Genomic DNA, 72,089 nt, shown 5'->3' on the forward strand with positions numbered 1-72,089 from the left:
TGAAGAAAATTGAACAAAATATCATTAACAGTTATTATTGAGTTGTCTCTGGAGGCTCACACATAGTCCATTGCCTGAGAAATCCACAAATCATTTTTGTAGTCAGTGCTCGGAGGATCAGGGTTAAAGGACAGGAGTGCCTATGACATTATGCTTTGATGTTCTAGATGAATTATTTTCTGAATCAAATACCCATATTCATCAATGAGACCAAAGTCTGTGAATTCACGGAAGTCAATTACATCTAATTGCAAGTTTTTTAAGTTGAAAGTTAATCGGCTACAAATTTGGATTATTTTTCTTTTTTAAATATCAGTAGGAGTATAACAACCATTTATAATGAGTTTCGGGTCAATTAAAATCCTTTTAAAAGGCATAGCTAATTCAAAAATATAAACTACTGTAGGTTGCAAAAGTCCATCATTTTTGTATCTAATTGCACATGAAACAGTATTTTAATGAGCCAATTTCCAATTTAATACAGTATGTACAAGGTTGAACCTGCTTATTTTCGAACAGGGCTGCTACCACAGAAATTATAATTATCTGAACAGGATGCAGATATCTGTGTATTTATCAGGTTCCAGATTGTACACTTTTGTGTACACTTTTCATTTTACTATTTTTCCCTTCTGGCAAAGGGAAGGAATACAGGCAAGGTCTGTACTGTACAGTATATGACTGATATATTTCCCTAATATACCGACGTTTATAGATTATACTATTTTTTACAGTAAAACGTGTAGCATTTTCTTAATTACATAATACAAATCAGGTTAATGAGAAATCATTTTTGAAAATGTTCTTTTAATGTATTATGTACATAAGAGTTTTATTACTATTTTCCCTATACATTCAAGCTTTCTTCATGATAAATATAAAGTGTTTTGCATCCAGCCTAGTATCTCATCATGATCTATTTTAGAATCAACGATTTTGTAAATAAAATCTTAATTATTAAGGTAATAATCACTTTGTTTGTTCAACAAAAACATTTTAATGGCTTTCATTTCTTCTATTTAATTATTGCTTAGTCAAAGAGTGGGGGGTGTGAAAATGGTACTTATCCAACTGTTGAAGTTAATGAGATCCACTTGTTTTATGTTCTGATAAATAGATTGATGCTATTTGCTGTGACTGTCTACATGTCTAAGAGAGGTTAATGAAAAAATGTTCCCCAGTTGAATCATAATGAAACATGACAGTTTTTTTTTCACAACAACAGATACTATTCACAATATACACAATTCAATGCAAACTTATAGTCCATCTAAAGTATTGGTACACTACATTAACCCAAAGCTAAAGGAAATTACTTAAAATACAAATAATCTTTATAATGAGTTTTTCATTGTCATCATTTATATCAAGGAATATAAACTGCACATTAATATATAGACTAGACGTAACTAAATATCAATCTGCCCTTAGAAACATTTCAAATTGATTCTGGAATTAAACATAGAAAATGTAAACATGATGGGGATTAATACAGTACATTGTTGTGTTGGCTTTGTCTTGCCTTACACATATATGGTATGGACAAAAACAATGAGCCTTGTCTGTGGAAATGCAGCCCATACCTAGCAAAAAAATGTTTGAGGGTGTCCAGAGAATTTTATTTACTAGAACTCTTTTTGAGGGATCAGTTAAAATAATTGGGATCATGTCTGGTGACTGACCAAGTCATGCCTGAATTCAGATCTAACTTTTCAGAAGGAAAGTTTTATTTTAACTTCCTTCAATGTGGCTCTCTTCATATATTTTGTCGGAAGACACAAATGCCAGGTCTGCTGGTAATGAGGTAAGCACTGTTTAATTACAGGTTGGTGGTCATGACAAACTACCTGATCGTGTTGTCATGGGGAACAGGCAGATTGGACAATTGTTTGGGAGACTGACTGCCGGCCATGGTGTTTCGGGAGCTGGAAACACCATTTACCTAAATCAGAACATTACAAACTAGATTATATTTTACTAGTGCATAAGTGACAGCATAGTCAGATACTTTTTACTGTTGTCATGACTTAATTATTTAATTATTCAACTTGTTTTTGTAGACTCCCTGCACTTTTGTGTTTTTTACACTTTTTTTGTTGTTTTGCTTTGTGCTAAAAAAATCAAATATAAATACTGTACTTTAAGTCATCTATTGCAGGGCATGTTGCCACCTAAAATTAACGGTTTGAAATGACTAAAAAATGTCGTTAGTTGTGAAACAATTATTTCCATAATTATAGCATTTGTAAAACAATTCAGTAAACTCTTCTCTAACACTGCTTTGTACCACACATATTTGATTTTTCATGGAAAAAACAATGGCGAGACTTATCTGTCCCATGTGCAGTTCACAAAAAGCAGTAGCAATGGTAATGCAAGCCATCAGCCATGAGATCACTTTATTGGCCATATACAATTTCTTGTATTAGAAATTTGTCTTTTTGTATACCCCCAAGTTGCTTTCCATGAGACACACAGACAGGGAGAGAAGCTTAGGGTCAGAGTGCAGGGTCAGCCCTTTATATGGTGCTCCTCGAGCAGTTGGGGTTAAGGGCCTTAGTCAGACAGAAATACTTTATCAACAGAGTAGGATTCCTCCGATACGAGCCAGCAACCTTTTAGCCATGGGCACAGATTCTTAGCCACAGAGCCAACGCACCACACTAGTAATTGAGTAGATCTACAGTAGTAATCTCTCTAACACTGCAACAATCGCTCACAACACCATACATCATCCTGTCTCTCATGTACTGTACATACAACAGTGTCACATACACTGAAGAAGTTCAGTGATGTGTTTTTTTGACCATGTATAATTGTCTGGGTTAATACCCTCACAAAGCAGTATGGCTTAAAAAAACAAGGCACATATATTTTAAGTCTAGAGAAAAAAAATAACTTTCTGACATTAGTGAGAAAAGTAAAGATTCTGGATATGATGCATGGAGGTGTGATTGTAGTATTAGTCATGAGTACTACAGTACTTGCACGAATCTACCATCTGCACTATGCAAAAGAATGAAGAAAAGATCTGAGCCAGAATTAAGGTTTTGACTCCTACAAGTGTTAAGGATCACAGGTACAGTACATAGCAGAAATACTTATGTATATTGAAGAAAAAAAAACAAAATTACTACATGTATGAATAAGTGAACAAGAAAGTTGTTGATGGTGTCCCTCTGGAAGAGAAAGCCCATAGTTTGTATGAACGTCTGTTCACCACCAGTGAGGCTAGTGGCTACACGATTTGAGGCAGAATACTCTGAATTATTAAGGAACAAAGATGTTTTATTGAACAGGTGTTAAGTGTGGATGAAGCAGGACCCTTTTATAAGAAATTTGGCAAATAAGACATACATAGAGTATCAAAAGCAGAAGGAAGAACCTGGATTTCTGGCATTTAAGGAATGCAGCTGGTGATTTTAAATTCAAGTCTTTGTTAGTATAATGTGCTGAGAACATGTGTGCATTAAAAGGTGAAAAACAACAATTAATGGTTGTTTGGAGATTCAATAAGAAGGCTTGTGCTACAAGGATATTGATAAATGACTGGTTACACTACAGTTTTGTGCCAAAGAAAAAAAAAAGATCAAAGAATATACCGGTATAATAAACAAGAAATATGAGTTCAAAATTTTATTGATTTTAGATAACGTTCCCAGCCGCTACCCAGAAATACTGCAATTTAGGCATCCTAATATTGAGGTAATATTTTTGCCATGTAATGCCACTTAAATCCCGCAACCTATGGACCAAAGAGTTCTAAAACCTTTCAAGTCTTACTAGACTTGTAATATCCACAGGTGTGCACTCTAAGCCATTGATTTGGTGGTCAAGGTTTAAGGACCTTTTGGAAAAGATACAATCTCAAGGACTGCATTTACTAAACTGCCATTTGATGAGGTGAAACCATTTACCACGAATGCATGCTGGCATCGTATTTGAGAGGAAGTACAGTAGTTTAAAACTTTAAGGGTTTAACCTAAGTTCAAAAGGGAAACTGCAGAAATCATTAAGCCTACAAAAGAAATTTGAGGGGAGGGGTTTGAGGATCTGAAAGACAAGGAGGTGAATGGGTAGACTCCCCCCACTAGTTCCCACTAGTAATTTGGTACCTGCTTTTGAAATAATTACTTTGGACTCAGTTGAACATAAGATTTGGCCAGAAAACATGTCTTATGTAATCAGTCTTAACTAGATGATTCTAGATACATATAATGGTATTTTCATAAGAGGAAGCTTGCACTATCTACTACATCAGGTGGCTTTATCAGGTATGAAAGTCCAGTTTTCCAATGAACCACTCTTCCAGATTTTGCCAATTTGTTCTATAATAAGCCCTTAGTTTAAGTGCAGCACTACTAAGCTGAAGACAAGATCCAATTGCAGGTAAGTAGCAAGCTGCAGTGTAGAGCCATCAGGCCGATAAAGCCCAATCCAAGAGTAGTAAACAGGCAGGGGTCAAGTTAATAAAACACAAAGAAAGGCACCAAAGGACATTCAAGGACAAAAACAGGGACATGGGGGAAAATCCCAAACACCAGAAAACCTCAAGTGAGGAGCAAAAGGGGAAATGCAAAAGGCAAAATTAAGTACAGGCAAAAATCCAAGGACCCAACAACACAAAAAAAATGCCAAAAATAGATAGTAGCACACAAAGACTGACTGCCATAAAATCACAAAGGCAGGCCTTTAAATAGCTAAGTACCGAATGCCTTCATGTGGGATCTATTTCCTCCCATATCTTGTCATCACAGCAGCTGCTTGATTGGCAGGTCTGTCAATGGTTATGGTGTTATGAGGTTAACTATTTAACTACTTGCACTTACTTTTGATAGCTATTATGATATACAGTACAAAACTCACCCACTGAGTGTTCTGTACCGTATGTAGCATTTTTGGGGAAGAAATCATTGATTTTTGGCATTTTTTACCCCATTTTGCTATAACAAAATGTTCCTATTTGTAACAGTGTATGGTGTATATTTGACATCCCATGTTTCAGCTAGAAGCAATGTAATTCACATTTAAAACTAGAAAATGAGAGTTACAGTTGATGACTAAAAAAACATCTGAGAGTGCAATGGACCAAAAATGGATATTTTGAAAGTCATGATCAACAGTTTTTGGGATTGGTAAAAACGTGCGTGCAGTTTGAAGATACAGATGTCAACTCAGAATAAGAGGAAATAGTCAGTTTAAAGCACCCACGAAAAAAGTCAGACCATGGGCTACACCTAAGGGAAATCCTGATTATAACTTGATTTAAGGCTGGGATTGGGTTATGGTTGTATTCAATTTGGAAAATGGTTAAAGAGAGAATAGATGTTTACATTTGGGTACATACAGTAGTGCAATAATTAAGTTAAGATGATTCTTGGCTAGTTTCCTTAGCTTCACTACATTAAACATGAGTTTATTGAATTGTGTCTTCAATATAAATTCAAACAAGTATGGATAATAATAGTGTTATTGATATTGTAATGTCTATGTGCATATACTGTATATCTGTTTTGTGTGGTGGGGGTAGGGAGTTCTCAAAGTAATTAAGTAAATATTAGGGTGTGAATTCAAGCTGAAAAGCGATGATGTAAGTACCTAAAGCAAAATCATTTATCTTCCTACCTTATCCCAAATCTTAATATGTGCCTGAAGCTACCTCTAAGCTCAATTCTCAGGCTATAACAGTAAACACAACTGAACTTGAACTTTAAAGGTATTTCAGAATTTAACTAAAGCCTTTTGAACAAATCTCTTTCCAAATATATAATGTACATTGCATACTATTTAGACTTTCACTAATTTTAAACTGTGTATTACAGTATGTAAAATATTAAATTGATTAACGAGTTGCTCTATTTTCTTTAAAACATACTCAGTGTATATATAAAAATAATTTATTATTATACTATAGCTTGTTGTAAGCATGATGTGCTTCTTTTAGGTTTATATCCACAGTGAGAAAATCTGTCAATATTTTTCCTTAGATGGATCAAAATAATATCATTAATCCCATTTTGAACAGTGTCTCTAACCAGTGACAAGAAACTACCTGCTGTACAAGAATCTACATTATCACTGGCTACAGTCCATCTAAAACTGTGAAATTGTCCACTGAGAACACATTTTATAGATTATAAAATTGTATAAATTTTATCTATTTTATAGATTATTTTGATTAATGTATTGATGGTTTATAGAATACAAAATATCATAACTTATATAATAATATAATCACATGTATTGCATCAGTCCCTTGACCTAGCCATTCCATAAAATATAATCTTTCTCTGCTGTTTTAACCATTTTTCAGTGATAATCACATATTGAAATCATGTTCTGCACTGGCTGTAGGTTGGACAATTTAGCTTTTAAACTAACTCTAGAAAATGGGATCAGTCCAACACAGGCTTTGTGAGAATGATTCCCATTAAACCACTAATATCATCCTTAAGTACAGTTCATTCCACCTGTAACCCCTATAAAACATTTGACTTTTAATATAATGGCTAACTAAAATTCAATACAAAACCTGCATAGAACCTAATCTGAGTAGTGTTGAGATTGGGTTACTAGAAATAAGAAGTAAAACAGGATCCTTGGACCTTTGTTATTTTACATTTCATTTAAGTAGGTACCATAATGTACAGGAACAAGTAATAGGTTTATTCCATGCTGAAAAAAAGAAGAAAGAGAACACAACGTTTCGGCCGTGGAGCCTTCTTCAGGTGTGAGAGAGACAGGGCAGTAGGCAAAGGTAAAGTAGCGGGAGAACAAAGGTTGGGAGGGAGGAGGAGTGAGAGGCGGGAGCAGGGGACAGAAAGAGAGGCCAATCAAGAGGTGTGAAGTCAGAATGGGTGCAGAGAGGTGTGAAATGAAACTTCCAATGAATGGAGAAAATTTAAAAGAACAGTAATCTGTCGTTAAGGGAAGGGAGAATGTGTGATCCTAACTGCAGAATAATTTTAGTTTCGGTGGTCTTTCTGATGTATGAGTTCAGAAAACCGTCTTTGAGAACACAGACGGAGAGATTAGTGTGGTCGTGGCCGTCAGAGGTGAAATGAGAAACAATGGGCTTGGAGAGATCTTTAATCTTCACAGCCCTGACGTGTTCTCTGAAGCGGTCTCCGAGTCTCCTTCCTGTTTCTCCAATGTAGATGGCTGGGCAAAGGAAGAGAGTTTTTAGTGTGGTTGGGGTGAAACCACACTAAAAACCCCAACCACACTAAAAACTCTCTTCCTTTTTCACAGTTCCTTAGGTTACGACGACTATGCAGCGACGACATCGACTTCGAGAACCAAGCCCTCGAAATGTACTCATTTTTTATCAACAGAGGATATCCCAGCAGTGTGATTGACAGGGCCCTTGCCCGAGCCAAAAACACCCCCCGGACCATCAACCCGATCAGGAACTCCCGCCGTAACAACCGCATTCCCTTGGTGCTTCCTTACCACCCTAACACACTTCCTATCCCCAGGACCATTAACCAGAACTTTTCCATCCTACAGGATGATCCCTCCATTGGGGCCCTCTTTTCTGATCGCCCTATCATCTCATATCGCCGACCACCTAATCTGCGTAACCTCCTTGTTCACAGCTCCCTTGACCGCCCTCAACAACCATCCACACCAGGCACTTTCCCTTGCAACAGAGCTCGCCTGCAAGTACACAGCCACCACCACACTCATTCAAGGCCCCTCAGGACAATTCCGGATCACCCAGACAGCATCTTGTACCTCCAGCAACCTTATTTACTGTATCTCTTGCAGTAAATGCCCAGCCATCTACATTGGAGAAACAGGAAGGAGACTCGGAGACCGCTTCAGAGAACACGTCAGGGCTGTGAAGATTAAAGATCTCTCCAAGCCCATTGTTTCTCATTTCACCTCTGACGGCCACGACCACACTAATCTCTCCGTCTGTGTTCTCAAAGACGGTTTTCTGAACTCATACATCAGAAAGACCACCGAAACTAAAATTATTCTGCAGTTAGGATCACACATTCTCCCTTCCCTTAACGAAAGATTACTGTTCTTTTAAATTTTCTCCATTCATTGGAAGTTTCATTTCACACCTCTCTGCACCCATTCTGACTTCACACCTCTTGATTGGCCTCTCTTTCTGTCCCCTGCTCCCGCCTCTCACTCCTCCTCCCTCCCAACCTTTGTTCTCCCGCTACTTTACCTTTGCCTACTGCCCTGTCTCTCTCACACCTGAAGAAGGCTCCACGGCCGAAACGTTGTGTTCTCTTTCTTCTTTTTTTCAGCATGGAATAAACCTATTACTTGTTCCTTTGCAGCCTACGCATGCTGACGCAGCTACCCACCTGAACTACAACCATAATGTACAGTACCTTTTCTGATACAGTTTTAACACTTCTAAATTTCTTGTACTTTCTCTTTTACAGTATGTCGTACCATACAGACACAAACCTGGTCTTCTAGCTCCAGAGCAAAATTGGTTTCTAATATTATGGAAACAATTTAATAAACTTGAAGCTTGAAATCTAGAAAGAGAAAATGCAGGTACAGAAAAGTGAAATTATATTAGGATCTCTGTGGAACAGCCATTGAATTTTATCTGAAAACGAGAAACACATCTTATACTGGAACCAAATTAATATTTTGAAAGATGTGGTTACTGAAAAAAAAAAGTTTGTACTTTGCAGCTGTAGAGGAATGCTCAGAGGATCATAGGAGGAGAGAAAAGCCCTCCTGAAAGGAGGAGAGGCATGAAGGTAAAGTTAGAGAGAGAGTTCATCAGATTTAAACTGAGAGTGTGCTTTGATATACAGTACTTGTTTACGCAGGACATAGCAAAACAGCAATGCAAACATGAAGAGATTGCTGCAGCTGCCTCTGTGCAAGCAAATGTATTTGTTATCGATAAACAGAAAACAAATTTTAATTACTGTTGGCCAGAAAATGTGAAAATTTACAGAAAAAAGTAAAACATACAAAAAATGACTGGTTTTAATTGTCTTTAAAGGACAAGGTTAATGATCCATGGAGAGCCAAAAAGCAGCTTGTTTTATGACTTTGACTCAAAATGTGGACAGGCATGTTGGTTGACTGAGATGTGTGTGAGTTAGTAGCCACAATTTGCAATTTGAACATCACTATCTATAGACCTTTGTGCACATTTGTAAACTATTATCTTGTTTTTGAAAAATTGTTTTGTTTGGACTTAAAAACTTCCAGTTTGCCACTGTTTATATGTCAATTGCATAAATAGCATTGTGTGTTACTGTAATTACATTAGCATTACATAACCTGACAGTTGTAGATATTTCTGTATGATAGTTTGCAATGTTGTTGTGCTGTACCAAAAAAAATAAATATCTTATTTTATCCCTAACAAAAGAAAGAAAAATGCTGGAAGTCAAAATATTGAAAATGTATAGTACACATTTTTTTTCTGTCTGAGTTTGAGGATCATTTTTACACTTTGTTTAAATCATCATGAAGTAAAACATACAAAAAATGATGACTTTGTTTAAGTCATGAAGTGCTTTGAGAGGCTGGTCATGAAGCACACTAAGGACACCATCCCAAACACAATGGACCCGTACCAGTTTGCCTACCGGTCCAACAGATCCACAGATGACGCAATCTCCATTGCCACACACACGGCCCCATCCCATCTGGACAAAAAGAACACATACACAAGACTACTATTCATCGACCAGCTCAGTTTTTAACACTATCATCCCAGAGAAACTAGTCAAGAAACTCAGCGCACTGGGTCTCAACACCACCCTCTGCAACTGAATTCGGGACTTTCTGACAGGCAAACCTCAGGTTGTCAGGCTTGGAAACCACACCTCCGGCACACTAACTCTGAACACTGGGGTCCCCCAGGGGTGTGTGCTTAGTCCATTGCTCTACTCACTCTATACCCACGATTGTAAGGCCAAACACAACACCAACTCCATCATCAAGTTTGCCGATGACACCACAGTTGTAGGTCTGATCACAGACAATGATGAGAAGACCTACAGGGAGGAGGTCAATCTCCTTACAACATGGTGTGATGACAACAACTTCACCCTCAACGTCAGTAAAACCAAGGAGCTAATCGTTGATTTCAGGAAACTGCAAACCGGACATGCCCCTATCCACATCAATGGGACTGAAGTGGAAAGGGTCAGTAACTTTAAAGTCCTTGGTGTCCATATCACCGAGGACCTCACATGGTCTCTCAACACCACCTGTCTGATCAAGAAAGCGCAACAGCGCCTGTACTTCCTAAGACGGTTGAAGAAGGCCAAGATATGTCCCCAGATCCTCACTAACTTTTACAGATGCACAACAGAAAGCACACTGACAGGCTGCATCACAGTGTGGTACGGCAACTGTAGTGCTGCTGACCGCAAAGCCCTACAGCGGTCGGTGAAAACTGCCCAGTCCATCACTGGGGTTACCCTCCCATCTATCCAGGACATTTATGACAGACGATGCTTGAGGAAAGCTCTAAGCATAATCAAAGACCCCACACACCCCAGCTACAGACTTTATGATCTGCTACCATCTGGAAAACGGTACCGGAGCATTCGGGCCCGGACTACCAGACTCAGAAACAGTTTTTACCCCCGCACTATCAAACTGTTAAATTCCCAGCCTATCTCACTCTCACTCTCACCTATGATCTGAACCTCACTGTGCCTTCTTCCTTTCTTTCTTTCTTTCTTTCTTACCAAAAACCCAAACACACATTGAAAATCTACCTATACCATACATGGCAAAAGCTCACTCCCCATAATTTCTATCCTTTTATTTATTCTGTTGATGCATATTTTTGCACATAACCTGTAACCTTCTTGTTGTTTTGCACATTGCCTGTTGTTGTTTTTTGCACATTACCTGTTGTTGTTTTTTTGCACACTGCCTGTTGTCTCTGTCTTTCTTTTGCTACACAATTGTATTGTTGTTGTTGTTGTTGTTGTTGTTTTTAATTTCTCTTTGTACTACTTATGTCCGATAGCTAGCTAAATAGCATTTCGTTATACCATATACCATGTATATGAGTGTAATGACAATAAACTTAAACTTGAACTTGAACTTGAAATCCATGTACCGTAGTGTTTGAAAGTAGTCTATGTCCATGGATTATTTGTGTTACTTTCATGCCATGCTTGGCAGAAGCTAAATGAAAACTAATTTTAGGACTTATGACTTTTCAATTTCCATAGAGCAAGTGTTTAAGATCTCAAAAGACACTGGTTGGCAACTGGGACCACATATTTTTTAGTAAACAACAGAGAGTTCCTGCTCAGGAGCACTTTAATAGAAAAAAAAACTGCTTCCAAAGTGCTCAGCAAAGCACAAAATAGTTTCATGGACATGATAAGATTAGTTCCAGTATTGTTTTGAAGTGTGCGCTCAGAAGCACAATCCATTCTTGGTAACGTGTTCAACGACCATATCGTGCTCTCAAACACATCTGTGCTCAATGTCAATGGACTAATCACCATTATGTACTGAAGTAACATTAGTGGACTAATGTATTTTCTTCAGATGAATGAAGATTTAATTCCCATCCAAACCCATCTTTTGCATGTTTGATTGTGTTCATAGCCTTTGAAACCAACCTCAAGCCCTTACAGAGTTTGAGCAGGACCTCATCTGAGTATCATCATGATCATCATCATTATAATAATAAGGTATCATGATAATAAACATAATAATGATTATTTTACAAAGTGCATTCATATAAAACATCCAAAGGTGCCTTTTACATAAAACAGAAACAACACAAAAAGAGGTGAATAGAGTAAACAATTAATTCAAGTTAAAAAAACAAACACAATTTTTAAGATCCAAAGTATGTAAAATATGTTTAGGACGTTTGTTCTATAATCAAAGACAGTAGACACAGAATGCCCTGTTGTGCATGTTCTGCAGTCTGGTTTTTGTAACAGACAAGAGACCAGCACCAGTATATCAAAGATTGAAGGCTGGTATTTAACTAGACAATAGATCAGGAATATAAGTTGGTGTGATGAGGCATTTGATGCCTCGCTAGTTATAAATGACATTATAATATTAATTTATACTCACCTGGAAACTAGTGCAGAGCTTCACGGGTAAGATTAATATGAACATCAGACTATGCTTTAGTTAACATTTATTGAAAGTTATAACCCAGAATCATTTAATGATACAACAGTCTCTGTGGCAAGATGTGGACATAACTGGCATTTAATTTGGGATCCTACATTATGAAAAGAGATATGTAAATGCAAAAAACTATTACTGTTTAGTACAGTTGTTAGTGTAAGTCCTGATTTAACACATAGCAGAGTTGTAAATTTGAATACTTTTAAAAGTATTATTTTAGTGGAATAACCTAGAATGAGGAGGATTTAGTGTCAACATTGCATCACTTTCAAAGTGTGGCTCCATGTAGATCCCCCAGAAAGAAGCAAAACAGATGACAAAATGGAGAATCAAGAAGTGGATTTAAGCATGTTTCATGAAGATAAGAAGCAATCCATTTCTTCCTTAGGAAGGTATGCAGGATGCTGGAGGGGGGTTTGGGGACTACATCCACACAATACTGGACACCAGCAAATGAAGGAAGGGAGGGGGGACTATCACAGCATCTGCCTGGGATGCTCAAAGAAGTAGGAATGGTGAGGGCTTCAAGAGAGACTTACTGTAGTTGCTTATTCTGGCTGCATGGGGTATGGAGCCAGACAGCATCACATTCCAGGAGAAGGAAAAGAGACAAAACACAGAGGATAATGCTGAGACATAAAGTGGGGGTAGGACGCCTGATCATGAAAGAGAATGAGAAAAGTAATAAAAAGAGGAGAGTTGGCCCAGACAGGGACCATGAGATGGTTGAAAGAAAGCGAGGGGATGTGTATAGAGGACACGGTGGAAGTGTGTAACAAGTACTCAGTTGTATCAGAGCTCTGTGGAAGCAAGGCATCATCAGGGCAGGTCGTGGAAGAAGCCGAGGCAGCACAGTGACTCTGGCAAGCAAGCTGTTTCCAAGTTGTGTGAGGGTTGTGAATGGAGTGGTGTGGTTGGATAGGGAGGACGTCAATGACAACATTGACTACTAGGAGACCTGTGAGAAATTTGCTTTTAGATCCGGTGTTACTGTATGTGTCTGTAGAAGATTTTGGTTTAATAATAATAATAATAATAATAATAATAATAATAATAATAATAATAATAATAATAATTGCTTACACTTCTATAGTATTTTTCTGGACACTTTACAGGTAATAGGGACTCCCCTCCACCACCAACAAAGTGCAGCATCCACCTGGATGATGCTACGGCTGCCATAGTGCGCCAGAACGCTCATTGGTAAGGGCCAATGCGAAATTTGAAACCCCTACTCTTTTCGCGAAACGACCTGGAATTTTTAATGACCACAGAGAGTCAGGACCTCGGTTTTACGTCTCACCCAAAGGAAGGTGCTTTTTAACAGTATAGTGTCCCTGTCACTATACTGTGGCATTAGGACCCACACACACCACAGGGTGAGCACCCCCTGCTGGCCCCACTAACATCTCTTCCAGCAGCACCCTAAGTTTTTCCCAGGAGGTCTTCCATCGAGGTACAGACCTGGCTTACACCTGCTAAGCTTCAGTGGGTTACCAGTTGTGAGTTGCAGGGTGATACGGCTGCTGGCAATTTAAATTTAGTTTATCCAAGCATATGGAAGAAGAGCGATGCCATGGAGAAAGGCATGATGAAGTCTGCCTCATGTGAAAGAGAACTTCGAATGACATCACATGAATCCCAACCCTCCGGTAAGTTTCAATTGTGACATGTCTACCTAAGTAGGTTAAAGCGTGCCAGATTAGGGTTTGACCTCTGACTTTTTAAAATTATTATTAGCAATTTAGGACTTTTTTGCCTTCTGTTGTCACAAGCTTTAATTTGAAATGAAATGTGAATTAAATTCCTTGTATATAATTTAGGTGTAGTAAAATAAAGTATCAGGGTTATTTCAAAATAAATAAATCATTAAACATTTAACAAATCTAAAATATAATGTATATAATATATTAACACTCTAATTTGGTAAGAAACTTTAAAATAAGTAAAATGACATTGATCAATAAAAACAAACAGCATTGAACACGAACCTATAGTCTTTAGCTAAACAAAACCATGAATCCTTCCTTTATGACAAGTAGACGGCTGCACTTTCTCACTCTCTCTTCCCAGCTTCTTCCCTGAGATGCGGATGCTGGTTAGAGGGTATGTGGGCAGGGGCATGGCAGAGCCTCACTCACTACTTAGATCTCATGATCCAAGTCTGTTGTGTGGCTAACTTGAAAGTCATGCTTAACAACCTTCCGCTAGATTTCATCCAGCTCTGCTCTTCTTCATCCAAGAACCCGTCTTCCAGGTCGAATCACGAATCAGCAAATTTGCACATTTGTTGAGACCCTACAGTATTCTGATAATAGGTTTTATTTTTTTCATGAAGTCAAATGTTTTTATTTACAAATTCAATGAACAGTTGTAGAGAATAACTTGGCATCAGCTAAGAAACGGTTGCTTCTGACTTACATAAAATTTGGGGTTAGATAATGTCTTGCAGAACAGGAAATCGGTGTAATTGGCATATAATAGTTTAGTAAGCTGTAGTTTTGGAACATTTTTCGCTCATTGTAGCTCAGGGATGGAGCTAGAAGGAAAAACAACATTAATGATCACTTTGAACAAAAGCATAGGGGGTAATTTCAATTCTAACTTGAATTCTTGATGAAGGGAAGGTGGCTTCTGCGATTGTTTCCTGTACTAAGCCAATTTCCTAAATGTCTTTCTGCAGCTAAGCAGAGAGGATTTAAAAAAATAGACAATAGGTACGTAAGGCCTTTTAAACTATGCTTCTTCTCTTGTAAACCCAGTAAAGTTGCAATTTATGATACTACTATGTATCATATGACTATCCGCAAAATTTTACAAACATAAAAACTTCAGTATAAATAAAAAATATCCAGTAAACAATAGTTTTAATTTGTTGAAAAACAAGAGCTTTTGCTTATCTTTCAATATTCCCTCTTCATTCCCTCAATGAAGCATGTATAATCGCTCAGCATGCTGAAAAAGCTTCTCCATCTAAAAGTAAGTGTTAACCATCTTTGGCAAGCAAAATGCCAGCAGCTGAGATGAGTGGTGTAGGTGGTGTGTAGCAATATATGCTTAAAAAGCCACATATGGTTTGCAGTAGTGCAAGTTGTACTTCTAAGTGCTGTATTTTGTCTCCTGTGAACACCTTTTTTTTTGCCCGCAGAGGATGCAAAGAACAGTATTTGTATAACTGGCAAACAATAATGAACTGCAGTTTGGGGGAAAATGCACCATCTGTGCTCACTAACCTTTGGAAATAATTAATTTTCACACCTGTCTTATACTGTCTTCATACCCCAGTGACAGCAACTAAACATGATCTACCATGCACAGGTCTGTGGCAGCAAATGGAAAAAGCTTCAGGGAGAGCCGCAGACATGTGGAACAATTATTTAGTACCTTGGGGGTCAAACCAAGAGTTTCAAATATTGAAATTGTGTATTATATGCGTATTATTGTAAATCATTGCTCCATATTATTTGAATAGTTTGTGCTTAAGTAAGTTGCAATCACATTGGTTTTGCAGTGTTATATATAGTATGAACATTACTATTTAGCTTGTTCAAATCTATATAATTGTGTGAGATGTTTCTTGTGAGGAGTATCTTTTAGTTCAGACTGAGGTTATGGACTGAGAGACATTTCTGTAAGTGGACTGAGAGACATTTCTGTAAGCTTTAAGTACAGAACTCTGCATTAACAAAAGATAATTGGAAAATTGTTACCTCTCACTCTTTCCACTATAAAACACACCATATCTTTTCATGGTGATAGCCTGAGATAGAATTTGTTACATATGTTCTCCTTACAATAAAAGCACTATATTACTTCCTATGGTACAGTACAGTATGTTACTCCACATTTGCTAGCAATTAAGGTGCATTCATACTGTTACAGTACATGCATTCCATGACTGTTAGCATACAGTTTAAACTATAAAAATGAAGCATTTTTACAGCTGAAAAAATGCATTCTTAAGGAGAGCGAGTTTATAAAACACCATCTCTCAAACTAACAAAAAACAAAACCATTCTAGTTGTTAATAGTATGAAATCATTAGAGCAGGCATGGAGGTCATGATCTCTGGCAATGGCACAAGAAAAATAAGGTATGGAACATAAGGACAAATAAGGATGTGCTTCGGTACGGAAAGCAATTTGAGAAAATAAGCTCCTCTTAACAAGGAGTGAAGCTGTTGTCACATGGTAAAGCCATTAGTTCAAGCTCCAATGAGCATGTTGTCCAAAAGCTGAAGGCCACTAAATTTGTACAGAATGGTATTTTGAATTTAAGGCAAACTATACACATCATTAGTACTACAGTATATACAGTACATGTTAAGGAATGTGAAAAAGAGGACTCGAGGTCAAAGAATATTAATTGATTCTCCTTGGTTAAGTGCTATTACTCCATGTGCTATATGTATTGTTAAAAAAATACCAAAAGCAGTACTTAATATAGGTGGCCATATTGGGTAATCTTTAAGGTCCTACATTTTCAGTGTTTTTAATCAAAATATATCCTGGAAAACTTATCTTAGTCCTATTTTAATTCACCAAAACTGCTAATTATGAAAGAAGGCCAGTTTTCACTTAACATCACCCCTTCTGAGCATAGGTAGGCAGCTGGAAAATAAGCAGCAAAATTAACAGCCTTATAAATCTTACACAGTTACAATGTCACGACAAAAAATGTATTTCTTGTCTAGACCAATGTAATTTCATTAAATGGAGGAGAAACACTCCTCTATACGTTGTAGATCAGTTAAAATTGAAGTTATAATATTAACTAATGTGGTGACAAGCTGATGGAATATCAGACTATATTTAAAAAGCAAATACATCATTTTACAAAATAACTCCAATACCAATATCTATTATTAGTTTACTGTAATATTATCACAAATAATGACAGATCACTTATAAACAAAAGAGCAACACAATTTTTATAACACTGGTATTAATTCATATTATAGATCCATCTTACTTATATTATAAAACAGTAAAATAATTTGTAGATGATCCCTGTGGAGACCAGACATAGCCTTAACCACACACAAATGTTCAATAAAGTTGAACGTATGACCATATTATAACAATAAATAATTACGTACAGTAAGTACATGATGAATACTCTACAGTACATGTTAACATGTCTTTTTATCACCAAAAATTATTACAATTATTAAATTATTTTAAAAGCATATGCATATCATTCATTTTATTTTTTCTAAAAGAAAACAATTTATAATAATTAAGTAAAAGAGTACTTTTACTTAACACTGGCACCCTAAAAAGTACCGATTAGAAAAAAATCATGAAGCCTTCATTAATAATGTGTGGGTGTGAACATTGCATTTTTAAAAACAAAATCACTTTTAAGTCCTCTTAAATAACACAAAATCCACCGGGAAATACTGGTAAGTCTAACATGGCCCAAATTCAATATTCGGTATTGTGGTTCTGTCAGCATCAATGTTATGATATTGATTATCACAGCTGTCCAACATGAGTCAAAGTGCTTCTACACTAGCAAGTCCCTTGAGGTATGTGGTAAACGCGAAAGTACCTCTGAACTAATAATAAATGACATAAATCTATAAAGTTATTGCCTGAGGAGATTTGTAGAAGACATACAATAAACTTGCTCATCTTTTATTTATGACTTTCACATTTTCATGTATCAATCATCATGATACTTCAGGGGCTGTGCATACAGAATAAAAATATGCACGGTGCAAACAAAATACAATTGCAGTTTATATTACAGGGCAGTTTCTTTTCTTTTTTTTCAGGAAACTTCAGGGTTCTCAGGGCCAAAGCGCTGATATTTTTTTTTTTATTTTTATAAGAAGGTTTTATTTCATAGTAAATTAAACTTGTACAGTTCAAAATTACTCAACAGTAAGGATACTGTAGCCTGAAGCTTTAAAAAAAAAGAAGTGTCTATTCTGTTGTACAAAAGTCATGGATTCCAGGCTTGATTTCTCTTAGGGACAGATAGCCCACTTTCCCAAAAGGGAACAACTGGCCCCTTGTCTCACACTCATGTCATAAAAATGTGCAAGGTACATATAAATTAAAAAAAAAACATTTTTATATTTACTAAATCCAACAAAAATCTAATCTTTTCATCTTTTGAATTTAAAAGTTAAGCAGCAGAGCATATATTAAAAACTTACTGTAGATTTGTAATAGTTGCTCAGTTTGGCAGTTGTAGTAAAGTGTTGTGTCAAGCCTCAAGCAATTCAAATAAACAAACTAAAACCTCTAGAGAGAAAGAAGTCAATTTACTTCCTTATTAAAAAATAGACATTCCACTCTAGAAGAAATGGCACAGAAAGATTATTTTTGGAAAAAAAATCTTGCCTCGCACAATAAGATCAAGAATGTCTGTTCTTGGAAGCGTTTTGCAATTTCACTTCTGTGCTTGCATCATTTTGTTCTTCCATAGTCCCACTGAGAGTACAGCTAACATGCACATGCACTGAAAATTAAGTGTTAAAGGAATACTCACAATTCGTCTTCATGCAGTATCTTCATTTAAAATGAAGATTGGTGTATAACTCTCAAAAAAGAAATAAAGTGTGCCAGGAGAATTGTATTCTTAGAAAACATACAAGACACTCCTACCACAGAATAAAAATATTATTTTCACACTGTACCTTGTTAAGATGTTTTACTATGAGGTCACCCTGAATGGTTACCCGTTCCAGTAAGTTTGAATAGTCTGTTAGATGTTGGCCTACTACATAAAACTGAAATCAAACAAGCTGGTGAAGGAATCTTCTGATAGCTTGTGGTGCCACAAATTATTAACCAGTCCCTCATGGTGTAGATGAGCATTACTAGCCAACACCTTAAAAGAGGTGAATAACACAGCACCTTTGTACATAAGTCTGAACATGTCTGGCCTCCTAATACTTAGAAAAGCCTCTTTTTCATGTCATATACAGTATCTTTGCGAATGATGTACCTCCATGTTATCAATTGTTCGCCACATCACAGAGAATGGAGAAGCGTCTTTATTTAACATACAGAATTATTTATGACCTCTTGCATCTTTAGATTGAATTTGTTTAAGCTGAATCCTCAGTTCAAAAAGTATTATTGACATCCTTTAATTGAGTGCATCAGACACAGATGGAATCCTTATTTTTTATGACGTGTGTTTTGTTGTGTCGTATTCTTATCAGAATAATTGTGTTTTTTTATATTAATGATTGTTCTCATGATATCACAGCTGAATTTAAGCTCTCTCCTTCTGTCCATTTTCTAACTGCTTCAGTTCAGCGTTGCAGGGGAGCTGGAGCTTATCTGGATAAACACTGGGAGCAAGGCAGGATACACCCTGGAATCCATTCCAGAGCACAGACAGACGCAGAGACACTCACACCAGCGCCTATATTCCCCCAAACCAATTAACCTACTAGTACTGTATGTCTTTGGACACCCCTACTCTTTTTGAGTAACACCCTGGGATTTTTAATGACCACAGAGAGTCAGGACCTCAGTTTATGTCTCATCCGAAGGATGGCGCCTGTTTACAGGATAGTGTCCCCGTCACTATACTGGGGCATTAGCATCCACATGGACTGCAGGGTGAGCACCCCCTGCTGGCCCCACTAACACCTCTTCCAGCAGCAACCTTAGTTTTACCCAGGAGGTCTCCCATCCAGGTACTGACCAGCCTCATACCTGCTTAGCTTCAGTGGGTTGCCAGTTGTGAGTTGCAGAGTGATATGGTAAAAAAAAAAGAAAAAGTAAAAAACTGCTTCCCCGGCAACCCATATCTAAATTACAACACTAGTTCTTGGTTTTAGCTTCCTAAGCCAATATTGCCATCTGCACTGTTTTTTTAGGAAGGGGGGTGTGAACTCTGAAAGTGATAAACAACTTTGAGCATAAAATGTCTTAAACTGATGCCAAATTTCCTATTGCACATACTGTAGGTTAAAATCTTTGGCTTGCTTGTTATTTTCTAAATTTATATAGTACTGTATAGCTGACACCAACTGTAAGGGCTTCTTATCTCAGATCATTAATTTTGTATTGTCCTATTTGTTCCACAATAAATGTACTTAAAACTGCTTGAATTAGATGTGGGCATAACCAGATATAATGATCACCAGAATTCTGTCTCATCTCTATTTCATTCTTCTTGTTGTGCCTGACAGGGGCCATACACTCATGCGCTTTCCTTCCTTTTGGATCGACATGCAATATACAGTATGTTGGAAGCAGGCTACATGAGCCTCTCATTTTGTATCCACTTGATCTTGACTGATAGAGTTCCATTTCTCTAAATGGAATACAGAAAAAGTAAAGTATTTTAGAAGTCATTTCAGACACATTGTGAAAGTACAATTGCAGAACACTTGGGGCTGAAGAGGCTTACCCTCCTACTCTGTTCAATGGATATATTTCAAACTTTTAATTTACTGCAGTGTGTTTACTTGAGTTCTACTTAAAACTCCTTATTTAAATTCAATGCATCCACAATTTTCAAAAATCATTGACCTCGTTATCACACCTTCATTAATAGTTTTAATCTCCGATATGTATCCACATTCAGTGCATTCACATGGAAAAAATAAAAGTTTGGTGCCTGTATTTCCCAGAATAGATTGACTTACTGTGAGTGAATAAAAAAAAAAGTTCTCTTGTTTGGAGAGGACAGAGTTTGAATCACAATTGCATCAAATATTGGAGAGGTCAATACATAAGAATTTGGCACAAAGTTATGGAAGCAGAATTTATTTCTCAATTTTTTTAAAGAAACTAACCATTAATTTAATGTACTCACAATGTGAAAGTAACTATACTTTCCAAGAAGAATTAAATATGACATGTTATAGACTGTATATATAATGTTTTATAACTTAAAACCTCTGCTTTCTTAGACTACTGTCCATTTCTTCTACTTTTGAAATAAACACATGTAATTTATGCTAAATGACTGCTTAATTTCTAAAATATGTGAATAATCTTTTAGATGTGGGGTGTCAAACTCAAATCCCTGAGGGTCTAGTATCTTTTGGTTTTAGTTCCTAACAGAGTCGTCAATTAATCAACTAAGCTAATCATTTTCTTTCTCAGACACATATAAGATTTCTTAAGGTCCTTTACAGTTGATTTTTTAAAACCTTCACTTTATTGAAAGTACAGTTACATTTTACATCCAGTTTATTAATATTTCAATTATAAAAATACAATTCATTATTTAATTAACAGCCCAGGTAAACGAAAAACAGTAAATCACTAGGCTCTCCAGGAGTTTGACACCCTTGCTATAGATTACATATCGATTGTTCAGATAATTCACCCCCTGAAGGTTTCTGGATTCCATTCCACCTAAGCTCTTAATTACCTAATTGAAGTCAATATTGTCTTAATTGGACATGTTTTCTTTACTGCAAGTCAGCCATTCATGAACACTTATCTCACTGCTCTAGCCATAATTTGTTTTGATAGACCTTGATTACATAAATATGAAATGTGAAAATAATAAACAATTGCAGTATTAAATATCTGTGACACTAACACAATTATAACTTTATTTTAAAGTGCCTCATTGATCTGATGATGTCAGATTCCTGGGTGAAATTCTGATTTGAACTCCTACAGTGTGTGAAGCCTCCCAGTCCCTAAAGTCATAAAGACAAAATTAGCTTGACATTTCCAGAAGTACATTTATTCAGTCCTCGAAACATTTACATCATCCAGCACCACTGAGGAAAGGTTATTAACCAAACATTAATGTTTGCTTATCTGCTTTATTCTTATTTCTTTTGTTATCTGCTAGCCCCATTTTCCTGCATGTTCTCATAAATATTTAATTACACGGAGTAGTGTGTTTAATTTTTCCTAAATTAAAAAAGATTGAAGTATTACCAGAATAATGTCTAAGGTGTAATTTCTATGCAAATACTAATCAGCTGTACTAACGAATATGTTATATGCTATTATTTTTTCTGTAAGAGTTTAAGACTTCCTAGAACAGAAACAATAGATCTGACCTCCAGTAGAATGTGACTTACACAGCTGAATTGTCTAGAAGCAGTACATATATGTATGATTACAGGCAAATAAATTAAGTTGTCTAAACTGTTCTTAAATCTGTACATCAGTGGTGATTAATTGAACATTAAGTTTCTTTCTGTTTCCCTTTTACATAATGTATTTGTTTTACTCTTTCTGCTTACAAACTAAGCGTTAAAACAAAATAATGCATTTTGGGAAAAATCAATTCAACAGGCTGGGTTCACTGTGGTCTCTCAGCTCTCAGTTGTATGGAGGTACCATAAGGCTGCCTTCTTTGCTGGTTAATGTTCACACTCTCTGTATGTCAAATCTAACTGTTTTTTATGTGTAGGAATGCTTTCATTGCTCTTGCAGCTTGTGGTAGCTTTAGTTTTCATCTGTAATATGCACACGAGTCTTATTGCAAATTTCATTTCAAGTCACCCTGAATAAGGGTGTCTGCTTAATAAATAACATTAGGTAAAATAATAGTTTAATTAATGCAGTACTTCTCATGCCAGGTACTGTACTATGGCAATACAGACTAAAGTAAAGTACAGTATGATAAGTCTTTAGCTTGCATCATTTTTGTATATAATGCATATAACAATTAAAAATGAATACATCTTATAAATTAAAATGGAAGAAATGGGCTATCTTGGTGCTCTTTATTACACACTGCTACAAAATATACTGTAAGACTAACAGAAATTATGATGACATACTGATGTTGGAACTGCAAATACATTTCCAAATAAACTGCAAACCAAACTTCAGAATTCTTTTGAGACTTATACTGTATAGAAAGGCAACACTTTATGCTGTTAAATTCATAAGAAATGTATGCAACAACATTTTCTGAAGTTCCTAGGATACACAGAGACAACTTAATCTCTCTTTACAGCTTGCAGTCCTAGTGGCTGCAAAGATTAGTTTACCATTGGAATTGGAATCAAGACAGCTATGTCCTTATTTTGAGTTATGTATCTCATTACATTGAGATCTGTACCCAGTTTAAACTTTCTGCTATTAGTACACTTTCTTTATGAAAAAGATAAACCAAAAACAGGATTGAAGGATGATAATGTGACAATAAAGCAGACAATTAATCTGCCAGCGTGTTTTGGGGAGATATAGGGGAAACCAGAGGACCTGCTGAATTCCCACCCAAATATTAAATATTGAATATTGAAAAACTTGAAGACTCTACACCAAAAGGCATGCCAGCCCACCATCAAGCCCAGAGCCCTAGAACTGCAAGGCAGTGATCTTAACTGTGCTTTTAATGATGGCTTTTAATTAAGTGAGCTGTAACTTAATGGGTGCTTTTTTATCCATTGGGTTTTAGAAAACCATGTATTACTGGTAAGGAATAAGGCAACCTTGAGTTTTCTGTGAAAAGGCCATACAGTGGGATGATACACAGAATGGGAGTTTAGAGAAACACAGTCCAGAACTGCACCCAGGACCCCAGCAGCAGTGAGGCAGCTGCACTAGGGAATTCCTCTACCTTTTAGGTCTTTTTGCACAAACTACTGATTGTGTATTTAGACTTACTTTTAAGGTCCCATTTCAGCATCTCCAAATATGTTAATGGATGTTGTGTGTTAGCAGCAGTTTGTTAAGAGTTTCTCATGTTAGGAGAGCAAGCACTTGGAGATTTATGAGAAGCAGCACTTTACCAGCTCATTATGTGTCTCATTGTCAATCAAATCCCAGAGAGGTACCAAGCAAAACAAATAAAGTGTTAATGCCTTATAGAACAGCCAGTGTCTTTTTTTGTGTGCCTTATATGATTCCTAGAAAATAAATATGTTGAAACATAAAAACAACAGCAAAATGAGGCACCATCTTGAAAGTCAGTTTTTTTCAAATAAATGTATATTTGTAAATGTAATTTGTTCGTTGATAGGTCATTTTATTGTTTTATAAGGCAATGCTCCATTATATCAAAAATCTATTTATGTAAATTGAATTTTGATTTTCAACAACCACAGTCCATAGTTACAGTACATTAAAATACAAATCTGTAAAGATATGCAATGGGGCTATAAGGTATATTGTGCAAATAATTCACATATTCACTTTACCTATTGATTTAATCTCATACATTACATTGCAGGAAACATTTAACTGCAAAGCACAGGAAGAAGTGAAATTATGTACATAAATACCACCACAGGAAATGTGTCAGAGTCAGAGTATCACTGTAAATTATCATATAGAAAAATTTAAAAACACCAGTTTGCAAATGATATTGCACTGTACAGTATGTCTCACATGTCTTCTAAAGTAAAAAGTATTTTGCATTAAATGTAATTACATTCCACTGACGCTATGAAACTATACAGGCTTAAAATGAATGAGCAGACCTGTTAACATATCTGTTGTGCAACTCCATTATAATTTTCAAAAATCAGTTATCCTAAAAGAATACTCAAAAATACTTGGAGACTCATCTCACTTTCATTAAATCATGGCTTGAAACTAATATTAACAAGGTGTAACAGAGACTGAACTAAGAGCTCTGTCTCTGCTCTTCCCCTCATCTGCAATAGGGCAGCCTTTGTGTAAACTTAGATCTACAACTGTAAGTGACATGCAAAGGTCAAACTATTTATCACTGAACAAGACAGCTATGATAATATCAGGCTGTTGCTTGAAGTATTACTAAGTAATACTGTCAACCCACAAAAAAAGATAGCTACAGTATATTGAATGAATACCCATGACCCAGCCTGTTTTTTAACTTAATCTTATCAAATGAAGTAAATGTACTTTATATCTAGTTTTTGTTTCTTTATATGTATAATACATTTCAGGATGACTGAATTTGATCAGTTTAACACGTGGAATTAGCTGGAGAACCAAAACGTACAGTAATTAAGAAAGCTTTAAACAATATTCAAGACTGAGCAAAGCAATGTTATGTTAAAATTGGACAATGAACTAGGAAGACCGCATTGAGACTGTTGTGTACAAGTTTGGTCACCATCATGCAAAATTATATTGTTGGTTTGTATGCAGAGATAAGGAGTCAAGTACAGTTTTTTTCCATTTTTTTTCCTGAGCTTAAATGAACAGCTCACACTGACAGACTAAAATAGCAGGATGTTATTAGTCTTGGACAGAGAAAACTACGAGGGGACCTGCCTCAAGTTTTCAAAATCCTCAATAGCATTGACAGAGCTAACCATTTGGACTCCTACAGAATTAATAGGAAAACAGAAATATACCTCCCAGGAATGTAAATGTATTATGTCCATTTAAAACTGCCACAGTAGGCATCACTTTACATGGAGAGTTGGGAGGGCTTGGAACATTATATCCAGCCATGTCGTCAAAGCCTATACCCTCTCTTCTTTCCAAAATGGTTGGATGAGATCATCAGCTTAATTAAATGATAAAAGCTTTTGCTTGTTTTCAAATGTTCTTTTGTTGTTACGATACAGTATATGCATGTTATGCTGAACTAGAGAAGGTACCTCATGACAAAAGCCAAACTATTTTTGTTGAGTTATCAACGTCTTCGATGTTTTCTACACAAATCTACATTTAAACCAAAGAAGACAACAATAAAATCGTTATGGGATTTCATTCAGAATAAATGTGTTCAGTAATGCTGTTGAAATGCCAAAAAAAAATGTACATGAGTGATTACAAAGAAAAAGTGACCGGAATAATTCTACATGGACATCAAATACAATGGCTTCCTTTGTAACTCAAATTCTGATCTTATTAGCATTATTTTTACTGTCTGTATTTTGAAATAGGATAAAGAAGGTCATTATATAGTAAATTTCTTACTGTCTACAAATTCCAATCCTCATTTTTTTTATTTCTGACAGCTCAATGTTTATCCACAGCGAATTTGAATGGTCTGTAAATGAGAGCTTATTCCAATGGCAAGCAACAACTCCGCTGCAGGTTAAACTGGATTTCTTTTTTCATATCTGCATCGTTATAAAATATTTCTTCACGACTTCTTTCCAAATTTGAATACTTCATGTTGGTGTTCAAAAGACTCTGATGAGGACATATCTGTGTCAAAATGCCTTTTGATCTAGTTGACTTTCTTAAGGTTTTCTATCAAAATCTATTTTTTAGAGATCAAAGATGACAGAAAACTACAAAAACTATCAAAGATTAATTTTCAAAACTGAAGGAAACTGACAGTACCGGCCTCCAAATAAAAACACTGATTAAAGAGATGAGCTGTACAATGACGTGGTTTACAGTTCTGAGTTTTTAAAGTTAAAAATGTAAACACTAGTTGCATCTGCAGTAAAATGATATACTATCCTTATTTACTAAAATAAATTTTGAAATAATTTGTAGTAAAACCCTTGTAGTCATCTGCAAGTTATTTGCAGTCAAATATGTTTAAAAAATACACAATGTTTGCATATCATTTATGTAGTGGAAAAGAAGTTTAGTTTAGCTCCACCAACCATTTTTATCCTGCTTTGAAAAATATAATCACTCTGCTATGTATCGTATACTATAAACACCATGTGCACATACTTAGTGAGAAGGACAATTCTTGTCCTAAGATTCCTGTTTTTACATACCATGTTAATGATCCTGCCTACAAAAACTCTGGTATATCTGTTTTTCCTACTAGCTAGTCAGAGCTGCTGTTAAATAGAGAAAACTCAGCTCCAGACAATTCTGAGCCCCATGTAGCCAATATTTGTAATCATTGAGCTCACTATTGATCATGGGTCAGAATCATTAAAAAATAGATCCATACAGCTCATGATCATCCAGGAATTGTGTCTTCCACATCTGCAGAGCTGGATTCATACCAACATATTTAGCACTTTATAATGTAAGCCCTTACTTTCCAGTTCTCAGATATTTCCATTTTTATTTTCCAGCTCTCAGATATTTCCATTTTTATTTGAATTAAATTGCATAACAGGATCCCATAATTTATCCTGATTTAAGCATGAATCAAGATTTTAAACCAGGGTGCAGTTTATGACAGTTATTGTTTGATTTACTGGGAAACTACATGGCATGGACTGTATTTGTTTACTGAATTGCTTGCTTTGCCACAAAAATGAAAATGAGCTAAATAGCAGATGAGAGAAGGCTATTGTATATCCACTAATTTTGTCTCAGCTTGTCTGATAAGACATTCTCCAGACAATTGTAATTACAAGTAATTTGTAAATATAATAAGAGTTGCTTTTTTATTACAAGCAATAAAAATCAATTCTTCATTCAATTATCTTTCCTGGCTATGAGATGATAGCTACCCCCGGGTGAGCACAGAAGACAAAATAGCCAAGTTAAACAGGGAGGATAATTCTCTGTGCAGGAAATCACAATAATAATTGGGCTAGGGTTTTTCAAATTTTACACGTTCAATGATTAAGTCAATGAAATAAATAATGATTGAAATCGTTACATTAACATGACTCTTATTCTCATTCTTGTTGTTCTTATGTCCTATAGTTACCGTAACAACCGTGGGGCTTCAGAATTCCCACATTGAAAGGGAATTGCTTGCCAGTGATTGGATAAGAGCAGAAACAGTGTTTCCTTTCCTATACACATTAGCTTACTAAAGCCTGAATTACACACCAAGGCTTTCTGTCATTGCCATGCAGTTATCTTCTTCTGACAAACTGGCTTTAGTTACCATCATTTCCAATTCTAAAGAGAGCTCTATAAAGAATGTTTTTCAGAGTCTACTTCAGCAGTTTTAATTCACTGATAAAGCATTGTTGGTAAAATAGTTTTGTTCTGTTGCTTACCATTTTGAAATCTTCGAACTGTAGCTTGAAAATGTTAAAAAATCTTTGCTTCCCATGGGGATATAAGTGGCTAACTATTGGAAATATACTTTAAGACTCTTAGTTTTTAAGGTTTTTATGCAAAATGAAAAGGTTTTCTTTTCTGTTTTTCAAATTATCATATTGTACAATAAATATCACACATGTACAGTCAACTGACATACAGTATAGTAAAATAAATACATCTAGTGTCTTGAGATACTAAAGTTTGTTACAAAACAAAAATAACAAAACGTTTTAAAAGATTATTTGGAAGTATCTGTAAGATTAAATTTTGCTATGCAGCTCTACCCAATCTCAATTAAATAGGAACTTTGGATTTTTTATAAAACAAAAGTAATTATTTTCTATTATATGCCAAGCAGTTTCATTTAGTAAAAAGTGCTACAATGCTCCAGAATTATATTAGACATTACAAAAATTAAAGAAAAACTTAAGGGTATAGTCCCAAGCCTTGTTTAAAGTAATAAAACAACTTAATACATTCAAGCCTCCTAGGTTGTATTTGCATTTATTTGATTCACAGAAAGTAGTTAAAATTACTGCTTTACTGTAACATTCATGTATAAAATTATCTTAAAATGGGCTCATAGTGTTGGTAAAGGGATTGTTATAAATATGAATATGAATATGTATTTGCAGTCTTCTTATGTCCAGTATAATTTTTCTTATTTTCCATCAAAATAATATGGTATTTATTAAGCAGTTTTGTAAATGAAGACATACCCAAAAATGCAGATCATGTACTGTGTATAGGGAACTCAATGAGTAATTTCAGTGTTTTGGTAAGGCACAGTGGGCCCAAAGTCATTAAAAATAATGGTTCAAACAGGACAGTAAGGCATATTTAATTCTTGACATTCTAAACAGTATAGAACCTGAATAGCTTGCGTTTTTATGTCCCTCAAAACGTTGTGCAGAAGACTAATCAAAACTGTAGAAAACATTTAACCAGCTCTGGCAAAAAAATTACACTATTCATTAGCTGAAGAAAAGACGTTTGCCTTTAAGAAGGACTACTTGCTCTTTCAGGTAATACAGTAAAAAGATTATTGTATTGAACATTTTCCAAAGAAAATTTTAAGTTATATGTGCATTATTGATTATTTGCATTATTAATCATTGAAGATTAAAAAGTCCTGAAACTAAATGTTTGTGGAAAAACAAATGTAGAGAAGTAGTACAAATCCAGTAATCACTGCCAATTAATGTTATGAAACATCCCAAAAGTACATGAATTTTTAATTATATTTTTTGAGTTATTATACATATTATCATGTTACACAATACTGTGTTTGTGCAGAGAACAATCTTTTCTGCTCTACAAATTGTGTGCAAATGTCAGCCCATGACTGTATAATAGTGTACAGCTACTGTATATGCAAGTGGAAGCACACATGCACATGCACACAAGCAGTTAAGAAAGAAAGCCTAATAGGCTTACGTGTGGCTCTAAATTTTTTCGGAATTTCGGAAGAGTGTGTATTTCAGTGTACAATAATGAGGACTACACAAGAGAAAAAAGTTTTCTTGATGTGCAAAAAAAGAAATTCAAAGTTTAAGAGATTCAAAAATAATGTTACATTCTGTGCCAGGCAGGTACAAAAAAGAAAAAAAAAAGTTTTTTTATGCATATCTGAAGTAGGGCTTTTTTCCAAAACACTTGATAACAAATTAGCCTCTTTGTGTACATCAAATGTTGTATTCTCAGTTTTGGTTTGCACATTTTTATGTTGGTAATGATAAGCAAGCCTCATTCTAAATTGCAATAAATGTGCCATGAAATGTAGATGTAACCCATTGAGTCTCTGTCTTTGATGCCTACAGATAACACTATGTTCAGTTCTCCTAGAACAGTGACATTATGTGCCCAATCTTATACAGTACCAAAAAAAAAACATCTGTGAGCAGCTTTTATCTGCTAAGCTACCATGGCATTCTACTGAGAATTTAATTGCTACTCACTCACCCAGGGATCAGAAACTGATGACTGACTGAGTAGAAAATAAAAAAGCCCTAGCTTTTATTGAGCACAGTATATATATATTTTTTCATTGAATATCCAAACCTTATAGTATAGTTATGTAACAAGTTACACCACGTTTTAAACCCTCTTTGGGTCATTAGTAATTTAAGACTAATTCTGCTCTTTAAGCAGAACATTGGTTAAATAAATATGAATATGGGATAAAGGTATTAAACTAGCCCTTCAAAATATACCAGAATCTATTCTGAAGAATCTTTCAGTAGCCATTGAGTAGTATATTTGCATTTTCTGTGCTGAACTCTGAAGTGCTCTGAAGCTGTTAGAATGTTAATCTCATCATGATGGTATGCCTAGACATTAATCATTTTCTTCATGCTCCAGGAAGTCACAATTTAAATACATATGCTGGTAGTGCATAACTCACTTGGAAACATAAAATCACTGTTAGAATTCTTTTTGATATTATGTTGCTAGACAAATGTCTGTCTGATAATTTCTTCAATAATATTTGTTGTATTTTAACTAAATAAGCATTGTAATTGCTCTAGCTGTACTGCCAGGTTCCTGGCAAATCAGATTTTTTTAAATTAGAATTGCATCACTTGAGCAGAACTTCTGATCTTCTATTTCCTTTAGTTCAAAACAATTAAACACTACACTACATAGCCTAAGGCAATAATGCAAGCAAAGGATATATTTAAAACACTTTTTTTTTGCATGGAGACAGTTGTTAATTTGTGCCACTTTATTCTTTTGGTGAATCAATGACTGAAAAACAAAATGTAGAAATTATTGAAGGTAGGGCAATGACAGAAGTGAGAAATAGTGTTACAAAAATATAAATTGAATAATATGCAAAGTAGTATCTAAATGAAAGAAAGAAAGAAAGAAAGAAAGAAAGAAAGAAAGCAACAATCAACAACATTTTTTTTAATTCTGCACATTTTACCTAAAGGGAAATTGTTTTTAAAACAGTTTACAGTGATGTGTATTCAGCATCAGAGCCATCACTATTCCATCTCATCACGTTATCTAACCAGCTGTTTTAAGGCAGCAGGTTTCTCCTTGACATTGGACAGCAACAGAATAAAGGCAGGCTCAATAGTCAGGTCCATCCAAACAACATATGCAAAGAGTTTGAGCTGCCAGGCCCAGATAAGCTCAGAAACAGGCAGCTGTTTTATGATTTTTCAGGCTTTTAGTCTTTTACCATTGGATTCTCTCATTGAAACTGCAGACACTGTCTGGAAGATGTTGGAATAAGGGAATGACAGCATGCCAATTAGTCTTTGCAGCATGCTCTGTGTGTTTAGTTGTTTTCCTCAGCATTTCTCTGTCTGCATTGTAAAAAGCCTGCTTCAGGTCTCACTAAGTTATGTACAAGAGCCTGCTGAACTTCCTTCACATTTCTGTTAAGAGTTTTAGTGTCAGTATGCAGCCACCTATTAACCTCCTTTGGATGACACTGCTATGACGAAGATATTGCTTTTATATGAGCCATGAGCCATGTTGTACACTGGAACTTTGGAGCACACTCATGCTATCACAGAGTGTGCATAATGACAAGAAGGTCTATTTATCTGCAACAATGATTATGCTGCTGATATATTAAAATGAAGTAGTGAGCCAAAGGAGATCCACATGGATGTTGTTCAGAAGAAAATGGTTGTATTTCAATGTCAATATGGTTTACTAAATGTACTGTAAGTCTTACATAACTAACTTGTTAAGTTTTTGTAACAAAAAAATGGCAGAGAATGTGATATGATATGTTGGAATTTCTACAAGGCTTTTGATAAAGTTCCTTATAAGATTATTATAATTTAATTCTCAAATTACAGATGGAAGGCTTTCAAAGAAATGCTTGTTGTACGAATTCAGAAAACAAAGAGTACATGTACTGTGTTCAAGATTTTGACATAATTATTAAGCTACTTAAATTCTCAAATGACCCAAATTTGGAGGATTAGAAACACTTTAGAAGCTGCAAAGGCAGTTCAAAAAGAGAGCACATACAGTAATACACTATGGGAATGTGCATTTAGAATAGAGAACAGGAAGCACTACTTTACACAACTGGCTGTGCAATTTTGGAAGAAGCAAAGGCGCACTCATGTGCTGTGCGAGAGATGAACCAGGGAAGCTGCAGGCAGCACAGTTAGCTAGCATGCAGGCATATATGATGTGGTAGCAGACTAGGTAATCAGGCAGTAAACTCAGTCTGAGTTCACAGTTCAGCAGACAGGGGTCAAAGTGAGGCATAAAGGTGAATCCCTGAAAGTGGTGTGGGTCAGAGAAAAGAGGGTCAGATTCAGGAAGCACGGTAGCAAAGCACAAGAGAGAATGCAAAGGTGGTGGCATAATAAACAAGCCAAGGGATGATCCAGGAACAAGGTTGAAACAAGGCAAGGTCAGAATCTAAACAAAGCATAAACTAGGGAACAAAGCCAGGGAACAGTGGGACAGAAGACTCGAGAGGCACAGAGAGGAAAGTCTATAACAGAGCCCAAAGCATTTTAATCAGAGTTAAATATACTGAACCACCTGAATCAGGCGTGGTTGTAAATTGTCTCCAAGTGATCCAGGTTTCCTATTAGATTGGTTTCCATAATAGTAGAGATACATCAAGAAACATATTTTTTTATAAAACTATTTTGTGTGAGCTTTAAATGACATTGTGACTTGAAACTATTCTGAAACTATTTTGATTTCTGTAACAGACTTGCAGTTTTCCTTATGTTATGCACTGACCCATGCTAAGCATGAACAATTAATTGTAACTAGGTGATTGTAATTAAATAAGTATTGTCACACGTTTTTATCTACTGAAGAATGAAGTCATAATGTCAAAAAGTTGGTTTAATCAACTTTAAGTTTTTAGACTGTGTTACTTGTGTTTTAGTAGCCACAATCCCTTTGCACTTTTGTCTGTCTTTTGAATTCAACTTTTCAGTTTTTCATATTGAGATAAGTAAACATAAGTAAGATTAATACCTGCAGTGAAGCCAAGCAATCACATTCACACTTGGACATCATCCTGTCACTGAGGCAACTTGGCAGTGAGGCTTACAGTTCTGAACACAGCTGCACTTTCAGCCAACACACAGCTGCTATAACTATTTGTGTGACTTGCAAAATTCAGCAATCGGACTTAGTGTGCCACTAGTATTATTTTACTAGTGTCTTTTTAAAATCCCAGATAAGCTGATGTGATAGACTTAATCATTTGGAAAATTAGACCTAAGTAGTCACCAGGAACTAAAAGTTTTTCATCGTTAAAAATGTTTTGCTATCTTAAAAAATGGTGTGTAAGAAATGTATCTTTGAATTGTTTGATGTGTTGTTTTATTGGAAGAAAAAATGAGAAAATATCCTAAATACATACTACAATATTTTAACTGAAACATCCAGTTTTACTCTCATCTACCCCTTTTTCTTAATTAAAAATTGAGTAGAGTCTAATTTAATATAATTAACATAAAGCAAAATCTGTAAATACTAGGGTTCAAAGGTAATTCTACCAAAGTCATAAAGAAAACATATTAGTGGCAGTAACCAGTATTATGACATTGCACATACTGTAGATACACTGTGTTAAGGCTGGCAAAATAAAAACATTTTTCTGAGACATCGCTAGGACACAGTCTGCATTCCTGGATACTGTATGTTTCTTATTTAAAACATACAATGTGCATACTTTTTAACTTGGATCTTTTTATTTAACAAGGCAACTTCATATGTATTTACTTATTTTTTCTGAGCTTTTCTGTTCAAAATCAGATGGAACATTCAAGTATCATGTACTGTAAAAAATCCTAAGAATCGTTAACTAATACAAAAAATAAAATTTGCCTAATAGTCCTTCAAGTGATACAATAAGTCAAAAGGATTACAGAGCACAGAATATGGTGGCAACTAACTTGGGGCAATCATTTTAACAAACTAAGGAATTAACAGTGGGCTTAGAAGTTGATTTACCTGAAGCCTAAAATTGAGGAACAGACAATGCAAAAAGGCACGCAGAAGATAGTAAAAGAATCAGCATGGGCCATCAGATAAATCTTCAAGAAACAGAGGCGAGCTTTATTTGCATATGCAAATGTTACTTATAAATTACACAGCTCATAATGATGAACACTGGGACAATGTAGCAGTTTATAATGCCAGCTTCCTACTATTAAATATTACAGGTTTATTAGTATTTATGTAATATAATTTAATAATACGATTTAAATTGCCACTGTTTTTAGTTTTCTGGAGGTGGAGTACACATGTGAAACCAATAATAAATCACTTTAAACAAAGAAATTAGTTTAATGGAGAGAATTGATAGATCCTGTAGACAGATTCTTAGGAAGCAGCTCTTAAACAATTGCAGGCTGATGTTCGAGGAGAAACACACATGCACTGCAAAAACCAGCAGCAAACACTGATTACAGATAAGCAGCCATTTTCTGGAACTGAACCTGTGCAAGAAACAAACCCTTGAAGTCAGAATTAGACAAAACCGTATGGTTTTATAACTATGTAAAAATGTTGGATTTCTTTACTGCATTATATTCCAGCTCTATATTTCTCTGGTCTGATATTCCTGCACATAATACGTTTACTGTAATTTCCAAAAAAGTATTAACAAGGGCAATGGCCTACAGTACATGCAAATATCCATAATTATTTCTCCCTATGGAATATGCAGCTGCAAAGCATATCCCATTGAATATTCCAGGAGATTCTGCTGAGTGAATGGATAGCATTTTCCTGAGGTAATAGCAAAGGTACAGTACTGAAAGTGTCCCAGGGAGGCTAGTCTCCTTTACTCCAGGTATCTTTCAGATCAGTGACATGGTTTCTCATATTCTGGCACACAGTAAGTATCATTTCAAAAATGTATTAACAGGGGCAAAGGAGTACACTGCTGCTCATTCTCTTTGCTGTCCCTCTCTAAGTACTTTATCAAGTGGATCACTGGTAATTTTCCATGGCCTCAACTTTTCTTAAAATGTACTTTGGGGAAAGAATACCTGCTGTAAGGGGGCATGGTTCCCTTCCCACAGGTGATGTAATTCAATCCATAAAATCAATTAGCTGTTGCGGTATGCCTTCTCCATCAGCAGAACATGTCTGAATAAAAATTTCCCCAAGGGTACTCAAGTGAAATTCTTGTATTCCAAATACTGTATGAAGACTGCATTTACATTAAAGAATATGCTCAGTGGTGATTTTTATAGTCCTACTGTACTACCCACTTGTCTGTTTGTGTACCAATGGGTATATAGGTAATTTCCCTCTTATTTTAGCAAATAAAGTGGTTTTATTTTTGATTTGGCAAAAATCCATATTTGTTTTTGGTCTTAGTGATTCTTTTTAAACAGCATTTTCCAGGTTTTAATGATAACTGCGCTGTAAAAGAAAATAACTAATAATAAGATCCCTGGGTCAGGAATCAATATCAAGAACAGCATTTTCAGCTTACTCATTAGTGCAAAAGAATGCCCTAAGAAACCAAAATCATTTATTGTATCTAAAAATCTACAGCAGAGTTTTTGAGGTCAAAGAAACTGCAACTTGTACAGTATGTGCATTGCTCTTTGAATGTCACCACAGATGGCACAGACAATAATACTATTCAGGAGTAAATCAGAAATAACACAATTACAAACATCTCAGGAAAACCTTTCTTTTAAGGTGCAATACTTTTCTGACTTTTAAGTAGAAGTCAAACTTCCTGAATCCAATTAAAAAAGTTCCCCAATAGCGCTAACTGCATAGTTTCCAGGTGATGGAACGAAGTTTGTCATAGCAGCCTGTCTAAATTCTAGCACTTTACAGATACAATGTGACTTGTAATAAAGTGTTTCTGTCAAGTTCTCATACTGAGTACCATCTGATACCATGGCCTGAAATGTTAAAAACACCTTGTCATAGTGCAACAATCACTGCTCTGATTCCACTAGAGGAAACAGTTAATTCAGAGAGAGAGAGAGAGAGTGAGCTTCATCTGGGTTGATATCAATGCCACTATTACCCATTACAACTGAGAAATAAGGGTCTCATATGAAGCAATTATACTTTTATGTTGCGCGCAAATCCTCACAGTGGGGAAACTGTATTACTTATACAAATCAAGCGTCTGAAATGTAAAAAAAAGAAAAGAAAAGAAAATTACCTTACGAGGAATGCTTCTTTCCTGGCCTGCTTGAAGGAAAGCTTCTTGTTTAATTATCCCAGTCTGAAAGAAGGAAGCGGAGATTGTTAAATTAGCAGACTGGAATCTTTGCAGTTGTCAGATAAAGGTATAAAAGTACTGTATATTAAAAAAGTCTCTCTAATTTGAATATTCTGTCAGCTGAACCTCGATCTGCATTGTCATGTCCCACCCCTCTTCCCACTGGGTTCCACTACCTACAGGGCGAAACTGACAGCTACTGTGAAAACAAAAAATGGGAAAAAAGCATGCTGGGACCTCAGTGTGCCCTGCTGACAGGGTTCTGCTATCACAAATGCCTGAAGATGAGCACAAAAAGTTATATTCTGTTCTGTAATAATCATTTTACACGGACCAGTTTTTGCATGTGGAGTTATGTGGAGTGGTGAAACGAGATCAGCTTAAAGAAACATTAGTCCATTTCTTAACCAATTCTCCAATCCAGGGTTAGTACCTGTTCAAAAAATGAATCCTGACAGCAAGTCATGGCTTCAGAATACCTTGTTTCCTGTCCTTTGAAGTTCAGCTTTTTTCTTTTTTCTTTCTAATTCCTTGTTCTCAGGCAGAATTTTCTTGCCTTTTTGACAGTTTGGCTTAAAAGAATGTATGAATAAACAGTGACATGATAAATAATACAGTGCTTATTCCTTGAATTTTAAAATTGACTAGAGCTGAAGAAATCAAGCCTTTCTTCAAGACAGAGGGACACTAGCAGAGAAGAAGAATAGTATGGTGGGACAATTTTGAATAATAAGCAGACAAAAGAATATTTAATAATGTTCCCAAAGAAGCTTGACTTCTATCTTAATTAAAAACTTGAAGAATTACAGTGCACTGCAAGTATTTTGATATATCAGTAAGTACAGTATTCAAATTAAGCTGGAGGCTGGTGAATTTACTTTCTGTAAGCAATTTTATTGCCAGCTGTGAGAGCCCCTGTGTTGCTCCACAGGTGTAAAATGTTGGATGTAGAGAACAATATTTACTAGTATATGCACAGGGTGGTGCATTTTGACAAGGAACTGCAACTAAAGTTAATTACTGTACATAAAGCAGTAAATATTAAAGCAAGAATTTAAGTATATTTACCACAGAAAACTTCAAAACGTCAATGACTGTTTACTTGTGGAGCCAGTATATACTGTACTGTAGCTTATTACTAGGGCCAGTGTGTACAAGAAATTAAAAATGAATGAATTCTGGAAATTTAATCCCACCTAATTAAGAAATGACATTAATAGACATGGTATGCAGGCCTCCATAGATTTGTTTTTAAATATTACTATTCATTATATTAATATGTGAATAACAGGATGCGCATTGAACATTTTCATATGCGGTACAAGTGCTTCCAGAATCTTATGGTACTGTATGCACATGTCTGTCAGAGGCTGAGGTCAGGACAACTTTTAGATGGGTGGACATATGGAAGGCAACTTGCCTGGACAGCGTTCCTGGACGGGTCCTTAAGTTCTGTACAGACCATGTGGCTGTGCTTTGTACTGTACATACAGTGTATTTTTAATATTTCACTTTTACAATTTTCTGTTCTTGTTTGTTTTAAAACCACTATTATACCAGTGCTGAACAAAAATATGTTGACCTCTTTTAATGATTAAAGACCAGTAATGCTCACATCTACTGTAATGAAATGGTTTGAAAAGTTGGTCATGAGGAACATTAACACTATAGTACCTGAGTGCTTAGACCCTCTGCAGTTTGCATACCGGCATAACAATATGCAACTGTTTCCCTGGCACTTCTCTCTGCCTTGGCTTATTTGGATGATAAAGACACTTTAAATTTAACTATGTTACCTTCAACACTGTAGCGGCGAGGCTTATTAATAAGAAAGAATTAAGTGTTGGTATGCTTTCCTAAAGGAGGCCCCATCTCACCCTCCATCTCTGTGGTGCAGCCACAGAGAAACTATTCATGCAGGCTGATTTAAGGTTTCCTTTGATAAGGTTTCCTAGGACAGCTCCCAAAGGGGGATGCACTTAGCTAAGCCTGGCTATCATGATCAATGGTCACCCATCGGCGCTTATCTGTCTAGGGAGTGCCAGTTGGACATCTGGACTGCATTACTAAGTGTCAGGACTAAGTGACTCATATCTCACCTTGATCAACCAATCAGGGACTGGTAGGGCCGAGTAACCCACGTGGGACTCTGATGCCCATGGAACTTTCAGCCAATCAATGAGCTGAAGTTCCTCCAGGTAAAAACAGGCAACACAGAGAGCCTGGGAGATTGAGATTCAGATTCAGATTCAGATTCAGAACAAGATTCAACAGGAGAATTCCAGGGCAGGACGGCCCAGGAGCAGAAGGCTCCCAAGGGCAGGACATTCTCACAGCGCGCCTCCTGACCATCCTGAGACTCAGCCCGGACAACCACGGAACGGCCAGTGTGTCCGAGTGCCAGAACTTTCCTTTGTTCTAAGAGTCTAGAGTTGAGGTTGCCAGGGAGTAACCAGCAGCAGGCCTCGTGAACAGGTCGGAACTGTGGACAGCTGAATTACTATTCAGAACTAGCTCTTCATCAGGAACGAACCGGTCCTCTTCCTGACTTGCTGGGACCCACAGTCATCTTTTCTCCTGTGCACAAACTTTGCTAGTTAAAGCCAACAATGAGCATCAGCAGCGCACTGTCGCAAGCCGCACAGCACAGCCTGGCACGGAGCCAGAGAGCGCGGATTGGACAGCAACAGCCTGCAACTGTTTCTTTGTGCCCGCAGGAGATCTGAATCCCCAAAGATTGGATGAGTATTCAACTTCAATGCATTACAGCTCGAGAATTCAATTGTTATCCAAACCAGTTGATATCAATTTAATTCCTAAGAGTTATGTACTTGTTTTGAGTATCTAATGTAGAAGTTGTAACCAAGTTCACTTTACGAAACGATCTTAATGAATGATATACTGAACGTATGTCCTCTTGATGTGTAACACTTTGTAACTGATTGAATATATAACTTTTGTATTCTGATAACCCTCTCGATAAGATCTGTTAGGTTTATATGCATATTCTATGTATTAATAAATGTATCCTCGTGTATTAGTACCTGTGTGTGTGCGTTGTTTGAGTTATGTCGCATGGTTGGACTCTAAAGCCATCAAAAGAATCAACTTTGTGATTTACTGCCACAATTAATAATTGTCTCAGTAAATGCCCAAACCCTACAGAACTGGTGCCTTCAGAGAGCCACTAACATTACATATTTGGCGTCCCTGAACCGGTTTAATCTACACCGGACAACCAAGGAACGGCCAGTGTGTCAGAGTGCCAGAACTTTCCTTTGTTCTAAGAGTCTAGAGCGGAGGTTGCCAGAGAGTAACCAGAGGATCCACCCGAGGTTAGCACCAGCAGCAGGCCTAGAACTAGCTCTTCATCAGGAACGAACCGGTCCTCTTCCTGTCCTGCTGGGACCCACAGTCATCTTTTCTCCTGTGCACAAACTTTGCTAGTTAAAGCCAACACTAACTAGCCGGTCAGTGAGCATCTGCAGCGCACCGTCGCAAGCCACACAGCACAGCCTGGCAGCAAGCCAGAGAGTGCAGATTGGACAGCAACAAGCCTGCAACTGTTTCTTTGTACCCCAGGAGATCTGAATCCCCAGAGATTGGATGAGTATTCAACTTCAATGCATTACAGCTCGAGAATTCAATTGTTATCCCAACATTTAATTTGGCGTCCCTGGGCCGGCTAAAGCCACTACAACACCATAGTTCCATCCAGACTAGTCACCGTGTTTAGTCATCTGGTATCAGCATCTGTCTTTGGAGTTGGATTCTGGATTTCCTGACTGGTAGATCACAGACTGTGAGTATCGCTGGAAAGTTTTCTTCCACGCTGACCATCAATATGCTGTAGGTGCTCCTCAGGGTTCTGCGCTTACCCCTGCTGATTTCCTTGATTACTAGAATTCCACCTACAAGTACGATGAACCACCAGTAACAGTGAGATCGCCTACACCAATAGGGTCAGGAACATGGTGGAGGGGTTCCTTGACAACAATCTCTCCCTCAACATCAGCAAAACCAAAGAGCTGGTTGTCAATTTCAGAGTCAGGACCACACCCCTATTCACATCAGTGGGATGGCGGTAGAAATGGCTAGCAGCTTCAAGTTCTTGGTTACCTTCATTACTAACAATTTAATGTGGTCCCAGCATGTAACTAGAGCTAAAAAAGAAGGCACAACAATGCCTTTACTTCATCAGACAGTTATACTACAGGTGCACTATTGAAAGTGTGCTCGTATGTGGTACTGTACAGTATTAGTGTGGTTTGGCTGCAGCTCAGTGTCTGACCGGAAGGCGTTACAGGGGGTGATCAGGTCAGCCCAGTCCATTATTGGAGTACACCTCCCCTCAATTATAGATATTTTTACAACTCGCTGTCTCAGGAAGGCTGTGAATATTGCTAAGGATAACAATCAACCTGGTTTCTCACTTTTATCTCCTCTGCCCTCTGGTAAGCGTTATCAGAGAATAAAGGCATGTACAGTACCTACTGATTCAGAGACAGATTCTCCCTGCAAGCTGTCAAATTATTTAATTCTACATCTACCATTGACTTATGCTGATGTTATTATGTACACCGATTGTGTGTGATTGACTTTTATTTGAGGGTTATTTAACTTTCTTGTTGTTGCTGCTGTTGGTCTGTGTTTAAGTTTGGTGTATCCTTAATATCATTTTATTGGAGCATACTGTACATGCAAATAAGCATTTCCTTGCACCTGTGCATATGAGAGATAAACTGAAGGGAATGTAAACTTTGTACTGGGTGCAAAGTAACTACTTGCTTTTTCTTTGTGGGAAAACAACAACAACACAAATATGTTAAAAAGTAACATAGAGATCTGGGAAAAAAACTATTTTAGTTGAAATAACACCATACCAGCATGTGTTAAATCTACAGTAGAAAATAATGTGCTTTTCTTGTTGAAGGATCTTTTATGATGAGATAACTCTCCATTAATAACCTCCCTGGATTGTCACAATCCAGCAGGTTTTTTAGGATAATCTTATTTATTCAAGCTATAGAAACTGAAACAATTTAATTTTGACTACCTAAACAGGATTTTTCTTCAGTTAAGTAGTTTAGGAGTCATTTGAAACAAAAAATACCATTGCCCAGTAGGTGTCAAGGACCACAGTTGGCCATTCCTGACCTAATTAAACCAATTAATTTACCAGATAGTTCAAAACTCACATATGCTCCAAGTCTTTACAAATTGATTATTTAAGCTTGACCCAGAAGACGTGGTGGATCGTGGTTCTCCAATACCAGGGTTACCCAACATAAAATATGAAAACAAGAACTCCTAATCAAAAAATCCTCAAAAGTATTGTCAGAGCAAATGTCAGTGCTGTGTACGTGTAGATTTTACACACTACTAGACTCAAGGTGAAAAGGTTCTCTTATTTCCTGGGGAATTCCAGGGGCCTGCAGACCAGAAATTGAGAACTACTGATCTAGAAAGAAGTAGATATGGTATACATCAGGTGAAGATTTATTTTATTTATGAACTTGAAAATTGTGATGATACCAATAGATGAAAAATAGTTGCAACTGTAACATGTTTCTCTGTGATGTGAAACTTTGCTAAGGTTTTGGCAATACATTCATATAAAGGAAATGTGAAAAAACAGTGGATTCATACAGTATTTGACCAACGTTTTGCTTTCGCTGCAGCTCTGTTGTGAACTGTTGAGTAAATATGGTAGGAATATAATCAAAGGTATGCAATAAAAGAGTTTCTTTGCTGCTTTGCATCATTGGGGCCTTGTGTTCAATTCTGGACCTGGTCATTCTCTGCGTGGAGTATATGTGCCTCCCATGGTCCAAAGACATAGTGGTAAATTAATTGGCTTCTGGAAAAATTGGCTCTGGTGTGAGTGTGTGCATGTTTGTGTTTGTGTGTGTTGTTTGAGATGGACTGGCATCCCATCCAGTGTGTATCCTGCCTTGCACACATTACTTGCCAAGATAGGCTCCCCCATGACCCTGTATTGAATAAAGTGGTTTAAAAATGGAAGGATGAATGCATATAATACAAACAGTTACATGTTGAATAATGTTTGCTGCTTAAAACAGATCTAAAAATCTTATAATGCAATTATATCAGCTTAATAAAGAGCAAAGAGATATTTGTAATAAAAAAACAAATTCTAGAAAAAGCACAGGTCATATTAACTATTTTTACATATAGTACTGTATGTTGCCATACTTTTCAGTAGTCCTTAAAATAAAATCCAACAAAAACAAATCTAAAATAGCATTCTGCTCCTTGACGCAAAATAAATTATACATAAACACCTCAAGGATTCCTCAAGAAATCTAAAAACAATGAGTAGAATGTGCGGTATTTGCACAACTACAGAACAGGTTGATCAAAGGAATCTTGTAAATTACTCTGCTTAAACATAACGAGGAAGAAAACATTCTACACACACAACACACCATAAAACAACAATGAGATGAAGAAAAGACGGGGGTTCAAAAAGATAGAAGAAACATCACCTGTCTCTTGTGCCAGGTTTGTGCAATTTGAGTGGACCTTGTTCTGATCAGTCATGGATACCAGACTCTGGCTAAGTGATCTGAACCTTGTTTAAGACAGCATGTTTTCTTTTCACTTAAGGATATTATGGTTTTCTTTATTGTGGAGTCCCGAGGCTAAGAACCTGATCTTGTGATGCATCTTCAGAATTGGGAGATAGATTCCAATTCACTTTTGAGCTTGCAGGTCATAGGAAAGATTTAATGCTGGATGGCATTCTTTTATTTAGGATTCAGGTTTTATACTGTATCTTGTTTGCCTTTCAAGATATCATGTAGGATTTGAAGTTATAGGGCTAGAATCCTGGGTTTTCTGGGTCTGTAGAACATAGGCCTCTCAGATGCCCTGTTTGTAAACATTGTAACAACTACATGTGATTTTGGTTAGTGGTGTGTGTCTGTAAAGGTTTTGTGACATTTAACTTTGTGTTATTGTGATTGTTAATAAATATTTGTTCACATTTGCTCCTGATTAATTCAGTAGTCCCAAAATTATAGAGTACCTACCACTTGTTTTTTTTGTTTTGATTAGTTTTTTACTTATTTTATTTCCTACTCTTTTTTTTCTTAATGCCCCCCCAAGATTGTAACAATACAATATGATTAGCTCAGTATCCATTACTGCTGTTACTTGTTCACAGAACACGTTATTTAAGCAAAATAACATAGTAAATCTATGTTGATTATTCCTTATAATATTATTGTTTTAATTATTGTTTCCATAACCTTACATGTAATTGAAGTAAGACTTTTTGGTCTGTACTTGATTTAGTTTTGTCACCCTTTTAATAGATTTGCACTACATTAACAATATTCCATACAGTGGGTATTGTCCCCATCTCAAGAGATTGCTGAAAACGTTTTAATGAAGACCTACGCATAAAATCTTGTTTTGAATTGTACAACTGGTAGATTACCATTGGGTCCTGGAGATTTGTCTAAGTGCATGTATTAGACTTCTGTCTAATATGCTCATATTATTTAATTGATATGGAGTTTTCCTTCCTGGTTGAACCCCTGAAACAGTGAAAGTGAAACAGGTATTTAATACAGCAGCCAATTCATTGACATTGTCTACAGTACATCTTTACAACTGAATCACCTTTATTCAACTTTCATAGTTCTTTGGCTCTTGCAATAGTGAAAAAAAAAATATTTCTCTTACTTGGCCTAATATCCTTTTTAGCCTCTCCTGGAGGCTCACTTTACTTGTTTTCTTAATTTGAGCATGTTTTTATTAGAGCTTTGTAAAGTGATTATTTTTTCTTTGGCGTTTTTGTCAAATTCTAATAAGAAGAAATGACAAAAATAAAAGATATTATATGTAATATTTTAGTCTTTGGTGCTACCTCACCTGGATGAGGAAATGAGAACACTGGCCATAAGGTCAACACTGCCAACAATTCCTATACTTGCAAGGAATGAACCAGGAAGGTGCTGCAACGGTGAAGATGAGAGGTGCTTTAAAACATAAACGCAAAGAGGGCAAAACAGATGAGTAATTTTACATAAGAGAGCAGACATTCAAGATTACAATTTGACCTCTTGAATGTCTTTTTAACAATTCTTTTTGAATGATTTATTTAACCATTTGGGCCACAAATTTCTATGTTTTGATTTACTCATGGGATAAATCTAGTCTGTGGTTCAAGGAGAATCTCTTTTAAATGTTTCCATTGATTCTTCACTAATTTCATATCTGTTCTGTCCCACTCTATTTATCTCAATCTCTATCATATTTCTTCACAATCCTTTCCTTAACTGTTAACTTTTCACTTGTAGTCTCCCTAAGTATACAGTTCCAGACTATACTTCAAAATGTACATTTTTATCGTTGTTGATCCCTAATTGTTCTCTCATCTATGTTTCCCTAACTCTTTCTGAATTGTTTGAAAATAGTTATTTTCAGAAGCACAGAGATAGCTTTGAGAAACATAAATGAAGGCTTAAAAATGTGTTCATATGGGGCTATCTTTGAAACTAATAGAATGAGCAGATATCAGAAAGACTAGTCACAGGTGCAAGTCAAAAATAATTAAAGTGACGAGAAAGTATTTAAATTTTCCTGTTCCAAGAAATAACAGTACAATATGTGAGTAGAAAAACATGAGATTGTAAGAATGTCAGACATTATGTTATTGTAAAAGCTTTTTTTACCACTGTAGACACAGGAGATTTTAGAAGTTACCTTTGTAAAGGCACAATATTATTCTGTTCAACGGAATATCTACAGATATGTAATTTATGTCATGAAGGGGTCACTTTTCAATATGATAGCAACCGTAAATTACAGCTACATCTAACCAAAATTGCATAAATCAGGAAAACCATGTCTTTTATTTTAAAACACGGTGTTTTAAAACACTGTAGATGCACTGAGCTTCTAAACTGACCTTAAATTGAGCCTCAGTAACAAGATCTGTTAAGAAAAAGTTAAAAGAATTACCTTTTCTGTTTCTGTTGAGATGCTCAAGGTGTTGTACATAGTAGTTACTCAGCTTCTCTCACCACATGCTCCTTTTATGTCACTGTTTTAATTGCATAGGCACTGATCCTGGGATGGAGATGGGGAACAGTTCTTCTGTATCTTAAGAATTGTTTGTGTAGGAGGACTATATATAGTCTATATGTACTAGTTCTCCTCTACCAGGTGCCCAACTATTCACAGGCACAATTGCCATGGCAACCTCCCACTTCACAATCACCACCCGTAATACATGAGTTCCTTCCTACACATGGCATTTTCGCTGATCTGCTTCAGGAAATTTCTTCCATGGTTCTGGAGTTTCGCTGCACCGGAAGACTGTATCCTAAGGCCTTCTGTGTCAAAGGCTTAGAGCAGGGTTTTCCTTTTCTGTGTTGTGAGATAGTGAAAATGGCAAACACATCCCCAGTTACTTATAGCCTACAGTATATGTATATTTTTTGTATAAGGGTATGTAGGCTACTGAGCTCCTGTAATTGAAATATCAGTGTAGAAATTACTCAATAGCTTCAAATAATTAAAAAAAAACTTTATGCAGACTACATCACCCAGTAACTATCTTCTAATAGAAATGTGTTACAATAACATAGCGATTGATAACCATACACTAGAGTTACAATATTGACATACCCAGTAATAGTTAATAGACACAATACTAATACTTTATTACTATTACTATTCTGAGAGTGCTCCCTGGCTATTAGACTGACACATCACAAGAATCCCTTCCTACCTCCTCTTACTGTATATACAGAAAATTCTACTCCAGTCTCTTCTCTCCCTCACACTTATTTAAGTAAAATTTCTGATAATACATAAATTAATTTAAAACAAAAACTAATTTTTTCCAAGGCATTTTTAGTCATCTCAGATGCAAAATAATGTTAGAAAGATAAAAAAAAAGTAATGTAATGGTCCCTGTCTGCTTGCAATCTAACCCTTTTCACTTGACAATGAATTTCAAGCCACAACTCACATAGCTATGGGAAATCAAACATGAAAACAAAGAACTTTTTAAAAACAGCAATGATGTTATGGAACCACCTTACATCTGCCTCCAAAATATAGGGATAGCAAAGTCAAAACTGATTTTTTTGTTTTACAGTCAATCTGTGATATGTGATAAGTAATATGAATTTTAAGTTTAATATGTTTTATTTGGGGCTAATTTCATGCATCTACAGTATTTGCTCATATTGGAAATAAGCATACTTTGTGTTCTACCAAATTATTTTAAATTTCCATGAATTAGAACACTTTCACTTAAATCTCAGAGGGCAAAAGGTTGCATATCCCTTTGAGGCAATGATTACATAAAGTCTGTGACTCGTTGAGCTCGACAAACGTTTTTTGTAATCATTTGAGATGTTTTGCTGCAGCCACTTTGAGTTGATGCCTATCCTTGGGGTGTCCTGATTTTTTTTTTCAGCAAGTAAAGTGTACGCTCAGTTGGATCTTAACAAGGAGATTAATTTGACCAGTGTAAGATTTACTACTTTTTTACTCCTGATGAGCACCTTGGTTGGCAGTGTACAGCAGTGTTTCAGAAGATTAGAGTTACTTTACAATGTTTGTGTCACGATATTAGTCCCCCCTCCTTAAGGGTGCTCCAGCCCTTTCACGTGACACTTTATTCTGTGCACCTGTTCCCTATTCCCAGCCCACCTTAAAAGCCAGGCGCTGACGCTCATCCGGGCTCTGCATCTGATTTCCATACCGTGCGAGTCCGGGACCTGGAAGCACCTGGTCCCGTTAAGTTTTTAACCTCGGTTCCCGTTCCCGTTCCCTCTCCGCCGGTTCTGACCCGGCCTTCGTGTTTTTAATTCCTTCGTCTGGTGGATCTCCTGGTTTTGGATTTACCCTTGTGTTTTGGATTTTCCCTAAGGACTACTCTCTCGGATTGTTCGCCTCGGCCACACCTCCCCCGTGCACCAGCGCACCTTGGACACGCCCCCTTGTCTTCAGCCCTGTATTCCTGCATGACGTTTCCCTAGTGTTTCCCCACTCCGTCGGACTGTGTCGTCCGCATAGGGTCCGGAAAGAACTGTTCGTTACAGTTTGAGAATGAGATTACAGACGGGATGAATGATTTCACATTTAAAGTCTTTTTTTTTTACCATTGACAATCAACCGGTAGAGCCCGACCACAAATTACAGTTAGATTTGAGGGTTGTTGCCTTTTTCCTAACATCAATGTACAGTTCCTTTCATTTTCTAACTTATAAAATCAATGAAAACTCTTTACATCATGTATTAAAATTATAATGAGATGTGTGTGTTTGCTCTTACAATTGTTAGTGTACAAAACACGTGAAACAATACAACCTTGTGCTGACCCAGTAGAAGTCTAGAATATATCAGATAATCATTTCTCCACTTAAACAAGTCTAGAACCTACTGTATTTCATCAAGTAGGAGAACTCTTTGAAAGTTTCTGTGCTAGCATCGTTGATTGCTTTACTGTATATTGAAAGCAGAGGAAAAATCAACAACTATGATTCTTACAAATGTCAATGCCTGGTCAAGATGTTGATAGACCATGTTTAATAAAGTACAGCAGTGTCTACTCCCCTGTTTTTTTGTATGAAAACCACATCAGGTCAATAAGGTTCTGTGTGTTCTTTGTAATGTGTTGCTTCAGTATTCTCTTCAGACTTTCATTTAAGTGAAAGCAACTGGTCTGTAACTCAGTTGGCCTCACATTTTTGTAATAGGAATAATAATAGATTTCTTCCACAGAAATGGAATGATTTTTATTTAAGGACATCTGAAAAAGCATTTGAAAAATGCTACCTAGCTGACCTGCAAAAGATTGCAGAACTCTTCAATGCATATTATCCAGTTGTATACTTTTTCTTATATTCATTCTCAAATGCACCCTTAACAAGCTGATTTTAATAAACTCTTTAGGTACTGGGAAATCAGCAATATTAACTGAGGTAGTTGTGGGTTTTAATTCAAAATGCATACAGTATAAAGCACATTTAAATCATTTACAGTTTAACACCAGTATAGTATTGCCCCCACCTTTCAGAAAGATATTGGCCATTTAATGACCTGGAATGCCATCCTGACTCATTCTTATATTTAGTTATTGTATTTTTTCTCTGTTCTGATTCTAAGCTTTTCTGCTCTCCCTTTTTACCTTCACCTTTTTCTGTGTTACCCTCCTGAGCTTTGTGTTTCTTGAGAGAAAGCAAGTTTCTTTTTAAGAAGTACAGTACAGTATGTATTTGAGACTCTTGGTTACCCAAGGTTGGTTAATGGGAAAAACACTTGAAGCTTTTGGTAGGACTAATGGCGTCTACACAGAAAGGAATAAAACTCAATACTACAGTACAACAACATGTTCTTGAATATTCTTCAATGTGTCTTTGAACACATTCCATTGTCTGCAATTGAAACAACCCTGCAGATGTTACAGAAGGTACTTTCTAGGTCCCAGACTTTTATTCTTCTCAATTCCATTTTTGTTCCAACAGCAGCTGATAGATTGTCCTGATAAGTAGTGTTGCAACCAGAGTTGCCTAGTGGAGGACTGGAAAGTTAAGAGTAGACATCAGTAATTGTCCCGAAGCAACAATTGATAATTCTGTTCAACCGCATGGAAAAGCCATATATACTAATATGTACAAAGACTCTTTTTCTGCGTCTGTTATAATCTCCCAAAATGAATTAAGAAGCACCTGGGGATGATCATCCAATTTCTTAGTACTGTAACATAACAAATTAGCCATAATAACCATTATAAAAAGCTGTGGAAATGTTCAAGTAAGATAGAATACACACTTAACAGATCAAGTTCGGTCATACACTCTCACAGATGATAACTGTGTGGCACAAAAGGTTATTTACAATCAGACCATCCCTTCCACCATGCTGGTTGTGACTTTGTTACTGTCCAGTTGGTGTAGTGATAATCCCTCTGGCATAGCATCTTAAGATTGGTCTGGTCTCAACATCATAAACCTGGTCTTTATGGTCTTGTCTAGCCACATCTCTGTTAATGCAAGCATGCAGGCATCTCGAAAATTGTACATGAATTGGTCATTAACATGAGGTTCATTCTTCTCTGCCAAAGCTCAATCTCCCCCTCCTGCAACCCTTTCACATTCTTTTGTGATTAACATTTGTATTCTAAGTAGAACAGAGAATATTTGCACAAAGTATGGCAAACTGTGAATCCAAGGGTAGAAATGATTAAACCTTTAGGTTAAGATGAAGTCTTTATTTCAAATCATGTAGCACATTCCAGCCATTAACAGTAAGACCCAGGTAGTCCACAGAAAACAGTAACACCAAAACCAGTACCTTAATGAGCCTCAGCAAATCATTACTGACCATGCTTCTCCTGTATATCCTGAAATTGTACAAAAATCAAATAATGAAGCTGTACATAAGTAATAAAATTACAAAATAAAACAGAAAAAAACAAAACAGCAAGTAAACAGGCACGGACAAGATACCCTGCTGGTTGCTATAAAGCAGTGCCCACTAAAACTCACGTGCTCAGATAACTAAACCTGAAATGCATGAACCTACTGTATATCTCCAGTTTTAGCTTTTTTGCATTGGCTCCATGTGGATTTCAGAACAAAAGTCAATTTTTTTTTCCTTTTAAAGGCTTGAAAGCTTGGATTCCTGACTACAGTATATCAGTGAACTTTTGGCACTCTATCCACCTACACACGTTTTGCACTGTTTCTGCTCAGGCCTTCTTTCAGTTCCCCAATGTTCTGAATACTGGGAGAAAGCGCTTTCAGTTCTGTTGCTCCAAGGCTCTAGAATGTTCTCTGAGCCTATTTTTGATCTTTCAAGTTGGTCAGGTCCTGTCTTTAAAACTCATATTTATATACTAGTTTTTAATTTTGTTGATTTAACTATATGTATTTGTCCACATCTACTTTGATTATTTTGCCATTGTTTTACTTAATGGTAAAACTTAACAGCAGGTATCATGAAAAGTGATATTCAAAGTAAACAATATTATTACATTTTGACATTATGATGTGTTTGTTTTTGTTTCACTGTGAGCACCTCCTGCTCTGATGCAAAGTTTAATTTAGGCAATTCCTGTAATAACCATTTGTTTTGCCCTCTTAGCCTGACCTGTTATGACAGAATGCCTGAGGTCTGTGTGGCTGTGATTGCTATTTTGATTAGAAAAGTACTAAAAGTTTCAAAACAATCAATGAGTAACATTCTTTTACAATGAGAAAAGTGATTAAGTAGTCTATGTACAATTGTGGCATCCAAACGTTTTAGCGTAATTTCTCCTCTCTGACGCAAATAAATAAAAAAAGATCTATTCAAGTTCCATAGGGGTTATGAAACTGGATTTAACATAAACTTTATAATATTGAAATTTAAAATGATGCAAATATTATCACCAGTCAATATCATTTGGACAGTATTTGACAATTATATCAAGAATTCACACTCTGTCATACAGTATGAAAATTTCAGTATGTTTTATTCTTTCACAGCTATCATGAGCAGTTTATTAATAATTCTGGGCTGCAAATTTCACTCTTCTGTTTATACTGATGCTGCTTCTCAGTTGAATAACCATAAAATCTAATTGTGTCAAAACAATTCCAATATCCAGAGTAAATATAATGAAAATCAAAAATGGGCAATTTTGCTTTTGTGTCAGAATTAAATCCCATTTGCCATTTACAGTATTGATGATATTTATTGTATCATTCATCTGTCCTAATTTAACATAATGGATTAAAAAAGCACAGCAAGTAAAACTGAAATATAACTCAATGTACTCTGAAGTATTGTTTGAAAATAAGTCAAGCTAATCTGAAGTGTCATGTTTAAAAGTGCAGTCTGTTTTGAGGTATAAGATGCAAACATTAACAAATTGTCAGTTCAGTTGTAAGCAAATGCAGGGAAATTATTTGCCACAATATGCTTTTTGGATTCACTTTAACAATCTGGATCCAAAGGTATACTGTATGTTAGCATTGAATATACTGCCCTAAAGAGGCATTACAAATTGTAGATTTCCACAGAAATATGAACTGATTAAATCTGAGATTTTATGAGAATCAGTGCAAATAATATTTTGGGAGATTTAATTTAAAATTAACATTAGGCAATAAGCATGACAGTAATACTTTCAGGTTTTGCAGTCAAAAAATATATAAAAAATATTTGTACAATCAGCTTACTTGACTTATTTGACAGCTTAATTAATAAAGTGTCTGTTGTTTTGTCTCTCCGTAACTGAAGCTGACTGATTATAATCAAACAGCTCTTTTTTATTGTATGTACCAGCCAGCAATTCACCACATGGATTAGACACTGTCAGTTTATGAGATAGGAAGTAAACCTAAAGATCAGGGAAGTTCTATACTAGTCAACCCAGTGTCTTTGCGTTTATGGTTGTGCTTTTCTTTGTTTGGACTATAGCCTTTCTTATTGTAATTATAGTATACTGTCTGTTCGCTTGGTATCCTTTCACATTGAATATAACTTTATTTTAATTTGACATCAATCTCTAGTGCCATATCTTTGGACTACATCATCCTGTTACAGGAAGATAATGAACTACTCATGGCACCACTGCTAAAATTAAGTACAACTTTTAGTCATTTTTAACCTGAGACTGTGTTGCAAAATGAAGCACACAGTAGTTAGATGACATGCAAAGGTCCTCAGTTTCCTAGGCCAAGTGTGCATTAAAGGTATACTAAAATTAAGAAGAAATTAAGGAAGTTAAAATGTTCAATGATTCAATCTTTAACAAATGTATGGTATCAATGGAGTGGTTGCTACAGGCTACAGACATACAATACAAAATACTGAATAAGATTGGCAGGAACTAAACTGATCTTCAGTCATGTATTGATCCTAATTACTTAGATATTTTTCTTGGCATAAAACATTTTGGTTCTGGTCAGGAATACTGGTAAATCATGTAATCTAAAATACTTTGAATTTCCCAGAGGCCCACTACAGGTATGGAAAAGTGGGCCTACTATCTGAGCCCAGAAAAAGAAGAAAAAAATCACATACTCACTGTATTGTGGCTGGAAAGCCAATGATGTGAGGTCTCTCAGTAAAAGAACTGAGTTATGCACAACAGGGGGAGTTCTGCAAATCTAGCTGCCTTTGGTCATGAAATATGCTTATAATGAAAGCATTGGCCCTAGTAATGAATTCTTTGAAAGAAAACTGGAAAAATAAACCTAATGAGCTACAGTAGATTGGCCATTCTTATAGAACATTTGTTTTCCATAATGGTTATTTTTCCATACTCTTTTCAGAGTGGAAAGTGATTAAACAGTTCAACTGGTGTAAGGACACTCATTTTGTAACATTTCTACATTTGAAAGTTATTACAATGCGACAATATCCTAAAATACAGGAATTCTGTTTTTCAGTACATCATTGTTTATGAAACTCGTCTTCTCTTACAGCCCAGCTTTTTTCACCACAATACAGCTGAACCTAATTCTGCCTCTCATTCTTAATATCAGTCAAACCAAAGTAAATGAATAATTGTGAAATTAAATTTTGTGCACAGAAAATCTGCTTTTAGAAAATATTTCACATAGAAGCTGTCAATCAAATGCTTGAAATAAGGTGGCTGACTCCCCAAGCATTACTGTTCCTTTTGACTTTTTTTTAAATTTCCTAACGCCTGCTGCTACAGTAGCTCCTTAACCATCACTGTGTAAAGGAGAAACATGTTGGGAGAAATCAGACATAACTTTGGACTATTAATGACAAAGCTGGTTCTTCACTTGCATCACTGGCTGCATAACTCCCAGACTGACAAAGGAATGATGCTATTGATTCACTGTGTGAAGAAACGTCTCCCTGAACAGAGTCCACTTTGCTATTGTTTTCTTATGTAGAGAATCTCACAACCTGAATCTTGCCAGATTACTACAGCGTACAGGTCTAATTCTCATAATGCAGCTTTGTTTCAGTTGTGTCTTAAAATTAAATTGTATAACTTTATATTCTCATTTTTTTACATTCTCCATCTGGGGCATGACAAGTGTTGATACATTTAATGGGAAAGGAACAGACCTCTGCATCTGTTTATTACTCAACACGTAAATGAGAACTATTGCACTGTGTAAGCACAGTTAAACTAATAAGAATGTGTTTGTAATATAAGCAACTAGGCCATTTTTACTAAAAATATTCAGGAAATCTGACACATCAACACTGAGATTCTCTGCTTTTTTGCAATTCTTTCTGCTCATATCACCTTGTGATCCTAAAACAAATACCAGATTTTATGAGTGCTATCAGACTAGTATTTCTAAAAGTTTAGAATTAATCATAATTGTATACACTGCATGTATAATATTACACTCTATAGCAATTAAAGCAGTTAAGGATTAAAAATTGACCCAAACCATTTTTAAAATTTAAATTTCAAAATGACCAAAACATTAATAAATACCAATACATATTTTCAAAGGCTATTAATACTGTAGCTGTGAGTGTAATGGCTATACACCAGACCTATTAAAATCCAAACCAAATTACTGTATCTTACACCCCTTTCCATTTTGATTTGATTAAAATAATTTCCACTACCTGCAGTGACAGGAGTGAAACAAGCAAGCATGGGTCTCTCTGAAGCTGTAAAAATAATACCTGTTGCCTCTTTTGCACTGAAAAGGAATTAAAGAAGCGATTTAACAGAACTGACAATTTTGTGCCTCCACCACCCTGTTGTGTGTAACAACCTAATCCTCCTGCTATTTGCATTAGTTCTGATATTGTGTTTTTTTTCCTGAAAACAGAGAGAATTTTTCAAAAAGGTAAAAAAAAAGCATTTGAAATGACATCTGATAAAGAATACATTTTAAAGCTGAAATATTTTAGTATGATTTAAGTTACTAGAGATTACAGTATATTGCATATCACACTCTATAACAATTAAAACAGGTAAGAGTTAAGGATTTCTATGAACCTTAACAGTAAACACAAACTGCTGGAGGATTAAATATCAAATCACGATGCATGAGATCTGATCTTCTGTAGTGGGTAGGGTGAAATAGCTATAATTTCAGTACACTGCAGGTAATAAATACTTGTCTTCACACTTTCACAGTTATTGATTTTCTTTAAAATGAGACTTCCATCCATCCATTTTCACCCTGCTTGTCCTGGTGAAGGTAAGCTGAAGCGGTTTTAAATGAAAATTATAATGAACTCTTAATCAGTCTGTGGCTTAATCTACGGTTGTGGAAATACAGTAGGTGCCGACACAGTGGCCGTGAGAATCTGTGTTTCTATTCAAGGACTCCTCTTTATACCATTAAGTGCATCTGCAGTGTTCTTTACTCTCAAGCAAAAAGCCTTCATTTTATAGAGGTAAAAAATAGTTATATCAAGACGAAACATACAAGCACTAGTTATATTCAAGAGAGAACAGCAATTTATTTAAAGAAAAAGCTATTATATTAGACCATGGAGATATTTACAAATTGTTTTGTGAATTATTTGGCTTGTCAGTCCCAGTTAGATAGTGTTAAACATGTTATCTCTGTTGCCTTCTAGACATTTTATTTTCTTTGCAGATAATGAGAAAAAAATATAAATACTATAATACAAAAAATGCTGTCCAGAGAGATGAATAGAGTGCAGAACAGATGGGAAATGGAGCTCTGGTTGGATACTAAGATGCCATCAAGAATTAGGGAAGCTGGCAATTTTGGTTGTATGTTCAACATATGATATTTGTATCAATATGTATAACCTAACGGACAGAAGAAGAAAACATCTTTATGTTCTGAAGTACTGTGGAATTGTGGTACATGCTTTTCACATAATCATTAATTATTACATAAGTGTTGTACTCTTATTAACTACTACTGTACATTTGTTTATGTCTGCTATATAGAAAATGTCACTTTGTGGCAGCCTTTTAAGTTCTCATAATAACTTGTTGATAGTATGTATTCAGATGATCCTACAATGGTGACTTTAACAAGCCATTAGTAGATTATGCATCAGCATGGATAAGCACCTTCTGGATACTTGCAAAAAACTGTTTTTGATGACTCCAAGTTCTGTTTCATTTGGCAATGACAGAATAAATGTACAGTATATGAAAAAAACAGAACATTCACTGAGGTCTTTTTTGTTGTTTGTTATTATTTAACTACATAGTGTTAAGTTGACCACATTTTGAGACCCTTAAACCGTGTGTTGTTACATGAACACCTAAAGTACTGTACAGTATTACAGTGTAATTCTTTAATCTTTCAACACCATATTGCTCTATGCCACACAGCAAGGACCACATAACTCTTTCTGCTTTAATCTGGGGTCAACATTATGGCACAGGCCAGCTCCATTGCCAGCTCTTAATGTTATCATTCATTTGGGTAGAATTGATTGACAAAATTACGTACTGTACTACCACATAACATTCCTGACTTTGGGAATGCTTTAAATAAAAGATGGCAAAATGTTCCATTGAGGTACATGAGTTAAGTTTATTATTCAACCCACACTGAACATGTATTGATGCTTGCTCACCTGAAACTCGTTTTCAAATGCCAATCAGCAAACAGAATAGCAAGATACGTTTAATGGCCTTCCCTCATTTGTATCCTTCTTTGTTACTACAGTATGTTCTAATGAGAATATTGTAAATCACTCATGAATCACATGGGCACAGTATAATATTGTAGAGTGAGTATAGAATCAGTATATTACAGTTTGATTTGTATGAAAAGCCAACTACTCTCAAGCATCATAACCTCAGTATGTATGGACATAATTTTAGGCATAGTTACAATTTGTTAAAAACAGACCTGGAAAAAATGCAGTTATTTATTGTGGTTCAGTGCAATGTATGTATAGTTACACAGTGAAAATTAGGGTAATACATTATCTCTCAAAGGTCTCTTAAGAACAGAGTTAAAATAAATGTACTTGGAATTAAAACACCATTGGAGCAGCATTGGACTTTGTAGAACTTCTCAAAGAAGCAACCTGGAGTGCAGCAATGATAAATTGATGGTGAATTAATAAAGAACTTAAAACTGCCAAACAACAAGGCTTTGGGCAATGCAAAAAATTGTTTTACATTAAACACAAAGACATACTGTAGTTCCAGAAGAGGTGTCTTAATAATACAGATAGGGCCTAGATACTTAAATAATTTATGGGACCAGAGGGAGAATGTCTGCATTGTTAAAAAAAAAATGGATATTTGGTTGTTGTTCTTTCAATTGCTAATGAGCTACAGGATGTTACAAACTAAAGGCCATACTCACAATTTTGATTGCTTATCTTTGGTGTTAGCATCTCAGTTTTTCTCCAGCAGGAAATAAAAATGAGTGTGAATGTTAAACATCATAACAATAAATGAGAAACTTTTTTAGGAAAAAGTATTTACTGATGGTGCAGAGGGATGTTTCTCTACATATATTTAACTTCATGCAACTTTTGGAAGAGTGTGTTTTCTTCAAATACTGTAAGTCTTAAGGGATAATCATAACATCTGCAATTTTAGTTTATGCATTTCACATTCAACAGAGCCACAGTATAAAAGCAGAGCATGTGAGAGAAATTTCCAAACTGGGAAAATGATTTTGTAGTTTGCTTAATTTTAATGGTAAGATACTGTATGAATTATTATTCAGAGACAGCAGTAGATGCTGAGATTCTTTAAGATTCTCTGACATTCCTGCTGCTACTGTATGTTGCAGTTATGAGAGCTCTGAATTGCAAAGGATAGTGTCAAAACTTCAAAAAAAATGCAAAAGATAACAATGTAATTAAAATGAAGGGCATTTAAATTTATTTGAACAGAAAATAATTTTAAGTAGGACAGTTAAATCACATAGCAGCTGTTTTGGGGTAAAATCACACTCCCTAAGACATCAAACAGAAGGAATGAATCACTTACCATTTCAAGTTTATACAACGATATCCCATCAGACATGCTGAGACATCTTGAAAAAGGATTTTACAATCCTGAAAGTACTGTCACACATACTGCATCTACTGTAGCTGAACAGTGTCAATAATTTATGGGTTATTAATGGACGAAAACTACAACTGAATAAAGTTCAGCTAAAAATGACTTTACTAGATGCAATAAGTATATAAATGGCAAAAATGTAATAAATATTCATAAATAATATTTTATGTAATGTAATAAATACAGTCACTTGCAGCTCCTTAGCAGAGAAACGACAGAGACATGCAGTGTAACTCATCCAGGAAGAGGCAGAGGCAATGTAAAGTTTTCTTAATCTGGAAAATACCAGTCAAATTGTGTCTGTTCAGTCAGACAGTGTACAGAACATATACTTCACCAAGCCCTGTCTTTTTGATTGTGATATATATATATATATGAAATGATAGATATAACAGTTATTTTCCTTTTAATGGGTTGTTATGGACTTGCCAAAATGTTTCTTAAGCAAAGCCTTTAGTATGAAAGTGTAAGGATATACAGGGGGTGGACAAAATAACGGAAACACCACATGAAAAAAGAGTAAATTTGAAGTAACTAAATCACAATTACAAATGCAGCTGCAAAGGAGAGTCATATTAGGTTGATTGCCAATTAGCAGTATCTGTCAGCTATAAAAGAGGTCTGACAGTTAGCACTTTGATATGTGAGTTTTCATAGCAACATGAGGCAACTAACAGAGTCCCAAAGTGCCCAAAACGTTGGTGCCCGATTTGCAGGTGCATCGGTCACAAAAACTGCAAACTTAATGTTTAATGTGCCAAGGGGAACGGTCTCGAAAACAATGACAGCATATGACAAACATGGACAAACTGCATTGTCAAAGAGCAACAGTGGTCGCAAGTTGAAGCTCACCGACAGGGATAGACGGACACGTCACAGGATAGTTGCTAAATGCCACAAAAGTACAGTATAGCCTCAAAAATTACCACAGAATTGAATCAGTGACCCAGTCTCAGCATAAACTGGTAATATGGTCTGAGGAGTTATCCAGACGGGTTTACGTTTGGAGAAAGCCAAAGGATGCCTTCAACCCACAGTCTGTTGCCAACTGTTAAACATGTTGGGGGATCTGTAATGGTATGGGCAGCCATCTCTTGGGAGTCATTAGGTCTGATGATTGCTCTGTGTGGTCGGATAACAGCCAAGGGATATGAGGTCATTTTACAGGACCAGGAGCACCCTATGGTGCAAACACTGTTCCTTCATGATTTTCCCATATTCCAGGATGACAATGCCTCTTAACAAATTCAAGAGTGGTATCATGAACACCAGGGTGAAGTCAAACGCCTTCCATGGCCTCCCCAATCACCAGATCTAAACATCATTGAACCTTTATGGGAAGTTCTTGAGCACAGAGTGTTAAGTAAATTTCCACTACCTTCATCCCACGAAGAACTGGAGGCTTTTCTTCTTGAAGAATGGTGCAATATCCCACTACACACAGTTCAGGACTTGTATGACAGCATTCCAAGAAGGATTGAAGCTTTTATGAAGGTAAAGGGTGGACCTACTCCTTATTAGGGTCCTTGATATTAATATATTGTTATATATTCCACTGTTCTGTTATTTTGTCCACCTCCTGTACATCACACAGGTCTGAAAGTACAATGAATAACTAATAATGTGTATAAGATTCTACTTAAGGTACATTTTCACATAATGATTTCTACAATGCAATGAATCACAATGAAAACCCAGAATTTATTCATATCCTACAGTATGTATACACTGACTTTGTTTTTTAGAATACTATAAATAAAGAAAAATAGAGCAATAGGTCTCAAGGGATATGGTGACATCATTGTTGTGGGTTATATCCTGCTGATTTTTTCTGATCAAAGAAAAAATAGGTCTACGATAAAATATAAGTTCAAAAGAAATGGGGGCAATTTAAGATTTCTATTCATAGCAGTTGGAGAAGTACCATGGGAAGAAATGTCTTATTTATGTCAAGGTTTTAAAGGATTTTTGTCAGTACTTTCCAGCTAATTTGATGTTAAATATGGCAAGTATTAGAAACTGTGGAAGGTTGCATTACAAACAGGGGGAAAAAAATCAAATTATTTCCCAACAGCATGACAGTGTATCCATGTGTGTCTCTGTGGAGTAGGCTTAATTAATAAATGACAGATTGTAAAAATAAATAGTGACATGATATTTAACTATATGATATCAACAGCTTCATTTAATTATAGTTATTTCCAAAAGATGCAGGAAATACTATATTTTAAAACAGAGAAGCATTTTATTCTATTCAACCAAGTAGAAAGTAGCACAAGTGGATAATAGCCATTTATAAGGATGATTAAGCTAATAGTTTAGGCTCTTTGCACAGTGGCGTCATAGTTCCCTTCTGAGGCACAATACAGATCAGTAGGAACTAAAACTAGAGTTAAAGAGATGATAAAAAGAGAAAGATGTTTTTGTTTTCTGAACAGACATTCAGAGATACATTTGCCAATGAACAATGTAATGGAGAAAGGAATCATTAAATGCCTAAATAAAAAAAAACCTAATTAATAATTCATAACATTTATAAATAGCTCTTCAAACCAAATGGATACCAATACTACCATACCACACTTGACATACTTCCCCCACTGCTGGAGTGCAAAACCCAATTTCCATAGTCTGCGGGCCCCACAACACAGTAGATGAAGTAAGGAAACAAATCAAGAAATTTCTTCATCAGCTGTATTAAGGGGACCCTTAGGTAGGTCAGGGAGTGCAAGATCAGAGTTTTATATAGGCAGGACTCTAAAATCTGTACTATCCCAAGCATGGGAACTTTAAAGCCTAAGCAGTCAAACATTTGATTTGACGTTCTTCCACTGGGGCATTGGTTTTTCGAAATTGTGGATCAGCGAGCTACACCTACTGGTCCGCCATCACTACTTAAGCAGCAGCCTGTTTTCCCTGAAGATTTTCTTGCTACACTAATGACCACACCCTTGCTAAGCTTCTGAGATCTGACAAGATCAGGCTTTAATGTGGTAATGCTGTTGTCATGGATGAAATGATATACTATTGTCGAGTCTCATTGAGGACAGCATAGTAGCGCAGTGGTTAGCATTGCTGCCTCGCAGGACTGGGGCACTGGATCTGATTCCTGAAGTGCTGTCTGTGTAGAGTTTGTATGTTCTCCTTTTGTTTGTGTGGGATTCCTTGGGGTGTTCCGGTTGCCTCCCACAGTCCAAAGACATACCGGTGGGTTAATTGGAAACTGGGAAAACTGGTCCTGGTGTAAGCATGTGTGTGTTTGTGTCTGTGCGTGCCCTGCAAAGGAGTGAAATCCATGGTGTATCCTGCCTTGTGGCCTATCTTGCCAGGACAGGCTCTGGTTCCCCCTCTGAATCTGTATTGGATGGATGGATTTCTGATTTGTGTTGTCTGGTTGATTCTGCACATTTTTCTGTCATAATTATTACAAAAAAATAAAGAAAATAGTAGTCTTTTTGGGCATTGTAGAGACAAAAAAGAAACAGAAATAAAGGAAAAATAAGGAACAATGACAAAAACCAAATATTACAAATCTTCATAAAATAATTTGGATGGTATATTTTGTAGTATATTTTATGACTAAATATAAATTAAACAGAGAAAGATGTACAGCAGTTGCTATGGAGAAGAATGGATGTAACAGTGCAGGTAATGACAGCATCAAAATAGCAGAGCTTTGCTTGCAGGGTTTTATGGCACAAAGCAAAACCTGAAGACTGAAATCATCTCAATTTATGTAAATAAGCACGTTTCAAAAAGAACCCTATAATTTCTTACATCTAAGCAGTAAAATAATTAACATGGTTCCAGGGAAGAACGTCTGTTAAGCATTTCCCTCCTGCGCTGCATATTTGCATAATCATTTTTTGTTTCTTATTATTTTGTATGATTATTGTTAAACCTTTATGTCACAGAACGGAGAGGAACGGGATTGGATCACAATTTACTGGAGGGTTTTTTAAGATGTTTTTAAAATGTTTATTCTATGATAACAACTCATGATGTGATGTGATAACAACCCATTCCATATTAATGTAATGCATGTTTTTTTCTCTCATTGAAAAAGATGCCCCTGATAATTTCACAACTGACAGCTGCATGTCTCTGTACGTCTGGGCTGCAATGCTTCTAGATGAATACATTTTTCATGTGTGCCTAGCCATCCCCTAGGTATGTCTTCCTGTCTCTCTGCAATCAAACGGGTCTGCTGAAAAATCTCCTAGGAATTTGAAGCTTTGATAAATTAATCCAGCTTTGCAAATTAGCCTTTCAAATGGTTTACATTCAGTATATGAAATTATTCACAATAATGAGAAAGAGAATAGATGATGCAATTAACACGAGATGGATATCTACATTTGAGTACTTTTCAAAGTAGGGCTTTATGAACACTGTCAATAAAATAAGAAACCAATTATTTTTATTATTAATTTAATAAAAAAAGCAGATTTGCAAATGATTGTTTTAGAGGTATTTTATTGTTTTCATTGATTTATTATTATGACTGGCATTCACTGATGGGGCAGTTCTTTTTTTCATTATCTAGGTGTGTCAGATGTTTTACCAATCCATATACAGCAAAAAATAGTTTTCTAGAAATTCCACATTGTGTCTGAATTATTTATGTTTTTCAATTTCCACCTCAGAAAGTGTTTTGTACCAAATGGTGCAGTATAAATTAAAAATGAAAGAACCTCAACAGAATGCTTCACACTGAGAGATTTGCTGAGGTGAATTGGCTAATTAAAAAATTCAAAGAAATAGCAGTTCAAAAAAATTAAAGAAATATGTTTTGTGGTCTCCAAGCTAATTGTCAAGAAAAAACAAATATTATTTCTTAAAAATGCAACCAAAAGCAGGAAGTATTTTGTAGAGAACTACAAGAGAAATTGAGTATAAGCACAAACAATTGTGGAAAAAATAGATACAGTATGTGCTGGGTGTATTTTTAATCTAGATAGTATGGCTATGTGATTGATAATGCCATCACACTTCACAGGTCCTGGACTTGTGAGTAAATCAATAAGTAAAGGCTCTCACGTGGATCAGAGGTTTAGCTCTATGGTTGAATGTCACAGGTTTGAGCCTGGGTCACATCACTGCTGGCCTGGAATTTCCCAGGAAATGTCATAGATGTGGTACTAGGATAGAATGGGCAACTCCTGCAGGCTTTAGGTTTCTCCAATTTGCAGTAGCTCTCCTATAAGTCATTGTAGGTCTTGCCATGTGTCAAATGTTCTAAGTTTCTGCCTATGTCAGAGGCAGTCCCCTTTCTCCTTGTGCAATAAAGAATAATAGCCTAAATCCAAGTCTTAAACAATCCATGTTTCCTTTTTTAAATATTAAAGAAAACATCCTGATTATTGCTGAATGTACTTTACAACTAAATTACATTTCACTTGGGAACAAAGTCCCATGGGTTTCTGCAGGGTGAATTTATTATATGAATTTTTTAGATGATAGGTATCGGTGATTACTTCAGAACAAATACAAACATACTGTATTAAACATATACCAAACCTTTTTTCTCATAAAATAGGCTTCTTAAAGCTCTGAGGGGCCAACAAAGCCTAAATTATCAGAGATTCCCAGCCTAAGAAATGGTTTATGTTCCTTAATTTGAGGTCAGGCATGATCTTTTATTGTAAACTAGACCCTTCCTTTCTCTTGTTAGACACCCAGGTAGTCCACACCTGAGCCTCCTCCTCATTGTCTTTAAATAATAAAAAAGGTAAAACAACACAAAATGATAATTTAATAATTTACTGTATCCTTTTAAATATAGCCCTTTAAACAGCACAATTTCCAATAAGCAATACAACAAGAGTGCACACTTGTACTACTCCACATGAATTAATCACTCTGTTTCATTTGCAATTAATTATACTGTATCCTCTAATTTTACAGGACACCTTAATTAACAATGAATTAATGTACATTGGCATTGTTGATTTGTCTGTAACAAAAAACAGTAAAAAAAGAATATTTCAAATTTTACAGAAGGTCCTACAGGTGACCACTGAAGTTCTCTCAGGTCCAAATTTCACCTGTGTAACAATTGTGAAACCACCCATCAGGTGGATTCCTACAAAGTGAGCTTAAAATAACTGTCATCTACTACCATTTGCTGGATGCCTACAACCTACTTCCTGAAAATATAATTCCTGTATCTTATATTCATGGAAACAATAGAACACAATGCTTTGGAGGAACTTGTTGCTAACACAACATGTTTATAAAACACTTTTTATTAAAGAAAAGCACTCAACATTTTCAACTGGTCAATCTTTACTCATGAATAAGTTTTTAAGGAAAGTTTACCCTTTTGTATTACAGAGTGTAGGAACCATGTGAATATACTGGCACAATTTATTAATTGAAAGAGTAAATAGTTTGAAATATACTATGTGAATATGAGTAGAACACAAAATCCTTACAGAATGGCATCCAAGGCAGGAATCAAAACCTTGAACCATGGAGAACAATTGGCAACCACCATTCCTCTGCAACATATACTTCGCACATTGCCTCAACTAAATCTGAGTTCTCTGTATTGATGCTCTGTCTTATCTTCATTACTATTCAACAGACATAAGTTACCCTGTATTGCCACAGCTTTCAATTTAAGAATTCATCTTTTATGCAGAATCTTATCAACCCATTTTCAGGATATCTAATTCGACTTTGTCTGCTTTAGTTTTATCTTTTTGTATTGTTTCATCTTCAAATAAATTAAGAATACGACTTATACAAGATCTGTCCTATCTAAAATGTGTATTTTCTCTGATAGTACTATTGTCATATAGACAATGTTCCTATTTAGCTCTTTTTTTGCTTTAAGTGGATCCATGACTGGTTTATTGTTTTCTGGATTACTTGGGTCTTAATTGCCTCTTAAAAGGGTTGGTTAAAATTTGACTGTCAATGCAGACTACAACCTTTATTTCTCTCTGCCTAATATTCTGACACCACACTGGGACTTGTTTGGCACCGAGCCACAGCTTGGACAATGCTTCAACAAACCATCAGCTGTCTCCTTCTCCTTCTGTGTGAGCGTGACGTACCTACAGTACTGTTGTTGGATAAGTTTGATTCAGTATTAAACATGATCAATCTCAAGAATTGAAATGCTAACCTAAATGCATGATTGTATATAAAGGTATATAATTGTTTAAGTTGCATATTTATGTGAGACTGATTATTACTCTGTCCTGTCAAGACTGTCTTTGGTGCTTCTCTGCCATGTGCTTGAAATCCAGCCTGAGATGAAGAGTTGGTATTAGGGCGGCACCTCAGCTATTCCATTTGTTGTAGTCCCATTGCTCTTTCCTATAGTATATGATTGGGATAAAAGGACTCATATTTACAGAAAATTCAACAATAGGGGGATAGCAAAGACTAAAAAACTGCATAAGAAGCAAAGCTGTCACAAAAATAATTAGTTAGCATTCAGACCTTGGCAGATACCTGACAAATGAAAGTTAATGTAGACTGAGTGTTACTGTACTGTACATGCAGGAAGCAAAGACATGCGGTTTAAGTACAAGATGAGAGGCAGGGTTTCAAAGATCAATATGAGCAACTCATGAGAAAAATGTGTTTGCTTATACGGTCTTGTCATTTTCTGTGTACAGATATTGTATTTAAAAGATTATAAATGTCAACAAGACATTACCATATATTGCAAGAGGACAGGGTATAAATCAAGAGATGTTTTGTTAAGATCACGGGAGACAGTAGGCTGGATGCCAAGCTACTTGGATGCCAAGGTGGAGAACCTGTAATCATTATGCATGACAGATACATTTGCACATTGTAGTTTTTGTCACAACTAAATTAAGAAAAAACAAACAAAATCACCACTCCACTTTAAATAAATCATTCTTAATTTTCTCAGGTCAAACATGGAAAAATAATTCCACAAGCCATTATACAATAAGAGAAAATAAGCACAAAATTAAGGCATTCTTGTACTCCTCATACTTTTTCTTCCTTCATGACTTTTATTATTATTTTATTATCTTTATTATGTTTCATTTCAAAACCCACGTCTGTATAACAGGCACTGGCACTCTGACATTTGTACGAGACATTTATACTGTAAAGGTGTGCATCTACCTGCTAACGAAATCCTAAACCTGTTCAAACCTTAGAACTTCAGATTTATTCGACAATGACTTATCACAACATTCCTGGCCACAAACATTCTTATTAGAGCGATGAGCAGTAAAAAGTACAGATTAACACAAAGTAAAATTTACCCCAAAAATGTGTATGGTATTTTTAAAAATCATATAAATAACTGTCAGTCTAGTTAGATGAATCTTTTTAGTAATGTCTCTTATTTTTACTCTAAACCCTGTTAAAATATATTTGAAATTTCCAATGGGAGTACTCTTTATACCACAATACTGTATATGTAGTCTACATACAGTACTCACCACCCAAGAAGTATAGTTGATAGTAATCAAGTATGGTTGAGTAATATTTGTATTAATTAATTCCAAAAAAGGTATGTTTATCAAAACAATTTGTTAAAATGAAAAAAGTAAAAAGATCTTAGTCAATATATGTGGAAATATTAGGACAATATGACACGTAACAAGAAACAGTTGTGGTGAACATTTTAACAGGTTCTTCCCTATTGTTTCTTGTAATGTGGTGTCTGTTTCTGGCCATTCAAAAAAGGCCAAGACATCTTTCTTTTTTTATGCATCTGACTGAATAATTTGTAACAGTAGACAATAATTTGCAAAAATTCACCACACCATTACACACAATAGTTCACAATGAGTTATCAGTCAATTAAGCAGAATTTTTGTGCCATTCTGCTACCTATAGTAAGTGGTTCTGGAATTGCCCTAAAGCATCTGAAATTTCAAAACCAACTAGACTTTAGAAAAGTAATAAGGGATTAAAGCTTGACTATTTTGTCACAATAAATACAGTATGTCAATTGTTTTTTATGCAAAGACTTGTATATAATTTACAGTGTCTATAGGAAGACTGCAGACACTGTGGGACTTTGAAAGGAGATCAGAGTATCCAGAGGAAATCCACACAAATACAGGGAGGTCTTACATACAGTATTCCACACAGATACAGTAGAACCACATGTCTAGAACTGAAGCCCAGACTCCAGTGCTGCAAGGCAGTAATGCTAACCACAGTGCCACCATGGTGCCCAGTGTTCAAGCACCTGAAATTTGTCTAAAAAGAAAACCCCAGAAATATGGGTTGGACAAGTGTACAAACTTGTGAGTTAATGCTGGGTGGAATCATGTTTAGTTTGAATTGCAGGCAGAATTATTTTTAGAAAGGTCTGTACTTATGTAGAACCCCTAGATTAGGCAATGTTTGCCCATTTCTGAGCTGTTCAAGTCTAATTGCCAGGGTACCACTGATGGACTGACACCTTCAAGTCATTCTACAGGTTTTCAATTGGATTAAGGTCAGGGCTCTAACTGACCACACAGGGACTTTTACCTTGTTGTTGTTTAGCAACTCCACTGTGGCTTTGGTTGGGTGCCTTGGGTCGTTGTCATGCTGGAGGGTGAAATTCCATCTCAATTTCAGCTTTCTTGCAGAAAGCAGTAGGATTTCCTCATGGACTTTTCTGTTTTCTTCTGTCCCCTTCTATCCTGCCCCAGTCCCTACCGATGAGAAACATCCCACTAATATGTTGCTTCCACTGTCATTCTTCACAACAGGGATAGTGCTCTCTGGCCTGGTATGGAACTTTCAAGTATTGCATCAAAAACATTTACAGTATCTTCAACTATACAATATATAACATGATGTTATTTTTGTATTGATTACAATACAAAACCACGGAAACCTGGTTGCAGTAATCTTTCCCATTTTTAAAAATTAGCATAAACAGGACCCAATGATTCTTGCATTTCCGTAGTCTGTGAGTCTGCTGCCAATGATTCATCATCCATTGTCAAATGCTGGTTAGTCAATACAGGGTCAGGATAAGCAAGATACAGCCCGGACATTGCCAGTCCATTGGAGGACACTCTCACAGACAAGCTTAATAGCGACAAAATTAGGACATTTTGATCAAAATTCAGAGTAGGTACAGTAATTTCAGTATGTACAAATATGATGTTTTAAAATAGAGTTTTCTAGTTTTACATGTATATTCTGTAATAGTGATCCTTTCTCATCTTACTTTTTGAAAAATGTGTTAGTTCCCCAACTTTAACCAGAAGGTTTTATACGAAAATACTGTTACTTTATTAAGATGTATATATTTTTCAATATTTTTCTGTAGAATTGAGATATATAAGATTTATAGTTTAGATAACTTTGATGACTGCCTTGAAATTTGGCCTTCTTCCTAACACAGAGCAAAGGGATTTGAAAATACTGTAAGTGTCCAGAGTCTGGCACCTGTAGTCAAAAAGACATATAAGCCAACAATAATTGCCAGTCTGTCCATCAAGCCATTGTGACAGAAGGAAAATTCATTCCGCAGATGGGAGATTAAAAAAAGAATTAGACAGAGGGATAGTCACTGAGTATTGATGTCAAGAAGACAGACATACTGTTAACTGAGATTTTGTAGGAAAAGACAGCATCACTGTGTCACATACTGTATGACTTGTACTTGAAGGTAGGTATATGACAACTATATTGCTCCAAAAATGACAGGTTCACAAAAGCATTTTATTGTAAATGAAAATACTTTTTGGACAGAGTGATTATTTTCACACTCACAGAGAATGTATTCTCTTGTTTATAGCATAATGAAAACAATTAAGAGAAAGAAGCAAACCTAACAGTAAAATACATTTTCACCAAATCTTACTTTATTCTTTTTATTATATTATGTTCACAGATGAAAATAATAACAAAGCAGTGCAGCAAAATGACATCCTCAGCCATTAGTGGTGCCCACCTCCAATTACCTAACCACAGGACCCATAAGAATGACTGAGACAGCTTCCGTAAAAGAACTCTACAATGAGAAATTGACCACAACAGCTAAAGCACTCCATACTTTTCCCCTCCCTCCATCGTCACCATGTTGTCATGCCCTCTGCAGCAGAGATTGCTCCTATTCTGTCCTGTCCCTAGTTTCCTGTGTTTTGCTGTCCTTCTGGTGTCTCTCTCTTTGGGGCTATATATTTCCGGGTCTCTGATTCTCCTTCGCTCAGCATTTACGTTCGGATGTCCTGAGACCTGCATATCATCCAGGTCACCCCACATCCGCTGCCTGAGGGCATAGGTTTCTATACGACTCCTGAACTGCTGAGCCCGGGCTAATCCCCCGTTCCGCTGCTACGCATATGGGTCTTTTTCCACTCTCCTGCCTCTCCACGGTTTGTCCCTTCTGACATCCGTGACACATGTACCTGAGGATTAGAAAGCACTGTGTAGATGACATGGTGGCATAGTGGTTAACAATGCTGTCTTGTAGTGCTGGGGTCCTGGGTACAATTCCTGGGGCACTAGTATATCTGTTTGGAGTTTACATATTTTCCTCATGTTCACATGGGTTTGCTCTGGGTGCTCCGTTTGCCTCTCACAGTCCAAAGACATGCTGGTAGGTTAAGTGGCTTCTGTAAAACTGGCCCTGGTGTAGCTCTGTGTGTGTGTGTTTGTATTTGTATGTGCCCTGTGAAGGACTGGTGTCCCATCAAGGGTGCATTCTACCTTGCGTCCAGTGCTTCCTGGGATTTGCTCTGGGGCACCTTGATCCTGAATGGAATGAGTGGTTATTGAAAGTGATGTGATAAATGACTAAGTTAGGGCCAGATCTAATTACTTTTCTTGCTTCAATACATTGCTTTTCCCTTACAAACTCATAATCTATAGTATGCACAGATCTGTTTCTCTCACCATACAAATAACCAAAATTGTTTAGAAATGTGCTTTTAGAGCAATACACAGATAAATGTATTATGCAAGTAGCTATTATAAATTTACATAAACCTTTACCATTAAGATATACTTCAATTAATAAATTCTGCTGTTTGACAAAAATATACATATATACAGTACATTCTGATTGTCAACAAGGTGCCAGCAGTCTGCTTTGATTATTCCTTCTCTTAACGCAAGGGTATGTATTTTCAGAGGTATTTGCATTATGATCCCAAAATAACCTGTTTATATATAACATATTATGATTATAACATTTTTTTTAAATGAAGAATGACATCTAAGATTCAAAAACACTTTTATCTAAGTTATAAGGCTTGCAATACATGCAATTCCAGTATACCCATCTATCCATTTTCTAATCACTTAATCCAATTCAGAGTTGTAGGAGCCCTTCCCACCAAGCAATGAGTGCAAGGGAAGGTATTACCAGGACAGCAGTCCATCACAGGGAAGACACACAGACAAGCACATACTCACACCAGGGCCAATTTTCCCAGAGGTCAATTAACTACCACATTATGTCTTTGGATTGTGGGAGGAAACCAGAGCACCAGGTGGAAACCCACGCAAACATGGGGAGAACATACAAGATCCATGAAGATAACACCGATGTCCAGAATTAAACCAATGGCCCCAGCCCAGCAAGGGTTGAATGTTGTGCTACACCTTTCAGTGTTCACCTTTAATCACATTTCTATTTCCACCACTCTGCCTACTTTTAACCAGTTTAATAAGTGCCTAACCAGAGAAAATAAAACACTGGACATACTATATGCTAATGATAAGGATGCATATAGCTCCACTGTCCTTCCACTCTTGGCAGATAAGACTACAACCTTGTCCTCCTTACACCACTATACAAGCTTACTGTCCAGCGCCAACCTGTGACCATGAGGACTGTGAGGAGATGGTCTCAGGAGGCTATGGAGGATCCACGTGGTGCTCTGGAAGTTACCAACTGGGATCTGCTGTGTGAGCCACATGGGGACGACATAGACAACATGGTGGACTGTGTAACTGATTATATTAACTTCTGTGTGGACAACACCATTCTCAACAAAGAAGCACACTGCTTTCCCAATAACAAACCCTGGTTCACCAGTGAGCTGAAGGCTCTTCTGAATGACAAAAAAAGCCTTTAGGAGGGAGGACAGGGAGGAGGTTAAGCGTGTACAAAGGGAACTAAAGTGGAAGTTAAGGAATAAGGTGAGGGACATACTGAATGGAGCATTATGAGAGAGATCATTGGCTTCAAACAGACTGGGTGGGGTGGGGGGAAACTGAGGGTAACCTGGAGATGGCATGAGCTGAACCAGTTTTTTAATAGGTTTGATTCAGGGCCCTCTGTGGCTCACCACCCATCCCCCCACAGCCTCCCTATGCCTTCGCAGCTGAGACTGCCCTACACCTCCTCCATCCCCCCATAACCATGGCCGCCTACTGCTATAACCCCCAACAGCTACTCACTCCCCTATCCCCTGCAGCTGCCACTTTCCAACATCGCCCCCATTAGCACCAGCAGCGTTGACAGTGCTATCAGCACCATCCCCCAGGCCAGTCTGACCATCACGACCGACCTGGTGAAAAGGGAGTTGAAGAGGCTTCACCAGGGTAAGGTGAGCCTGAGCTTGGAGTTGGAGTTGAAGTTGGAGCTGAGCTGAGCCTGAGCTTGGAGAGAGTCCCTGTGCTCTGGAAAACATCATGCCTGGTCCCAGTACCAAAGAAAGGGTGCCCCACCGTCCTCAATGACTATAGACCAGTAGCGCTGACTTCTCACGTCATGAAGACACTGGAGAGGCTGATCTTGGCCCACCTGAGACCCACTGAGGCCACCTACATCAAGGGCCAGAGCCAACTTTACTTCTTGAGGAGGCTCAGGTCCTTCAATGTGTGTAGTAAGATGCTTCATATGTTCTATCAGTTGGTTGTAGCAAGTGCCATTTTCTACACGGTGGTGTGCTAGGGCTCTGGGATTAGAGCAGGGGATGCTCACAGGCTGAACAAGCTCATCAAAGAGCAAGTTTTGTCATTGGGTCTGATCTGGACCCCTTGGAAGTAGTGTCTGAGAGGAGAATGGTGTCCAAATTAATGGCTATCATGGACAATGTCTCCCATCCCCTCTATGACATGCTTGTGAAAATGAAGAGCACATTCAGCAATAGGCTGATCCAACCATGGTGCAACAGGGAGCGCTACAGAAGGTCATTGTTCCCTTCTGCCATAAGACTTTACAACTCATCCACTGTGTGTCTGGGCAGGGGCAACATTGACCTGTTTTTGGACTAAACATGAATTCTCTGTTTACAACTGATTTTTGTGCACTATATGCTGGTGATGTGAGCAATATATTTATAATGTGCAATACATATTTTTGTGTACTGTACATTTTGATATGTTTTGTATCTTCTGTACTGTGAACAATTCTGTATACTTCATTTTTTAAACTTTTTAATGCACTTCTCACTGATTGTACTTTCTGTATTGTTGTATTATTGTATCATTTCATTACACTGTGCTGTGTTGACTGTGCCAGGCTGCTGTTGCACTGCAATTTCCTCCACGGGATTAATAAAGAATCCATACATCCATCCATCCTTAACCTTAAAGATAGGTTTCACAGGGTGCTAATCCTTGAGTATAGGTTTGATAGTTGTAAACAATTTTAGCCCACAGTCAGCTTACATAACTTATTGTATAAAACACAAAATCATAATTTTAATAATCTATTTTGTATTGCCTTACATTATTCTTTGAGAAAGAAATAAGTATTTTTAAGAGGATGATGCTCAGACCTTTTCTTTCTTTCAGAAAGAAAGATTGGTCTAATATTTCTTTCCCTTTTTTGTAAAGAGTTCAGTTCTCCTGAACTGCCTAAGATGACCACTCTGCAGAAGAAGTCAATGGATTAGGATGTACTGTGCAATTTGTGAAAATTAAGAATCCAAAACCTGGCAAAGTAAGACTTCATTGTATAGTATACAGGATATATAGAGACTGCTTTTCCTGGGTGTTCATCTTCATACTTCTCCAGCATGCTAAT

The 72,089-nt window shown here is 36.3% G+C and overlaps 1 long non-coding RNA gene across 2 annotated transcripts; it reads right to left on the reverse strand.

Annotated features, from left to right (window-relative positions):
* Positions 1-36,084: 36,084 nt before the first annotated feature.
* LOC107078010 (uncharacterized) lies at positions 36,085-45,278 on the reverse strand. 2 transcript variants are annotated; one of them, XR_011190006.1, is made up of 3 exons: positions 45,139-45,278; positions 44,047-44,153; positions 36,085-36,147 (listed from the first exon to the last, which is right to left on the reverse strand). It is a non-coding gene; the product is annotated as an uncharacterized lncRNA (long non-coding RNA). The 2 variants fall into 2 exon arrangements; XR_001478985.1 differs by lacking the exon at positions 36,085-36,147 and adding an exon at positions 43,458-43,709.
* Between the last annotated feature and the right edge of the window lie 26,811 nt (positions 45,279-72,089).

This window comes from Lepisosteus oculatus, chromosome 7 (assembly GCF_040954835.1).
Source record: "Lepisosteus oculatus isolate fLepOcu1 chromosome 7, fLepOcu1.hap2, whole genome shotgun sequence".
Lineage (NCBI taxonomy): Eukaryota > Metazoa > Chordata > Actinopteri > Semionotiformes > Lepisosteidae > Lepisosteus > Lepisosteus oculatus.